The sequence below is a fragment of the Scardinius erythrophthalmus genome (assembly GCF_964197995.2).
Source record: "Scardinius erythrophthalmus genome assembly, chromosome: 23".
NCBI lineage: Eukaryota > Metazoa > Chordata > Actinopteri > Cypriniformes > Leuciscidae > Scardinius > Scardinius erythrophthalmus.
In genome coordinates, this window is record NC_138243.1 from 16,202,328 (window position 1) to 16,274,416 (window position 72,089).

Sequence of the window (72,089 nt, forward strand, 5' to 3'; positions counted from 1 at the left end):
CATAACTGAAGCACACGCTTAGAATAAACAGAACGATATTGTGCGCTGGTGTGGACACTAATAAAGTTATTATTACAGTTATTTTTACATTTATCATACTTGTTGTGAATGGGCCTTAATGATGTTTTCTTAGATTTTTCTGTGTAATTCTTTAGAGGAAATAAGACAATTGTTGATACAGAATAGACTTTTGATTATCGAATTTGGTATCTAAGTTGGTATCACAGTTTGGCTTTGTTGAGACTGAAACACTATAATGCAAATTGCAAAAAAAATATACCACATGTAAAATGTCTGATTGTTAGTGAATATATGGTGTATACTACCGTTCAAAAGTTTGGGATCAGTAAGATTTTTTTAATGGTTTTGAAAGAAGACTCTAGAAAGAAGACTAAATGCTACAATAATTTGAGTAAAAACGGTAATATTGTAAAATAGTATTACAATCTCAAATAACTGTGTTCTATTTTAATATATTTTAAAATGTAGTTTATTTTTGTGATGCTTTGCATTTATTATTATTTTCTACATTTCTTATTATTATCAATGTTAAAAACAGTGGTACTTGCTAGTATCTGTGTGGATCGATGCTATAATTTTTTTTCATGATTCTTTGATGAATAGAAAGTTCAAACCATTTATTTAAAATAGAAATTGTGTTTAACATTGTACATATCTTTGCTGTCACCTTCGGTTGATTTTAATGCATCCTTGCAGAACAATAGTATTCATTTCTTTAAAAAAAAACTTTTGAGTGTATGTGCTTGCAAAGTTGTTTTTTCTGTCATCATACATGCCGTAAAGAATAACCTGTAAAGTCTCACCTTTAACATCTTTTATAAATGATTAGACAATTCTTGTATTTATCATCTCTTTAGCATTCATTTGCATGTCAAGTCCATTTATTCATTTATTTAACATGAAAAGTATGTAGAGATTTAATATACTGCTTAGTCTTAGAAAAGAGAGTTTAATATACTATATGCCCTTATGAATTGTGATTGACAGGATTATATGAACGTTCTTCTCCTGAACTTTATTACACTCTCTTATACCGCATTCACATCATTACTGTCAAAATACAACTGTCTAAGATACAATTTAAGACATTTACCCTGCGTGTCACACATCTCATCAACCTTTGGTTAGGTCTGAAATGACAGAGGTGGTAGTTAAACGGGTTTCTTCAGACCTGTATTGTTATGGAGGGCGCGGGGGTGTACAGAGAGGTGTGTAATGATTCTCCTGTCTTCTGCATATCTCCTCATTATTCACCTCTGTTCCTCAGTCTGCAGGATCTGTTTATCCCGCTGAAATCTTATTTGAGAGTCACAGAGTAATAACTCTGTCTATTTTCCTCCGAATCTCCTGACCTTCTGATAAATGGATCGGAGATTATGCATCTGACAAATGGATTTACATGTGACATAATTAGGATGGATTTGGTGGCAAGGGTGCAGTAGGCAGATCGCTCGTAGCTCTCAGCAGGAGGGATTCATTTAGAAGCCGAAGACGGAAATCTTATTAGAGACACTGGGAGGGATTGTTTTTTTCTACCACCGCAATATGACTATTCCCCAAATCTGAGCAGCACAAGAGGCTAATGATGTGTTTTGCTCTTTGTTGTGCAGATACCTGTGGAGATTTGAATGGGCAGCTTGGTTTCATGTTCCCAAGCCCCACCTGTGCATTTTGTATTTGTAGAAAGGAAGACAAGAAAGAGAAGAGAAAGGAAGAGAGAAGCGGAATAGGATTGAGCAGTATTCGAATCACTATTTCCCACATGAGCACCACAGCTCGACTAATCACTATGCCACGGAACTGACGTATCTGTTTAATTTTTACTCTTCTCTGTGGTTTATGGAAACAATAGCGACACAGTCACCTGTTACCCTGGTAGAACTGGGGCAATACCGCTTTCGTTTGAGCTGAATGTAGCCCGTAGCTTTCTTCTCAGATCGATGAGTCCACCCAGCCGCACTGCAGGTGCTGAAGCTGAATTTAGCTCTGTTCCCATGACTCCGTCTCTCTCTGACCCCTCTCTGCATATCCATGCTGCACTGGGTTAGCACAAGAAACACTGATATCATACAACTCACAAACCTACTGTAAACAGATTCTCATTTGAGGCAGGAATCTGGGTCATTCAGTTTTGGGTCATTCTCAGACTAGTTTTAGCCTCAGATGCACACCCACTCAGATCGCCCACAATCCTTTCACTGGCTATCCTGGGGTGCATTTCCTGAAAACTTTGTTAACCAACTATGGTCACAAGTTCTGTTTTTACCAACCTAGTTCACCCAATTAGCGTGTCCCCGAAACTATAGTTCCAACAAACATTTGTAAACAACAACGCAAAGTTGTGTGGTTTGAAGCATTTTCTCTTTAGTGTGATGTGGACTTCCATAGATCATTGGCACAATCTTAGTATCTTTCATTCAGTATAGGCCTATACAAATTTTATTATCTAATACTTTGTCAAGGAAACGAAAGCACAATTTATGAAGCGTAATCATGTACAGAGATGTGTACTTGTGTTATGTAAGCTATTAAATGAGGGTCATACGACTAGTTATCTTCCCAGAAATGCATTTCCTAACAGCCATATGCCACTCCACACATCCACGGACTGTCAGCAAAGCATGCCAAAATGTTTCACTTGTGATAACACAGTCAAACCATCAGCTATAACCTAATTTAATCTAAATATATATCATTTTAGGAGTTTTGTAAGAATAAGAATAATTTTATAGAATTGTATTGTTTTTTTAAGGCAAAAATCCTTATAATAATAATCTGTAGAATACCTAAAAGAGCCCTCTGTTAGCATTATGCTAGCAAAAAAAAAAGGAGAAAGATGTGTTAAGGTGACAATGGGCTAAGCTTGAGCATGCTAACCATGCTAACTAGCAAAGCCCTTATAGTGCACTAATGTTTGATAATGTATGTGGTAATATGTGTACTAAGACAGCTTTTTAAAAGGCAAATTCGTTTGCAAAAGTGATTCTGTTGTGTGTGGTTGATGCTAGTCATTTGGCACTCTGTCTGTGCAATGTGTTTGGTATGTCATTTGGAGGGAGTAGCATTGTGGGTAGACTCAGCAGGGCTTGATACTGCAGGTCAGGATTTGGAAGTGATCTGCCATTGTTGGGCCAGCAGCTCTCCATCCGAGCGAGAATAAGCCTCCCCATCCCACTCACTGTTCCTGTGGACAAATGTTTTTTAGGGCAGAGTAATTTGATTTTAGCTTCTCAATTCCTTCCTGTCTCACCCCTAATTCAATCTCCCGCCCCAAACTGTGTTTATCCTCTTTCTATGAGGGCTGCGTGATGAACAGACTTGACTTTTTTTCTGCAAAGTGCTTTTCTAATTCTTTCATTCATTGTCTTTTTTTTCTCTTTGTCTGTCTCCCTCACCCTCTCCCTTTTAATCTCTGTCCGCCTTCTGTCCCTCATCATTTTAAGGTGGTATATGCTCATATTCCTGTCGGTTCTGAACAAAAATAACGAAAAAAGCCTATTTGACTGCACAACGTTGCTCAGCAGTGCTGTTTATGACTATTTGTTTTGGGTGAGTTGTCACTGTCATTCACCATGTATGTCTGAGACAGCATGAACGCTCCATGTTGCCATGCAGTCTCCTCAGTCCTGTACTTCATCTTTGTCTCAGAGTATTGCTCTCCGGTCCGCCGGTCTGCTATCGCACTCAGCCTTTTGCTCTGGAGACAGTCATTTACCAAACACCAAACAGATAAGAGCCTGATGACTGAGTGTTATTTTACACAGGATCAGATTTGATTTAAAATTGGGTGACAGTTTGGTCAGATAAGCTTGTCAAGGACAGTTCAATATGAAATTTATTATAAAAGATCCTTTAAATATTGTCAAGATAAGCACTATCCATATTAAAAAGTTAAATAACAATTTTATAAGATGGATATCATTGCCAAATTTAGATATTGTTATATTAGATTTATGTTCCGCAATATACAAAAAATATGTATCAATTGTATTTATTTTAATTATACAATTATAAATTGTTATGTATTAATTATCTGTATATAATTATGTGTATTTTTATTGCATTTCTATTTATTTATTTTTAACATGGGCAACAGTTTGGTCAGATACGAATGTCTTTTTTATTCACTTGTCAGGAACAGTACATACAGAAATTATTTTAAAATATGCCTACATCCTTTTATATCCTTTTATAAGATGACCACATATTCATGAAGTTATACAATAATCTTGTATAGTAGATTTATTACAAAAAAAGATCTACTATAACAATATTTATAATACATATTATTAATAATTGGGACTATAAAATAATTAATAAACACATACAAATTAAAAAATATTTAAATTAATAAATATATAAATTTATTATATTGCTAATTTGTTAAACAATCCTAATTTTACTCTTTTGCATATTGAAAGGTATTTGTAAGCAAATTTAGGTTGTATGCAAATATAGTCAGTCTTAAAACATCTAATTTCATCGCTGATTTAAAAAGAAATCTGAAAAAAGTTTCAAACAATTTTCAGACATAAGTGGAGATTTCAGGACACTCAATAGAGCAACTGAGATACCCATTATTTACCTTGATGGGATCATATTGCTTTAGATCTCCTTGACCGAGTTCCATCAGCAGTGAAGATTAAGGTTTAGCCGTGCTGTACCTCTCCAGGTGACTCCTCCAGGACAGAATAATCATTCCGACACAGATAAATAACCCCAGAATGGGATGTGATGGAGTGGGAATGGATTTGAATCGCATACCCGCTGCAAGCTATTTTCAATAGACAAAGTGTGGCCGAGGACATGTTAGTGAGCATGCTCTACCTGAAGTGTAAGAGTGTGTGTGTGTGTGTGTGTGTGTGTGTGTGTGTGTGTGTGTGTGTGTGTGTGTGTGTGTACAGAGCTGCCCAAACAGGCATTAATCACCTGCTTCTTTCCCAACCACCATATATCAAGGGAGTTTACCTCTTCACTGATTGGCTAGAACTCAGCTTTAGTCTCAGAATAATAACAGAGAGTAAAAAAAAAAAAAAAAAAAACAGTAAATGTCATCTATTTACCTAATGGGGCTATTTATATGTTGAGTTGTCCTCCTCACCTGCAAAGTGTCTTAGAAAAGAGAAAATGGAAAAATGAACATTGAGCAGTGATCGGGACTGCTCTGTAAGGCACATGGCGACAGGCCGTCTCTCCCGCCACTGTGCCTCACCTTTACACACATACACACTGAAGAAAGAGTTCTCCAGCAGTCTGCGGTTGTCATGGCAACGAGACTAGACCTATAGTTTCCCAAGAATTATTTTCAAAATGACCGTGTTACTGTGTAATCTCACTTTCTGATATTATCCTCAACACCCTCCATGACAATATTCAGCTCAAGGAATTCATTGTTTCCTCATCAAGCTTTCTGGCTATAACCCTTAATAAATGATACCATGGTAACCACCATAGTATCCACCAAAATACAATACCGTTATTATTTTCTACAATAAAACCCTAATTAATACAGGATCTCATTCAAACACTTTAAGAAGCATTAGTTCACCCACAGACAAAAATTTTGTCATCATTTACTCCCCCTCAGGTCGTTCCAATTCCTGTATGAATTTCTGTCTTCCGACAAACACAAAAGATATTTTGAAGAATTGGAAGTCAGTGGAAACCTAAAACTGTTTGTTTACCAACATTCCTCAAAATATCTTATTTTATGTTCCGCAGAAGAAAGAAAGTCATGCAGGTTTGGAACAACATGAGGGGGAGTAAATGAGGAGGACATAATTTTTGGGTGAACTATTCCTTTAACTTTAGGCCTAGCTTTAAGTAGCATTTCAAAAACATTACTAGAGTGCATCTTCAGACAAAACAATGGCACTGACATATTTTAAGATGTGCTAGAGCACGTTGCTTTCAGGTTTGACAGCTCCAACATGCATTTTAGTCTGGGACTAGGCTTAAGCCTTGTCTATGGAACTGGGGGAGAGTGTTTTGGTGGAAACTGGTAATTTTTGCGTAAATTAGGTTGTTGTATTCTTGTGTTTGATTTCGCTGTATTTGGCAGACTGGTTGTTTTGGGTGGCTCGCCAATGTATTAGATTTCTCTAATGCATAACATAAGTAAGTTTGACCAGCGTTCTTGTGGGTAGAAGAATTTGTGGGACAGAACTTTGTACATAAAGACAAATGGGAAAAACTTTTAGGACCTCCCACAGGAGATCGATCTACCCTGTAATCTTCTCTGAGAAATGCTGTTTCTGTTATTCACACTAATCAGTTTATGGGCCATACGTTTCTATGGGCCATTTGGTTCACACCTTTACAGACACAGGCCCTGTTTACACCTGGTATTAAGATGCGTTTTGGTCGATCGGATCACAAGTGGACGATGCTAAATACAGGTGTAAGGGTCTAAAATGTTTTGAGCTTGTCCACTTTGGACCACTTCCAGAAGTAGTCAAAAACGCATTTGAACGGATTGCTTTCATAGTGTAGATGCTTATGCGCAAAGATCGCCTACTGACCTAATGCGTAAACATTATGGGAAGCGCGCTAGCCAGACGGGATTTAAAGTTTGTTGGCTGAAAACCCAAATTTGGTTTGAAGACAAAAAACTTATCAAGCAAAATGTTCTCTCACCATTCCTGATTTCTAACGTGTCTTGTGACTGTATGTTTTTTAGTCTTCGGGCGCGTTTATATGTAAATTGCGTGAACTTATTTTGTCCGTTAAAAAAACTACACATTTATAAACAACAATAAACAACCTTGTCTCCTTGATGAGGTCGGAGCCCATGGGATTCACATGTGCAAATTAAAAATACACAAACCGTGAACATACAAAACACACTCATATTACATTTGTAACATGACCATGTGGGTAAAGTGTGTCATATAACATCCAATCCTACCCTTGTGTGTGGCTTGTAGCCTGTTTTAATCATTTTATATTGTGGCTGAATGGTGTCATCCATCACTTGTATTGTTAATGTGCTGATATTACTCCCCATGTTGCTCTTGCCTGATCGGTCCTGACCTGTAATATATATCAAAACCTCTTTATATACATTAGATGATCTAGATCACTGCACACATTAATCATATGAAGCGCTTTTTTTTTTTTCTTGCTTTTTTTTTTTTGGAGCTTGACAACCACTGGTTACTATGTGGAAAAGAGCAGCATTAACATTCTTCAAAATATCTCTTTTTGTGCTTCTTTTTCAAAATGACATTTGTATAAATGTGAGTGTGTATTAGCTTTGCTTTGAGATGAGTGCGTCTTGTTTACTCTGAGCTTCCTTGTCTGTAACAGCTCCCACATCATCTCTTCATAACACCCCCTCTCTCTCTCATTCTGTGCTGTTTAAGGTCTGCAGTTTAATTGAAGTTCTTTTGGGCCTTTCTGAATGAAGCTGAACTGAAGGTGCTCAGTACAGGAGATGTGACAGCTGTGACTCTCTCTCCTTTATTCTCACCCTCTCCATTTAACACTTCCCTCCTGCTTCTCTATCTCTCCATATATTTATCTCCTTTTTCTCACCCCCTTTCACACTATATCTTACCCATCAACAAACCTTGTCAGCTCAAGTTAGCTGTTATGATCTGGTTATGCCTCTCTTCTACTGTCTCTCTTTACCCCTTTCTTTTTACATACGCTCCTCTCCTGGCCTTTGTCTGTCTGTCTGCTTGTCCCTCGCTCTGCCTAAACATTCTGGGCATCCTGGAAAAAGACACTGTCGCTGCCAGATGGCTTTCTTGGCAATCAGTATGGTTCCAATGCATCCTTTTAGTCGGCAAACTGCATGCAAATATTTACCCTGCTTTGTTACAGGACTCCAATTATCTCTCATGTGTCTGTACTTCTTTACCAGCATCTGTAAGAGGCAGAATACAGATGTGTGTGTCACAGCTGCCACGCTTGAGCCCTCTATACACCTGGTATTAAGAGACAGATTGGTGCTTTTTTTACCTGGTAAAAACTTGAAGTTTGAGGGGAGGTTCTTGAATTTTATGAATGAAAACATTATATATTTATATAAACATTCCTATTATGTATCGCTTTACTTTAAGCCTGTTTATATGATACATTAAAAAGCTATTGATAATGCAGTATAAATCTATATTTATAAATCATTTTTTATAATGTTGCAATTAAATATAAAATTGTAGATAAAAAAAAAATCAGTTTTATAAAACCTGTACGTATGTGTATACAAAAAATGTCTATATACTGTATATATACACACAGTATATATATATATATATATATATATATATATATATATATATATATATATAGAGAGAGAGAGAGAGAGAGAGAGAGAGAGAGAGAGATAGTTATAAATATTATTTATTTATTATTTATGAAATTAGATTTCATTATATTAAATATTAAATCATAATATATAATCCTATATTTTTAAATGAATTTTCATGCAATTTTAATGAAAGTGGTCCACTTTTTCCATAATAATAACCCGGCCTATAAAAGTACATGTACTCCGTATATAATCATTACTGTGAGTCTAGTGAATCGAGGTCGAGTCATTGCTGAATGATGTGAGACAAATTTCCAGCCATTCTGTAAAACATATCCGCAATGTTTGTGACTACAATCTCACTCACTTGTCACAATGTTTTGAGGCAGTGTCAAATCCTGTCCCAGCGGAGGAGTGAGAGGAACTTGACAGACAAACTACGGCATGCTCGACTGTTGTAAAGAAGCATCTTGCATCCCGTTCAGTGGGAGTGTATCAACATTTTCTATTTGCTGAAACATCAAGGACATTCATTTTCCATAAGCGAAGTCTCTCGGGTACTCTGTGAGAAGTGTTTTTCAATATCAATGTAAATGTGTGAATTGTAAGAAAAGTCTTTGCTCATAGGGGTCACATAGGGGGAATACAGCTGGTCTAAATTTTTTACTTGCCTATCAAATTGCATGCATATTCCCAGCATATTTATACACACTCATATTTTTTGAACCAGAATAAATGTTAATATACAAACTTTTGAAAATATACCGTTGTGTACCTGAACAATACAAATATCAACATGAAAGTGGTGTGAAGTAATTGGTTAGAAACCAAAATAATATCCAAATGTCCAAATGTTGTATCCTTCCATGACCATGTAAATCCAGTAAACCCTACATGACACATTTTTGAATGGAAATAATGTAACAAATATAAGAGCTCTATTTTTTGTTTTTAAATTAGCCTGAAGTCATCAGATTTATCATGTCTCATGCTTACGGTGGCATTACAGAAATGTACACCATGTCAGGGTCTCTTCAGGCTATGTGTATTTGGCAAACAAGGTCAATTAATCAGACCGGTTTTAGTATATGAGATTTGGCCACAGACAAGCTCTACAACCAGGTCAGTGTGTCACAAGCTCTCTGTTGAGCTGTTAGGAGAAATAGCAGATCCATAATCAGGGATACTCTTTTGAAAATATATACTGTCACACAGTTATTATTATTTAAAATGGTCCCTAAATTCCACTAATCCCATTAACATTTTTGTTGTGATAAACATCAAAATATATGTTCTTCTCTCTGAATTAAACTGTCAATTGTTTGTTTGCTACTGTAAAAGAACTTCCTTTTGCATGCAAGTTATGTATGTATTTATTTATGAAGTCACCAAGGTTGCATTTAATATTATTACAATTTAAAATAAAGTTTTCTATTCGAATAGCCTACATTTATACTAATTTCTTGTGATGATCAAAGCTAAATTTTCAGCATAATTACTCCAGTCTTCAGTGTCACATGATCCTTCAGAAATCAATTTTTTGCTGCTTAATATTTTGGGAACCCTGATATCTACTGTATGAACAAGAATATTAGGCTTTATATAAGAACATTAATGATAATTTATAATGACCAGGGGTTGTGAAGCCACAAAATGATAAAGAAAAACACAATTTTTTATTCTTTGTGATATGGCCCCTATGAATAATCCCACTTTGGTGTTTGGGAACTAATACCAGAGATTTTGGCTCCCCTGATGTGCCCTGCACTGCCTGATCCCCTTATAACTACAGTACAAAACTATATTCATTCAAGCCTCTTATGTGACCTCATGCGCTGTTGTGCTGAAATATTTAATTCTCCTCTCCAACTTTTACATTATTCACTGCGAAGTTGCCATGGTGAATGTCTACACATTTTGGATACCCTCACTTCTCATATTCATTGTTCAGGCGTCTTCTTTCACATCCTTCTTATTTTGTTTCCATGGCCTTTGATTTTTGCTCTGCGCCTTGATTGACACACACATCCTCAATCCATGACAGAAAGAGAAGGGCTAAGTTCCATTAGTCTCGCTGAATTAAGCCTGTGTTCTGATCTGCCGCTCTCTTCCCTTCCTCGGGCCCGTCCCCAATCGCCCCCGCCATGGCCAAGCGACAGTAAAAATATGGCGATGATTAGCGAGAACCATCAATAATTCCCAAAGCAGTTGTGTTTTCAATTTAATTAAGCCCATCTACTTGAGCTCATTGTCTTGATTGAGTAAATTGAGGGTGCTGAATATTCATTTTCTGTTATTATTAGGAGTTAAATGTTGGACGGGAGAGCTGGTGCCACGTCCTGTCACACTCCGCCATGCCCCAGTTACACACTTGATAAACCCTCTTTTCAAGATTGGCTGGCACACTCACCCTGACTCAGGCATCTGTTCCTGCCTCGTCTGGCTGCTCTGGAGCCTCGTGGAGCTTTTTGGTGCAGAGCACATCGAGTCCAACACAGCAAAGAGGATGCTTTTCCTCGAGGTGCATTCATTATTTTTTTTTTCTTCTCAAATAAATAAATAAATACATTAGTGCCAGCTTGCTATAGAGGACTGAATGTGCTATACTGAATGTGGAGTATTAACAGCATTAAATATGAATTAAATAAACAAATAAATATATAGAAATTAACTAATAGAATATTCGCTGAGACATAAAAAAGATATTAATGAATAGAATAGGTATAGGTATAAATATTTATTAAATATTGCATTTATTTTTTATATGCATTTATTTCCAAATTTATTTTTATATTTAAAAATATTTTTCTAGATTTATTTTGATGTGTGTTTAATACTTCTATTTTTTTTTCACATTTATCTATTTATATATTTTTTGCGTTTGTGTTTGTTTCAGTTGGTTATTATTAATTTTTTTTTTTTTTTGCGATTTAGCTTCTATTTTAAATTTTTAGTTTTCATTTAAGTTTACATTTTTGTAATTTTGTTGTGTTTTTGTCTTTTTTATTTGTGTTTTCGGGTTTTTGTTTTACTAAATATTAGTTATAAATATTAGTTTTACTTATTTTATTACTTCAACATTTCTATTTTCGTTTTTTAAGTTGAAGTTTTCATCTTATATTTATATTATATTTTAGCTTTTTATCAATTACAGAAAATTATTGTAATAGTTTTAGTTTTATTATTATTTAGTTTGCTTTCATATCCACATTTATAGAGCCACATGTAAAGACACATTCACTCGTGTGCAATTTGATGCATTTTTCTCACCATAGTAGAGTTGATTTAGTCATGCACAACCTTACAATTTAAGGACTGTGGCCATGGTATAGTGATTATATCAAATTCTACAGTAATGTGACTTTATTATACTGTTCATAGTATTTATATGATACTCCAAGATAATTTAAAGAACATGCTAGTTGTAATAGTCAGCTAACATATTGTATACTTAAGTTACATTATGCTGTATGTTAGCAGAATACATACTAAGTGAATTTGGGAAAAGTATGGTCAACATGGTCTCAGGACAGAGTTCTCCTTCCTGTTTTTCATCTCCCTCCTGACCAGGCCTTGCTTTGGAGTTAGTCTGTCTGTCAATAAGCTGGCTATATAAAAGCCAAATGAGGGCGTTTTCTAACTGCGATAAACAGAATGTGTTTTTGCTTTTAAAAATGAGTTGCAATGCAATGGACTAAAAACAATCGTAGAGTATACAGATGTCGTTGCACGTGCAGATGCACGTTCTTCTGCGAGATGTTGAATTAAAACATATAGTAAATACTTAATTCTGAATGGTGAAACGCAGCATTCAGAGGTCTAGTGTTTCTTACTATCTTCCATGGCAATGCTTCGTATCAGTCCATTCCACAATCTAAAAGTATCTTTATTTGTGTGTTTTCTGAGAGGAGTACCATTCCTTTGTCCATGAAAAATGCTCACTGCTAGCTTCTCGCGCTTCCCCTCAGCAGGTTTGGTATCGTTGTAAAGCGCTGTATTCCAACTTATTGAATATTCATAGCGAATTCTCGATGCCAGTCTGAACCAATGAAATGTGTTTTTCAAACTCATGTGGATGTAAACAACGATCTTTCTCGCGCTGACTGACAGAGCCGAAGCATGCGCACGAAGAAGGATCAGATAGCGCGCAATCCCGATATCTAGTACATACTGTAACCAGAGGTGGAAAGTCCAGGTTCAGAAAGTAAAAGTCCTCCTCAGTATTCTGTTCCAATCACCTGGATTTGCTAATTAGCACAGTTTTTTCAGCCAGGAGATGCTAGCTAATTAGAACTAATAAGTGAAATCAGCTGGCTAAGTTCATGGGTGGAATAAACTTATGGCAGGACTTATATTTTATGACCCCTGGACTTTCCACCTCTGACTGTAACAGATTTAGAGTATTTCAAAATATCTGTCTTGGCGAGAATTCACGCAAACCTGATCTGTTATATCTTAAATAAAAGTTTGGTTAACTGTAAAATCTGGTGTGTAACAACATATTATATCCGTGCAGTACAGTGGTATCATGATGGGAAAATAAAGTTGAATATGTTTGTCCTATAGATATTTGGTTTTGACTTGGTTTGTGCCAAATTTGGTGTTGTGGGATTTTAAGGTATGGTTGCTATAGGTGATTTTGGTTTGGAACCTTGACTTGATTTTTCTCAAAATTGACTTTGCTGACGCCGACTTCAAACAGGTAGCTCAGTAATTTTTTTTCCAATAAGTCATTTTTGAAAATTTGCTCATTCCGACTCCTTTTGCCAGCACGAGTCACATATCTCTGTGCAGTTATGGGATTCGCTCCATGCAGTGTACCTTGAAATCAGTCTTAATTTTCCTGTGGGTATGTGGGTGGGTGATTTTAGCACTTCATCAGCCTGCAGTGTTGGGGGTGGAACTAGTGACAGTCTGGTGCCGCAACGTCAATATGCTTGTTCTCGGATTGTTGCCCGTTTAACCGATTGTGATATGGATTGTATGGGCTGTCTCTTCTCCATAGACCTCCTCTCTGATTTCCTGCACAAGCATTTGCATCTTACACTTGATGCTTGAAGTGATTTAGTGGTCGCTTCTTCCTGTCATTCCAGCATAAATTACTCAAGTCTGGGCAGCGAAAATCATTACAGTCAATGCTTGAAGCGAGTCTGGTGTAAAAAAAGAAGCAACCTCTCTCTTTTTAAAAATCTATGTTGTGATTGATTATAGCCTAAGCCACTGACCACCTACCCACCCTCTCTACCTAGTCAGCAAATGGAGCAACCCCAACCCCCTTTTCCCTATTGGGAAAATGTCAAACTAACCTTGCTTTATTCCCTTCTCTGGTTTGGACTATATCTACTTAATGAAACAGCATTGGATTTCTGTTTCCATGTCTAAATCATAATTATAGGCATACAGCTGTTGTGTCAATGTTTTATAGAGATGCAAAAAACTCACCTTCAATGGTGTATTTTCATAATTTCTTCCCCAACTGACTGCAGCATTTTTGTTTGTTTGTTTGTTTGTTTTTGTCCCATGTGAGCACTGTTGTTAATTACAAGCCATTTCACACTCTCACTAATTGTCTTTTTTGTTTTTTTGTTAGGCAAACTTGTACAGTAAGATGCCAACAGCTCATCTTTTTTCCCATTTGTATATGTCTTAATTTATTCCAAATTGTCTGCCTGATTTGGGCATACATAATTCTCTGCAGTAGAGATTTAAAAAAAAAGTAATTACTAGAGAAAAGGAGGTACTGCCATCTGCCATTAAAGGAGTGAGCCAAACATTTACTGCTTGGTGTCAATAGACTTTCTATTCATTACAGTTGCTTATCAATTTGTGGTTCTTAAAAGAGAAACAAATTAGGTGTAGGAAACATTAAAATAGCTAGCTACAGTAGCTAGTTTTATTTTTCACGGTTGAGTCAAATACTGTACATTTAATTCATTGCTTAATGGATAAAAGGTGTAAATGCACACCTTTTTACTTTACTATGTTTACAGAAGTGGTGGGTGCCCTTATGCTGTTTTATATTCATTGTTCATTATATTCATTATATTCACAGCCGTTCTTTCCTTCAATAAAATAAGAATGATTTTCGCTTTAGAATTGGTAATCAGGAAAACTAACCTTTAATAAAATAAGAATGAAGTGTTGCTTTAGATTTGAGTATCAGTAAAACTAACCAAAAAATAGTCTTTAAATTTAAAGAATTTAAACCCTAAATATTTAAATCTAAATAAATGCAAATCTAGCAAATGTTGTAACAGAACAACATTTAGAATGGTTTGTCCTGATGCACTCTCTGCACTGTTTACATAATAATTTATGTCTTATCTTCTGTGCAGGTTTGGCACCAGATGAATGAACAAGGCATTTCAAGGTCCTGAAAGCTGATATGATTTCATCAAGTGCATTGCCCTGTTGAGAAGCAAACAAATACAGCTCTGTCCTTTGTTGGTATCTTGGACTAGAAATGGAAAGAATGTGAGATGATGTTGTGATCCTGCACCCCATCCAAACTACAAAATTTGAAGGACAAGGTCTTCACAAGTGACTGCAAGTGAGGGAACAAGACCTTTGATGGATCCAGGATTACCGTGGAGCTTTTGAGAGAGAAGCTCAGACTGATACAACATGAATGTGCAAGAAAATATACAAGCCGGTGAAGACAACCAACAAGGAGAAATACAGAATGACGACGAGCATCCTTTGCTAGAAACTGTGGAAGACGCCAATGCCAATCAAATCACCAAAGAGAAAAATCATTCAAATAACAGAGAGCATGGCAGCCCACTACCCCCTCTTGTATCACACTCTGAAGCCCAGGAGAGGATCATTATCTGGGGAACACATGCTCAGAGTGAAGACCCTGAGCTGGAAGAATTTGAACTGCTTGAGTGTCAAGAGTTAGAAACATTTATTGTGGAAGAAGAAGGGATAGACATGTCGAGTGTGAGAAGTAGAAAGAGAGCAAAGAACCTCTGTGGCAGGACATTGACATCCACATCTGTCAGCGCTACTGTTGGATCCCCTTGGAAAGACCACAATGAAAACCACAGTGTGGATGGAGATGCAAATGAGAACTCACAGCCCCTTGACCTCAGGACCTCTAGCTCTCGCTCTGGGGTAAACAGGACCCTGAGAGAAGCACGAAGTGGTTCTGAAAGCAACGTTTTTGCATCTTCTCTTTCTGCAGTGACCAGTCTCAGTGGAAGTTTAGCCAGTGCCCTGGACAGTGCAGGCCGCACACAGCCTCTCTCTTCCCAGTCCATCAAGTCTACCTCAGGCATAGGCAGGAACCAGCAACCATCCTACATCCACTCAGAGACAAACAGGGAGCTTCCCAGGGATTTGGACCAAAACCATAACTCTACTACACTGCCTCAGGAATCACAATATGACCGAAGTAAGCTGATCACTCAAAGTGGAGTGTATCCTTCAAATGGAGCAGTAAAAGTGCAAAAATTCCCAATGGAAGCAGAGCAGAATGGCAGGAAAAGGATGTCAACCGAGGTGCCGAAAGGTATGGTGAGGGTGCTACCTTCTTGTAGGCAGCTAGTCCGCCCTCTTTCTACTGAAAAACGTATAACCTCAGGATATCCCAGCTTAGACACCCAGGCAGACCAGCAACAATCCCACTCCTCAGAGACAGATCAGAGCCATCAACAAGTGCTGCCGACTACAGAAGTCTGCAGTAAGAACACAAGTACAGAAATGCTTCCAAACCAGACTTTCACCCGAGAGTCCCAACACTTGAAGAGGCAGAGCTCAGCAGATCGTGCTGCAAGTCCCTCCAGCCTAGAAAGGAAGACTCACTTCAGTCGGCGGACCTACAGCAGTCCCACTAGACCTTCGACACCTCCATCCCCCAAAACCACAAGGTCTCCTCAAAGACAGCTTCCATCCTCACCCATCAAGACTTTACCTTCTCGAGCTCCTCAGTTGGGTTATGCTGGGTACAGCTCAGGCTTAAGAGCCCCAGTCAAAACAAATATCAACACAAGCATCCATAAACCTCCTCCAACAATAGAGGCTTCAATGGAGACCTCACCTCCAAGCAAGTGCCTGCCAAAACCGAAAAGTGTCCGACCCAAAATCATCACATACATTCGAAAGACCCCGCAGGTGAAACCACAGTCTCTTGAGGGAACTTACGAGGTATCATCCTTACCTACGCGACTCTCAACGTACAGCAGCACACAGGCCAAACCAGCGGTAGGAGAACAAGAGGAAGCCGCTGTGCTGAGTGCCTCAAATTTACTCTACGATAAGTATCGACAAGAGATGCAGAAGGTTCGGTTCTTCTCTCCTGGACTCATGGTGTCTGGGATTAAGCCACCCAGCAACACCATGCCCCAAAAAATGGCAGGCAGAGCGGACAGCTTCTATGGTTCTCTTAACAAGCCTCTATCTGCAGCTGTAAGGAATACACTAGACATTTAACAATATGCTGTTCTTTAACTAAATAGTTTTTATGTACTACTGGAAGAGTTTATTGACTGCAGCTGCAACGTGTGGTAATGTAATTTTTTTTGTTTAGGTGGGCAGGTCTCCAGTCACCCTTGGATCTCCTGTATCTGGAGCCGAGGATCCTTCCGGACCCCCTATGGGAGCACAGGATACAGGGAGTCTTTTTCGTCCACCACGGGGCCTAAGACCCCAGCTTGGCGTTGGTGCTGTAAACAGGACTCCCTCTGCAGCTGCGAAGAACAGGATGGTCCAAACAGGTCTCCCAAAGTCACCATTGACCTTCAGTCAACCAATGCAGGCAGTAAACCCGACCACTCAAATCCCTCAGGAACCACAAGGTAGGACGATGACAATGGTTTACTTTGCAAGGCAAATGAGTCAAAAGACTTGGCTTTTATACAATTTACACAGATTTGTAGTAGTAAAATTGAATGCTTTACATGCCACACTGGTGTAAGTTCAGTAGAAACCCATGCCAAAGTTGTCATAGAAACGTTTTTTGACAGATAGAAACACCAAGGCTTCATCCTAAGGGTGGAAGTGACTCTGGAGTATTTTGAGATGAATAGATTTAAATAGAAAGAAGGAAGATAACTAGGGCTGGTTTCAACTAAGGATTTTCATAGTCGAATCTGATTCGTTAGATTTTGCCGTAGTCGACTGATAGTCGAACCTTTTTTTTTTTTTTCTTTTTTTTTTTTTTAGATAGCAGCTAGATTTTTTCCATTTCAAACAAAAGAGCTAAAAAACACATATATATCACACATATATCATAACATTTCATAAACATGAGGAGCAATATGAGAGAGAAATTTGGTGATGGTTGTTTAGGTACATTAAACCACGTAAAGCTTTTTCACGCCCATGAGAACCGCGTGGAGTCAACTCACAGCCGCTCCGCTGCCCTGCTGAAAATGTGAAGCAGAAACGCTTAATATCAGATAACGTCCATAATAATTGGACTCTGGGTTCGATTTTTTGACCATTTTCAGTGGTTATGAGGAGCAATATGAGAGGGAAATTTGGTAATCGTTGTTTAGGTACATTAAACAACGTAAAGCTTTTTAACGCACATGAGAACCGTGTGGAGTCAGCTTTTTAACGCACATGAGAACCGTGTGGAGTCAACTCACAGCCGCTCCGCTGCCCTGCTGAAAAGGTGAAGCAGAAACGCTTAATATCAGATAACGTCCATAATAATTGGACTCTGGGTTCGATTTTTTTTTATCATTTTAAGTGGTTATGTGGAGCAACATGAGAGGGGAATTTGGTAATCATTGTTTAGGTACATTAAACCACGTAAAGCTTTTTAACGCACATGAGAACCGTGTGGAGTCAACTCACAGCCGCTCCGCAGCCCTGCTGAAAATGTGAAGCAGATTTTTGAATACATTTTTATTTATTTACATTAGTAAGCTACAGGACATCGTCTTTCAAAACATGACCTGAAAAAATAAAATAAAAATGGTACCCAGCCCTTCTGAAAATGCGAATGCGTCTCTGTCCCCAGCACATTTCAAACCAAACTGATGCCCATGTATTCGACTATGAGGTTCATAGTCGAATCAGACCTCTCCGAATCGAATCGTCGAATCCTCGACTATTAGAAGTCAGCCCTAAAGATAACACCATAAGTCTTCTCATCCCTGTCAGCTATGCATTTGTAATTGTTACAGATAAACTCATCCCAGCCTCTTGTCAGTGTAAAATACACTTTACCTCCTGGCATTCAGTTAAATATAAATAAAATTCACATTCATCTTGAGGGAGTTCTGTCTGAGCTTAAAAGTTCCTTACCGTTTCTAAAGCACACTTCATTTCCGACAACTTTGCCTGCCAAGGTGAAGATATGAATTATTTCATCTTTAAACCACTACCAGCACTGCCATCATCCTACGTGTTCTTTTCTAGAGGGCATCTGTCTATCTGCACACCGTTATCTCACAGCAAACCCATGACAGTCTCCATTAATGCGGATGCTGATTTCTTGCTGCTTGGCCCTGTTTGTGATGCTTTGAAGTGCAAAGCAATAAACAAATTAAGTCATGCCAATATTTGTAACTACGTCTGGTCACAATTTATAAATGTATTTGAAACATTATATGATTTTTATGGAATAAGGATGCTACAGTAAAGTAGATAAAGACACAGGCTTGTGGTACAGAGTTTTACTCTGATAGTTTGACCCCTGAAATGGTATAAAAGATTTCAAGAGAAAGGTTCTCCTAAAGAGAGATTATTATTATTAGGGGTTCAAGCACGTAGTGCTGAAACACTATTGTTATTGTTAATTTTCAATTATGCAGCATTCTTCAATTATGCAGCATTTTAGATGCAGCATTCTCCATCTAAAACTGATCAGGCAGACCGAACCGTAAGTCGTAGAGACTTGAAACTTTAAGGGCTGGTAGTACTCACACCGCCTACAGCGTCACCAAGGCCCGCCCCAATCGGCCTGATGAGAGCGCTACAGCGGTCAAAAGTACAAAATTGCTCATAACTCCTAAACCGTTAGGCTTAGGCTCATGTGTCTTATATCGTTGGAATCCTTGGCTAGTACTTGGCTAGCAAAATGCATGCCTTGGATTTGCTCGACCTTCTGGCACCATTTTCGAGTAAATTGAGGTTTTTTGAAAAACCTACTTTTGCGAACTACTCCTAGGTTTTTGACCTGATCGGAACCAAACCACTGCAGACATATTCTCTGCAGAGCGACTATCAATAATCATCAAAACATTTTGAAATTTCAATTCACGGTCACTAAAGAGAACCAAAATGTTTGATGTGACCGGGGCCACTTTTACTAAAACGGCTATAACTTGTGAACGGTAAGAGATATTAGTGTATACACATGTACTCTACATTTTTTTCCACATTTGTTTAATTTTTCAATGTATATTTCCAACTTACATTATTTACGTCTGTACAAAATGATTATTGACTGAATCTCTTATATTATCTTTTATAAATTACTTTTTGTTTCCTAAGTTTTCTAAGTGTTTACATGTTTGCTAAATAAAACTTAATATATATTTTACGCATGTGTGCTTAAAAGCCTTAAACACTTGAACCCCGATAAATGCTGCTTGCAGCTTTAATTATTATTATTATTATTATTAATATTATTATTATTATAGAGAAACTACTATCTAACAGTTTGTATTACACTCTTCTGGTATGACTTTCAAAATTGCTTGCTCTGAAGTTGGTAGTTATTTCCCACTGGAGTTATAGATCATCTCATGGCACATAATTTTTCACACTCTCAAACAATGAAAACAATTGATTCTGGTCACTAGGCTCGGTCGACAAAAATCGGTCTTTGATTAAAATCTTCTTGGAAATTGTCTAATGCACTGATGTACCATTGCAAAGAATCTCTGATTGCTTATTGGGTTTTGTTACGTCCTTAGATTGCAGTGGCTTAGAGGTGTGTTTATTTATCACCATTGTGTATAAGTTCTTCCTGTTCACTCAGTGTTTGTCCGGTATTGTTCATGTTTACGTTTACACGCTGTCTCACTTGTTATTTAAATAAACCTTGTTGTTATTCGTGATCCACTTCGTCTTCCTTGGTTACCCCGTGACAACATACAGTTTAGCAGCATTTCATTCTTCATTAATACAGTTAAGTGTTTATCACTGAACCAATGATGGCTTGTTAAAAGAGCTCTAGTAATATATTCATGCATTTTAACACTCAGTAAGAAATCAATGAGTTCTTGAGCTTCAATCCATAATTATAAATTTACACACACACATTCCTTTTCCTTTTTATTTATTCGTAACGCTTTTAGAAAATGACTCTACTGTGGCGTTAAAGGGGCAGTTCACCCAACAATTTCTCGTTGGCAGAAATTCCAAGCTTCTCTTTTCCATACAGTAAAAATGAATGGGAACAGCTGTGGTCACCATTCACTTTCTTTGTATGAAAAAAAAAGAAATAAACATTGAAAATGCTAAATCAAAGCTATGATGGATGACTAATGATCTGGGCAATCCGCAAATATTGAGAAGTAGGTATAGGAAGGAATAAAGAAGATTGATGGGGAAAAAAAATCACAGAGAGAGAGAACAGGAACACATTTATCTTTAATGACCACAACCCTCACTTGAAGCAGAAGCTGCCTGCAATTTCATTAAAGACCTTGATGGCCCGGGGTTGGGGTGGGAGGGGGCGCTGGGGGAAGCGATTGAGCCAGGGAAACTTTGATTAGAGATGAATGGATGAGAGGGTGCTTTGTTGTGTGCATTTGCTTGAGTGTGTATGTGTGTGTTTTCATTTGTGAAGATTGCGTCTTTGAAGCATACTGCTGACACTGCAGTCTAATAAATGTCTGAGAATGCGACAGACATAATGAGAAACGGTAGATTGTCATTTAGTATGCGCCACGGTTTGCTCCAATCACAGCGTCTTGGGAACAGGGAACTCGAGGTGCTTTATCTCCAAGAGCAGGAGGGGATCATTCTCTCCACCTGCCCCAAATTATGACCTCAGGTGGGAGGAGACTGCCAGTTCAAAGCAAGCCTGGAAGTGGGTCCCTAAATTCACCCCGCAGTAGCTCTTTGCATGTGCATATTTTTGTGCGGCTTCCCTCTTCTTCCTGTGCTTCCTAAAATCATATTTTTTTTATTTGACAGCAGGACAGTTCCCATTGTGCCAGCAGTAAGAGGTATCTGATATGAAGATCTACAGTGCAAAGAGCTGAGAGCTAATGGGGGGATAATGATCCTTATTAATTACATGTAAACAGATTTTATCATCTTTACTGGTGTAAAAATAAGCACATAGGGTAAAGAAAACCCACTACTCTATTCAATTGAGGCCATTATTAAGCACTGATATCACAATAATTTGTGCACAACTGCTTTTAGAGGAATCAATGGCCTCTTTAACAACTGGCCTCCTAGACTAATTAAAAAAGAAAGGGCTTCTGCTGGAGACCTGCAAACTCCTGTTAAGAACCAGACGCTGCCCAATCAGAACCACACAATTGCAAGTACATCCAGAAACCATCCACACACTTTTATTGCATATAATTAATAGATTAATGAAATTCTTAATCATTTATATTAAAGCTTTTTGAGCTCATATAGGGGCTTTATGAAACATCTAAGATTATGTTTTGGCAAACATTTTATATTAAATCAGACTCCCTCCGTGGATGAGAAATGAGACTCATCGCTCTTCTCCATGTGAATATTACAGTGATATATATGTTGATGAATGGTCAGTCATGCTGTGGGCAGAGGAGGCAGACAGCCTCCAACCTCTTTATGATTCTTTCAGGAGTTGTTTAAAGCAATTTTTACCTCTCATCAGAGAGAGGCTGTAAAACACCACAGTCTCTCTCTCTATTCTACTGTGAGTATCTTTAAGACCAGTCTGCCTAGAAATAGTTCATTTTAGGACACTCACTTTCTTTTTTTCTTGTGTTTTCTGAATTTCTTTTCCTGCGCCTGTTTCTCAGTTGCGACGATCATGTAGCCTACCAACAGAAAACATTTCTATGCCTCATTTTGTCACAACATTATAACAAGAATATGTTGTGCATAGTTGACCTCCATGGACTGAAAAAAGCAGTATGTGGTGGTTTTTATTTCCTAGAACCTTCTTTTTCAGTGAATTTGAGTACTAATCATAGTCTTATTCACCCTCAGATCAGAGAAAGACGGTGGCGACTGGGTTAGCTGCTAAATCCTTCTTGCCGAAGCCAGCTCAGACTGGCCTCCGTCCTCCTGGATACTCGCGCATCCCACCGGCTCGTCTGGCTGCCTTTGGGTTTGTTCGAAGCTCCAGCGTCTCCTCCGTGTCCAGTAACCACTCGACCGACAGCACACGGAGTGACCCCTGCCGACCCGCCTACCGTGAGTTACTGAAACACAAACTCTATGCGTTCAGATATATAAATGTAGATTTGTACAGTGGGGCCTGAAAATCTGAAACCACATTAAAAATATGTGTTAATGTTTTTGAAAAAAGCACACAGAGGCTGCAAAAATACAGTAGTAGTATTGTGAAATATTACGATTAAAAATTACTGTTTTCTATTACTCCAGTCTTCAGTGTCACATGATTCTTCAGAAATCATTCTAATATGCTGATTTGGTGCTAAACAAACAGCATTTATTCTAAATAAAAATCGTTTGTAGCATTTTGAATGTTTTACAGTGACTTTTGATCGATTTAATGCATCCTTGCTGCTGAATAAAAGTATTAGTTTCTTTCAAAAATAAAATCTTGCGGACACCAAACATTTGAACGGTAGTGTATGAAATTTTTTGACACTTACCATGTGAAAACCTTTGTACAAAAGGTCAGTTGTCTTTTAAGCAGAAGGCATTACGAAATTCACGTTAATGTTTCACTCAAATTGTTGCACTAAAAAATGATTAAAATCATCTAAACAGAAGCATTTTCAATTGAGGTCTCAGACTTTTAGACCCCACTAAACACCTGTACACACTACAATTTAAGATGCCATCTAAAGTACTTGTAGCTGAGTGCATTGTTATGTGAGATCCCTGAGGTACAGTTTACATAAAAGCATAATGCTCCACTTTTTAGAGTTAATTATAATGCAATTTGCATCATTTTATTAACTCTGCCTACAAGCAGTGTGCATATCCCCTTTCATTAACATATTCTGCTCATAACTGTGTGCTCTAACATGGAATCGTGGGATATTAAGCGTAGCAGACCAAAAAACACAAAAAAAGTTGAGTATTTGTTTTACAAAATCAGATTTTTCTTTAGTTGGCCTTTGTTTTAGGTCACAGAAGAAACTTTGTGTTTGATCCGAGTGGGCTTCTTTCATAACTAGCTCCGTGAGTCAACATGAAAGATCCACGGTATGATCAGAGCCTGCTGAAGTAGATTCCAGTCTGCTTTTAAAGGGGGCCGTCTTTGAAAATTGGCATCTGTATGCGGCGCCGCATGTGTTTTTAATGCGACCTACATAAGTGATATTGGCCGGGCTTCTCCTGGTAACAGTTGACGTAGCTGCAGATTCAGGCATCTGGAGTTACATGCGTCACTGGATGAGTTATGTCATCAGGTCTTTTTATCCTGGAATCACTTGGGAAGAGGAATCCCTCCGCGTTCACAGTCCTGTTTGTATGGAGCAAACAGATGCACTAGAGACATACTGAGAAAATGAAAGTGGGAAGGTGTGTTACAGTGGCCCCAAACACTATTTTGTAAACAGGAGCCCTGAAAAACATTAATTTTAAAGACAGACAGCACACCTTTGAAGTTTGTTTCAAATTATAAAACAGATCAAATGTTTTATTACAGGGTACCCGCGGGGTCTTAAAAGCATTGAAAAAGTCTTAAATTTGATAATCTCAAATTAAGGCCTTAAAAGCCTTGAATTTGGTATACAAAGTCTTGGATTTTGTTACAAATGTCTTATTTATTTTTTTGCATTTTCTATGATTAAATTCATACCGTAACAAGATTAACTGTTGTAGACTAATTAAAAATTTGTCGCGTAACATTGAGTGCACCTCGCGCTTCACGTCATAGAAGAACGCGCGAAAGCGTGCGCACCCGTTACTATGGTTACTAATCAGAGCTTTTCTGTTAAAAGAACATGTTTTCTACCCCGTCTTTTCAGTAGTATCTGGCCACAGCCATCCACGCGCGCTCTCTCTACGTTGTTGAAGCAGCGCGGATGATCTGAAAACACAGACAAGCTGGAGTTCAGCGATCTTCATTTGAGAAGATCTGTCACGCGCCGCTTGTGTTCTGTCACCAGCCGCTTGCGCTGTTTGTGCGACTAAATCTGCGATCAAAATGCAGGCTGATATACAGCAGTGTTTTTAATGTTGATCATTATGCGACCAAGAATGCAATGTTTCCCGACTATCCACACGATTTCAAATGTGACATTGATTTTATACAACAGTAAAAAAGAAAAAAAAGAAAAAAAAAAGGGAAACATTAAGTGATGTACTACATTTTAAACAGTATTGTCAGGCTTATTGCTCTATTTTGCAACAAAATCTGTGGCTTTGACAAAGACAATGAGTTACCGCCACCTACTGGCGATTTTAATATCATATTTTTATTAATATTAAACGTTTTTTAACATTGAATACTTATTGAACATTGTTTTATTTAAAGCATTATTTATTTTTTAAAGGTATAAAGGTGAAAAATGAAATGGAAAAATCGATTAAATGGGGCAAATATTGTCCCTTAATGGAAAGATGTGACTGCAGTCTAAGTGGAAGAGAGGGGGTACGGCACTCTAAAAATTTGCAGAACTAAGGAAAAGGGATATGTAGAATTGCACAAGTGCTACTGCTAAAGAGTGCAGTGTCAATACAGCCTGTTAGCTTAATTTTAATTTCTCATAAGCTTAATCAAATTGGCCTAGAGAGAATAATTATGACATTTTCTGTCTAAAGACTACATATAAAATAGCTACCAAAATTAAAGTAACTGGAGTTTGACTAAAAGTAATGACTAAAAGTTGACAAAAAATGCAAACACATTTCGTCAACTAACACTATGAAAGGCAGAATGACTCAAATGTGACTAAGACCAATAAGCATTTTCGTCTGAAGATAAAGAGTAAGACTAAATCAAAAATGGCTGCCAAAATTAACATTGGCCTACACACGTGCACGCTACAACGCTGCTGCGTATATATTTTATATGACTGATAATTTACATAAAATGTACTATTTAATTCAAGTAGTCTACTTGTAAATAATTATTTTTTAGGGTTTAAAATGTATACAGATTTGACATTTTCCCCTCATACTTCTGTCGGAATTGGTACGAAGTTGGCATTGAATTTCATTTGAAATGGTATTAAAAAGGTCTTAAAAAGCCTTGAATTTAAGTTGGAGGATCCTGGGGGTACCCTGTATTAAAAGAATTAACAAAAAGGATGTCTTCATATATTCATGTAAAATGAAATAAAGGCCAGTTAAAGATGCATTAAAGCAGGGGTCACCAAACTTTTTTCTCTGGGGGCCACATTATCGTTCCTGACTGTGATGGGGGGCCGGGGCCGGGTCAGCTATATAACATAGAATTGTATGACCCAGACTAAAATGACCACCAGCAGGCCTCATTGTGTAGTAGAGATTACTAGCCTGGCACAGCCATCCACACTACTATATCCACACTACTATATCAACACTTGATTCCTGGCACATATTTGTTTATCTTTACTAGTGGTTTGCAAAAGTTGTAATCGAGTCTTCACACTTTGTTTTATTTAAAGTTATTCTTCACAAATAATCGTTGGTCCACTGTTCTTTGAAAACTCTGCACTCTCTTTTAGGGGTGGAACGGTACACAGAAGTCACGGTTCGGTTCATACCTCGGTTCAGACATCACGGTTGGGTACAATGAAGGGAAAAGCAAAACAAAAATGCAGAAGGCTTGTGCATGTCTCAGGCTGGACCACCAAAAGAAAAATAAATGTCTTAAGCCTTGTATTTTTTTTAAATAAGTTTTATTAATAAAGTAAAGGCATAGAACCAGTTTATTTGTAGTGCACTGACAATAGTTTTATATAATTAGTTCATTAATTCAATTAATAAAAATACCTTGATATGTTTGGTAATTGTACCTGAATTAATTGAAAATTAATCTGCTACATTTCAGATTAATATATTTGTTTTCCTTAAAAATGTAATTAACAGTATCTTAAACACTTTGCAGTTTGAATGATGTCCTGCATAAACTAAATGACGGAGTATGTTTTTATTTTTCCACTGTTCGATCACGGCCGCGCCACACACACACACACACACACACAAATATAAGTAAACACTTTACGACTTTTCGATCGCGGCCACACCTCTCTCTCAACATATTCCAGCATTGCAATCTTTACATCGCAGCCTGCTTCAGAGCTTCAGAACTAAGGCGGAGCTACAGATTAGGTGTCCCTAAGAATCCGCGTATCTAACAGTAGTTCCACATTACATTAATTAAATTGCACGCAAGTTTTATTTATTTTTATACCGTGTATTCTCCGTGTAAATATATGGACCAAACTGTGACGCCCGTACCATGACGTACCGTCCATGACGACTTTTGGGGATTGCCTCATAGGGCCGGTTCAAGTAGTGGGGGCAGAGGGGCTGGGGGGCCAGTCAAAGGGGGGTGGCGGGCCTGAGTCGGCCCGCGGGCCTTAGTTTGGTGACCCCTGCATTAAAGGGATAGTTCACCCAAAAATGAAAATTCTGTCATCATTACTCACCCTCATGTCGTTCCAAACCTGTATAAATGTATTTTTTCTGCTGAACACAAAGGAAGATATTTTGAAGAATGTGGGAAACTGAACAGTTCTGGGGCACCATTGACTTCCATAGTATTTTTTTCCTACTATGGAAGTCAATGGTGCCCCAAAGCGGCCTGGCTACAAACTTTTTTCAAAATATCTTCCTTTGTGTTCAGCAGGACAAAGATATTTATACAGGTGAGTAGATGATGATAGAATTTTTGGGTGAACTATCCCTTTAAGTGATTTCTGAGAAACCTTATTGAAACTGGATCGGACCGAACACCACAACACACTTATAGCCAATCAGCAGTAGGGGGCGTATACAATCATGATGGGGGAGGAGAGCGAGTGAAAAACAAGGGTTATGATCAGGCAAGAGTTTTAGAACCTGCATTAATATTAGAGAAGCTTTCCAGACCTAAGTGAGAAGGCCTGAAAACGGACGCTGTGGTTTCATTGTTTTTGCTCCATATGCGAGTAACATTATTTTTGCTATGTTTCACAGAACCAAGATATGCTATTGTTTTAATGTTAGTTTTAGTAACAGGACAGTTTTTGAGTGTCATTATCTGGTGTGCTGCTGGCGACTCTTGCTATTATGTAATGCATGTTCCTTGTCGTTCATTCGCCATCTTTGCTTTGTTTTTCGCGAAGCATTATTTTGCTTCGTTTCACTTCGGCTATGATAAAGAGACATCAACTCTTGCATTGCGTGTTTGTGCATTTTGGGGGCGGAGCAATGAAGGGAGGGGTGTGTTTGTTTGGGTTTGTTTTTCAGAAATTGGTTATGCACATTTAAGGAAAAAAGTTGTGTTTTTAGTACTTAAATTATTTAAATTATTGCTCTATTTCATGTAATGGAAACTGTTTTTAATAGTTTCCGTTTTAGTGGTAGCATTGCAGTTGGTGCAGATGCAACTTTGTTTGATATAAACCGAACAACATGCAGACATTAAGTGTCCAAATACTTTTTTAGGCCACTGCAGATGTAATTGGGGTCGTTACAAACAGTGTTTTGTATCTGCAAATTGTCTAAATTGTCATTCATCTCACCATAGTCATGTCCTGACATACTGTGTGTCTGTTATGTTAGAACTCATTACTGAAATTTCCATAGCGAAGTTCATTATTCCTCGTTGAAATTAGGCCTATGATCCACCCAGCAGGGTGTGCATAATATTTAGTACAGCCGTGAGTTGCTTATAGCATACATTCAATGTGTGTACCTATGAGATCTATTTATAGTCATTGTATTTTCACATTCCTTCCACACTATTTAATATGTAAGTCAGAGGTGCAAATGAGTGTTTCTCTCTCTCTCTCTCTCTCTCTCTCTCTCTCTCTCTCTCTCTCTCTCTCTCTCTCTCTCTCTCTCTCTCTCTCTCTCTCTCTCTCTGTGTTGAATGTGTTGAATGTGTTACAGGGCTGATTGCTGATCTGATGGTGTTTTGAATGCATATTGACTATCTGGAGGCCTAGAACAAACACAAAAAGCAGTCAAACACTAGATAAAATGAATAGTCTTTAGCTGTCACTGAGAATGTGGCTATTGTTAGCCGATATTGATGATCTTTAGGTGTGTAAATAGTACTGTGGAATATAATGGCACAAGTGTATGAATTTTACCCTTTAAGGTTTTAATAGAACCTTTACCCCCTGAGAGCATCCTTGTGTTGTGACCACCTAGACCGCTCTTGGTAAACAAGGGCATTTGCTGGTCGTGTGTGTTGTACTCAATGTCTTGTGTAATGACCGACTGTTGCTTTAGGCTTGGTGGTGAATCAGTGTGAAATATTGACCTAGGATTCCTGTAGATACCAGAGGCCTCCCTGGACTGGACGTCGCAAACAGTTAATCGATTTCTCAGGCCTGAATGATTAAGGCTGGTCCACTTGTAATTGGCTGAATTGGAGAGTGTGAATGATGACGGCAAATCCTACTAGACTTATTAAGCTGTCATTAGTGTTTGAGCAGCCGGATAGGTAGAGCAGCAAGTCAATGTTTGCCTCTCATTTTCAACCTCGTGTAGATTAATAGGTTATGCTTTAGGAGATGAGATCTGTCACATGGGCTTTGTTAGTCTCATGTCATGGCTTGATGTTGTCTAAAATATCAGAGGAACCTTTAAAAGTGATAGTGAAAAAAAAAAAATTATGTTATTCTTGTCATTTCGTTTTGTTCCAAACCTGCGTCTTATTTCTCACATGGAGCACAATAACAGATATTAGGTGGAATGTTAATGCAGCTCTTTTTAATACATTGAAAGTGAATCAGAACTGGGGCTGTTAAACTCTAAAAATTACAAATTGGCAAAATGAATGTGCCATTATAGTAGTCCATATGAGTTGTGCACTATATTCCAAATGACTGAACCCACAGGATAGCTGTGTATGAAGAATAAAGTGAAGTCTAAGGGCCCTATCTTGCACCCAGCGCAATTGACTTTGTACCCCGACGCATGTATCATTCCTATTTTTCACCCGCGCAAAGCGGACTTTTCCCTCCACAGATGCACGTCGGAAAGTTAGGAAATACACTTGCACTCCAGGGGGCGGTTCAGCGCAAAGAGGAGGCGTGTTCCGGCGCAAACGTTCCTTCATGCTATTTTGCAGGTTTAGAAAACAATTGCGCCACTAACCAGGAAAAAATAGTTTAAAGTCAGTGGCGCGTTGCGCATGTTATTCATATGCTATTTTAAGGGTGCATGCTTGGCCATAATCAATCTAGCGTTTGCACAACGCGCACTTTGATTCTCTCATCTACACAGAAGCAGCAGTTTTCATTTTTGCAAATCATACATTATTACGATAGATAGATAGATAGATAGATAGATAGATAGATAGATAGATAGATAGATAGATAGATAGATAGATAGATAGATAGATAGATAGATAGATAGATAGATAGATAGATAGATAGATAGATAGATAGATAGATAGATAGATAGATAGATAGATAGATAGATAGACAATTTACTGTATTATAAAAGCATACATCTAGCTTACACATTTACCCAAATTATCATACGCCTGTTTAACCAAAGTCAATCCGCCATGGAAAAAGCGCGTCTGCTCTTAAAGGGAATGTGAGATGTCGCTCTGATTGGTTTATTTCACGTTACGCCCAAACCACACCTATATGGAATAATGAAGCTACTTCAGACCAACCCATTTTAGATTTGCGCCGGGTGCAAGAGTCATTTATCCCACCGGTATAATAGCAACAGCGCCCAAGACCCGCCCACAAAGTTACTTGCGTTTTGTGCTTGACACTTGCGTTTCAGATCGTTAAAATAGGGCCCCATGTGTTTATTTAGTACCTTCTGCCGTAGTTTAAGGATGCAAATGAGATTTGCAAGCTGCAGTGGCAGTTATTTTTTGTTGTATACTATTATAGTATTAAATAATATTTTGAAATAATTGTTGGTCTATTTCTTTTTTATTTTAGTTTGTACATTTCTTTTTGTTATTTTTATTAGTTGTTGTTTTTTTAAATTTAAGTTACAATTTTTCAGTTAATATTTGTATTTTATTTTATTTTATTTCAGTTTTGTTTTAATTACCAACAAAGATTTTTTTTTTTTTATATATAGTTTTAGTTAAAATAACAACACTGTGTGGCAGAAAGGAAGATTTTCATTAAAATGCATTAAATTATACATTTGCGTTATTCTTTATGTAAAGCTATCGTATGAGCACATCCTATTGTGTTCCACAGAAGAAAGAAAGTCTTGGGGTTTGGAATGATGTGTGGGTTAGTAAATAACAACAGAATTTTCTTTTTTGGGTGAACCATCCCTTTAAGAAGAAGTGAACGATTAAATCTAGCAGCGGTAGTTGTAAATGAATTTAGCTAAAGAACCAAATGAAACAATTAATTGATAATTATACACATGAATCTATCTTTGTCTCAGTCAAAGAGACAAAAAATCTATCTTTATCAATTGTCTATGTCCTCTTTGTCTCAGTAGGGGAGTGAATAGCTTTAGCGGGCTGATATTAGCCACTGCGCTGAAAGGCAACACTCCGTTTGAAGCTGTTGGCTTCTGACTGTGAGCTTCTGAGAATCCCAGCATCGTCTGACCTTAACAAAGACCCAGACAGAGTTTCTTTATATAGAGACATCACAGCCCCACCTTCACTCTCAGAGAGAGAGAGCGCAATAAAAGATGCAATTTTTCATCTATTTCAAATTTCACACATCTCATCCCTCTCTCCGGCTGGGGTAACATATCCTCTTCTTTATCTTTTTTTTTAATCTGAGTGTAATTTATCTTTGGAGATTGCTAACTGTCAGTTTGTTGGTGTGAGCTCCCAGCTTGCATGCAGCATTGATGGATGCGATCACATGCCGCAGCCTGTCGGGAACATGCCAAAATCTCTTATTTCTTGCGTTTTCTTCTTCATCTCAGTTCATTGTCTATTGGGGTTTCTTCAGTGACATTCGCTCCTTGAACATGACTGGTCTCTGGGATATTTCAGAACTCCTCAAGTAAAATCATCAAGAGTCTGAAATTCAAGTCACAAGTTTGAAGTTGTTCTAGTTAAAGTATTTGTACAAAATAGATTTCATACAGTGTGCAGTAACACTTTTAACTTGAAGCACACTAACAACTTGAACATATCAGATGTGACCTTTCCTGTAACAACAACAAAAGTACACGCCGAGGAGATTACACACACATTCACAAACATACACTACAACACAAAACCAATGACCTTCAGTCAAGGTGATGCTGCTTTCATTGATTTTCATTTGTATGAGCTCGTCCTTAGATGTGTTTTGTTTGTATGTGAAGGTCTAAGGGTTCTGTAAAGATATTGATCTTGCCCACCCTTGTTTCCATGCAAAGGGTTAGCGGTCTGTTCTAATGTTCTATACACCAAGTATGAGCAACAACAGTTTATGAGCAACAGCGATACTTGCTTCATAACTGCCTCTTATTCTTTACACTCCACATTTATGTCCAAGAGAGAACTGGTCTCTCTTATGGTCTGTGTTTACAAGAGTTTTGGGCAATTATTTCAGTCCAACAGTGGATTTAACATCAAAATGTAACATCTAAATGTTAAAATGTTTTTAATGCACCCTTCTCCCTTTAAATACTTTGGTGAGTTGCAAGAATAATTTATGCAATTTTATATTATTTATTTGAAAGAATTAGTAAAGCAGTTTCCTGTCTGTCATTGTATTGTTCAACTGGTCGAGGTTGATATGGGATTTATAAAGTAATTAGTAATACGTATTACAATACTTTTAAAGAGAGCAATTAGTACAGTAATCACACTGTTGAAGATGTAATTAGTAGCTAGTAATTAATTACTTTTTTAGAGTAACTTACCCAACACTGACTATATACTCAATTTGAGTTATAAAACATCCAGCTCCCTGGACAGATATAAATCTGGGAACAATCTCTGAGGAAAACATGTGTGAATATTGTCTGAGATCAGCATTGTGTTCTGCACTTGGGAACTTGCACCACTTACACAGCTGTTGAGAAGTAAGAGAAGAGAAAATGAAAGGGAGAAATATCAGTACTGAAGTTAATATACCTGTTTTCATAGTGGAATATCTACTGATTCGACTGTTTTGCAATACACTAGGCATCCACTGCTGAACAACTCTGCCAAGTCAACTACTTTCTTACTGTTAGTTGACTTCTTTTTTTGTAATACACACTGCATTGTGCACACAATCTTATTTCTGTCATGACAACTCTCGGGAGATTGGTATGGTAATAGAGATTGGCATGGTAATGGATATGGCAATGTTAATGCATTTGGTCTTGCTGCTGTTGCAGAGCAAGTACAGAGACTTGCTACTACCAATACATTCACAGACATTGCTGTGAGCATGTAAGACATGCTGTTGCTGCTGCACATGTAACGTACATGAATAAACCCCCAGTAGCAGATCTGTACAGGTGGAGCTGGGGAAGGTGGAGGGTTTCTGAAAGCGCGTTGCAGACTACAAACAGCAACACTACCGGTATTCGTTTGAATGTTGAGCCGCAGCTCATTGGCCACTGATGCAACAACAGCAACCAATTAGCTGTGCTATGTAAATAATGACATGATCGCTACCAAATGAGTTAAAGAACTATCAGCCTAGAGTTTCGTGCCAGAACTATGTATATATAACTAAGAAGACAATTTAGTATTCTAATTTTGAGGTACACATTACATGTACCTATGCTAATTTTATAGTGCATTACCATTTGCACTCTACATAACATTGGCTCCATCTCAATTTGCATGGGCTACTCATGGTAAAAGTATTCACTGGTTAAAGTAAAGAATTTTGTGGAGTAAGCGGTGCTATTTTAGTATTATTTTTATTTTTATATTTTCAGTTTTCATTTTAGTTTAAGTTTGAATAATTTAGCTATTTGTCCTTTTTATTATTATTGTTATATATTTTAAATGATTTTTTATTTATTTCAAAACATTTCTATATAGCTATGATTAATGTTTTATTTTTGTTTTTAGTTTTAGTAATTTTAATTTTTTTAGTTAGATTCCAAGGCCACATTTCTAATTTTCACTTCATATTTTCATCTAATATTTATATATTATAACAAATATAATATCATATAATTAAGATAATATTATTGCTATTATATTACTTTAGAGATTAGCACAAATACTCCAGAAAAAGTACAGTTTGTAAAAGTAAATCATCCAATTACAATTTGCATACTATTTTAATGTACCATACTATAATTTAGGATGTGCTAATTTTAATCTCACATATTATTTAGGACAAGGAATACACGTCTCATATTGTAAAACTGCATAGTATGTCATTTAAACACAATTCTCATTCACTGCACCTCACACTATCTAGAGCACACTTTTCATGTAGTCTGAAAAGAAAAAAAACATGGAAGAACAGGATAGAAAAAGAGTTGGAAAAGAGGGAGCGACAGTAGGAAGGTGTTATAGAAAGTGAGGAGAGGTGGAGAGGGGGAGGTGTGAGAGCACAGATGCCATCGCTCCAGCCCATCTCTGACTCATGCACACTGCTGAGAACAGATGGTTCACCACAGCATACATGCACACTCACACGCACAGGAAACATTCTCACACACTAAACATATACACTTTCACTATAGGTGTGTTGCTCTAGATTGCGCAAGTTTTTGTCTCATTGGTATGTTTAATAAGTATGCTTTTAAATCCCACGTCTGTCAGATTTGACGGTGGGCAGTCTGTTCTCTGGGTACCCTACTGCTGACTCACACACTCACCAAACCGCTGAGCTCTGGATGATCCTACTGCGCAGAGAGATGCTAATGAACTTTTTCTCTATTTTTACCCCTAAGGACTGTCTGTTTCCTCCTGCCTTCTCAATCTCAGCTGTACCATGTAAAGACTAGCTCTGATTCTAATGTATGTCCTAGCACTAGCAAGTCATGCATATATCATAAGCATTACTCTTAAATATTAATATGACACCATGATGATTTTGAATGACATTACATGTGTCAGCCCGCATTAGCACTGACCTGCTCGCTCCTTATCGATAACCACACAGGATGCCTGATTACCTCACGTCTTAATCCCATTCTATCTATTTCCCTGAAAGCTTTTACATGATTTTTTTCTGTGGATGAAGATTCAAACCAGGCTTTTCTTCCTCAAAATCCCAAGCCATCTCCAGCTCTCTGTTTCAGCTAACTTCCGTTTCCATTATCCCTCTTAAGCCTCCCAGAGAGAGAGCAAGAGAGAGTGCGTTTCTCAGAGTGCTGCCAGGCCTGTTTTCTATCTTCTACTATACCAATACCTCCATTTTTTCCCTCTTTCTTAGTTAAAAAACGTTCATGTTTAAAGGTATTTCACCCAAAAATGAAAATGCTGTCATCATTTACTCACCCTCATGTTGTTCCAAACCTGTATGATTTCCTCTCTTTTGCTGAACACAAAAGAAGATATTTTAAAAAAGGTTGGTAATTAAACAGTTGCTGGTCCCCATTGACTTCCATAGTATTTTTTTTCCTACTATGGAAGTCAATGGAGTCCATCAGTCGTTTGGTTACCGACTTTCTTCAAAATATCTTCTTTTGTGTTCAGCAGAAATAAGAAAGTCATACAGGTTTGGAACAACATGAGGGTGAGTAAATGAGGACAGCATTTTCATTTTTGGGTGAACTATCCCTTTAATGTTGGATCATGGTCAGCTTGATATCATGAGTTAGGTATTGTGTTATGAGTAGTTATAGATAACAAAAATGTAAAAAGTATCCTTTCAGAGTCTATCAATGGTTAAAAAAGGACAGAAATACCTAATCTTTTAGTAGGGGTGTCCAACTGGGGGTTTGCAATTTTTAGTGGATCCATGATTGTAATTCAGGGGGTCGACCAATTATAGTTTGATCTCTTTTTTTAACTGAATAAGTTTCAAGACCCCTGTGCCAGTATTTTAGTGCACACTACACATGTGTACTAGTTTTGTATCTAGTGCACAATGTGATAGTGTTTTACTGCACACCACTTTGTGATTTCGTACTGTACTATTCTGCCTTGTGCACACTAATGTCGTACTGCACACTACTTTTTGTACATTATTGCACATTACATAATGTTCTGATGTTTTAGTCCATAGTATACTACCCGTAATAACAGATAATAGTGTGGGACAAAAGTGCACACTTCCTGACATGCTATTGTTTCATTGAACACCATTTTGTGATTGTGTACTGTACGCTATCTAGTGCACACTTCGTTTTGTACTATATGTTGAACATACTAAATGCTTTATTTCGATAGTCCACTTTAGACAATCTACTAACTATAAGTAACTTTGCAACTACATGTCAACTACCAGTCATTAGAGTATTTGTAGACTGTCTGCTTAATATCTGCTAACACATTAATTTGATGGTCCCCCAACAGACATTCTACTGTCTATAAGTAACTTTGCAAGTACATGTCAATTTAGTCTACTAACCCAAACACTAACCCTCCAATGATAGTTAGTTGACATGTAGTCGCAAAGTTACTTATAGTTAATTGGATGTCTAAAATGTTCTATCGAAAAGAGCCAATTTTAGTCCAAAATAGTCCAATAGTGTAACCTAAAGTTTTAGTGTACACTACTTTATGTACTACACTATCTAGTGCATATTTCCTAATGTGGTATTTTTACCTAGTGCACTGTATAATGTCGTACTAAAGACTACTTTTTGTACTAGTACTGTACTAGAGTATACTAGATTACATAATGTCCAAATGTTTTAGTGCACACTACCTAAAATATTAGTATGTTGTTCGTATTGGCCCATTGGTCCACTTCCCGCAAGCAGTGCTGAGCAGTGAATCAGTATTCCACAGGTCCGTTTGGTATTAGAATTGGAGTGGCACCCGTCCTGCCATGTGGCTGTGAGCGGAGGGGTTTCATTTGCATAATGTTTACTTCCAGGCATCCTCAGGAGCACCTCTGATGCTCTGTGCTTAATAATGCATCGCATGTGCCATCTCTTAATGGGTCACTGCTGTGTTCACCGCGCACGATTTTTCATTCTGATTTTTTCGCTGTGCCAACTAAATGTTGGTAGATGGGAAATAACCTTCTGTGCTGGAATAACATCTGGTCCCCATCACATTTCCTCTGTCACTTATAAGCCATCCCAATCCTTATCCCTAACGTGAGCTCTTTCCTCTCAGATATTTTCATTTCTCTTGCATCTTTTTGCTTTCTATTTCCACTTATAGTGGTCTTGTCAGTGGTGATTTAACTATCTAGCCCTTCTTTTATCTCCTCCCCAGTCTATCATTTATTTCTCTAATAGTGGTGGCCAACGTGGGATGCATTCCTATTCTATGCTCCTTCCCGACACATTGTTTTCCTCCATTTCTGCTAAAATCTTATTTGCTTTTGTCTTATCACATTACATTAGTCTCTGTTGGCCAGAAGGCCAGAGAAGAAGTGCTGACTATTTGGTTCTGAATTTTATCCACACCAGAACCACATTAAATTAATCTTCTACTATTTTTCGCATTCCCTTCTGGTGCATTGTTATGATACATTATTCAGCTCAAACTGCATTGTATATTTGTATTACTCATATATTAAGCTGAGAATTTGTCTTCATTATGATCGAAATGTCAGCAGCATTGTTTTCAATTCAGCAAGAGTGAATTGCTTCTCTGCACTGAATTTCCAGAACCTTAAGTGTGTGTGTGTGTGTGTGTGTGTGTGTGTGTGTGTGTGTGTGTGTGTGTGTGTGTGTGTGTGTGTGTGTGTGTGTGTGTGTGTGTGTGTGTGTGTGTGTGTGTGTGTGTGTTATATTTTATTTTTATAAGCTTAATTTTATATAAGCTTTTTTTTTCTTTTTTAAGAAGATTAATGTGATCTTAGACCATTTATTCCATATTTGCCAAATGTGCACTAACCATTTGTACACTTTTCTGAGCTAACTAAATTCATTCGAGATTTTTCTTAATTAAAAACATATTTGTCAACAACTCAAGCACTTGAACAGCATAAGAATATAAGCACACCTGCAGATGATAGCTGGGTTCAGTATGTAAAAAGACTGCTGCATGGCATGTGTGAATGGAACAGTTCAGTGAACTAGAGAGAGACAGTGGCTAAATCCTTTGGCTTCATAAATCAGAATGTAAATCCTGTAATGCTGTGTTACTACAATGCACCCTGCCAGTTATATATATTCAATATTTTTTCTGAATTAAATATCTGACTTTTGTCAAATTTTACTGTTCACTGCATTTATTAATCTCAGCAATTGTGCTACGAAAGTTATTGAAATACAAATTATTTTTGTTTCATTCTATACCTAATATAAATGATTCATTTAGGCTAAATCAACCTGTTATATATATACCTGTTTTGTTTGATTTTAAATTTAATATTTAATTAATGAAAATAACAAAATCACACAAATCCAGATTTTCAACTGTATTAAGTAATTTTCCAAATGTTGCAATAGGTTTGCAAGAGGTCCAGTCTGTTTTTAAACCATTTTCTTAAAAGGAAAAAAAGTTTCAGTTTCATATTGTACTTTGTTCATAAAAAGTGATGTGTATAAAGCGTGATGCTTTCTACTGATTTTTAACGGTATATATCTTAGGTGCACAATGTGATCCAATCCACACAAGTATAATGCTCCCATCATTTGGATGATTATGTAAATCCAGAGAGCTGATGAAACTGTAAAAAATCTTAAGGATTGAGTCTCTGTGCTACTAACCCAGTTACACACAATGCAAGCAGTTAACTGGTTCTCACAGAGATTTGGGGGAGAATCCACCAATGAGCAGCGAGGTTTATTTCCCAGCAGCCAATCAAATGCATCTCTCAGCTGCTCTGCACCTTAACGTATCCTGCTGTGAGAGCTTTAGGGCTGTGTGGCACTTCCTGCTGTTTCCGAAACACCATCTCTGCAGCCAGAACTTTGTTCCAGTTCTTTACCCTTATCAGATCACCCTCAAATTGCCTTTAACGCAGAATATTCTTGCCGTAGATAAGTGATTCTGTTAGTGTGGTTATGTTTAATGCCCAGTAAAGGCTATATATTTCATGCTAACAAAATCTCTTGGAATGAATGGCAGTTGCTGGCTGCTCTTCTCTTCAGGTTACATGGGAGTTACAAAATATGGCATTTAAAAACACTTATGACAGTGTACTGTCAGCATTTCTGCATCTGTCTGCTCTTCTCTGTTCCTGGAATACTCTCTCAGCACTTCATAAATCATAGAGATAGCACAGCAGCAGAGCAGCGTTCTGTACGGGCTCCCGAGAATGGTGTCGCCTTACAGTCTAAAACTAAGCTAAAATAGAGAGGAAAGTGTCTTTCAAAGGACCCGTTATATGAAAGTGCCAATGTGATTTGTGAAATCTGTTATGGCTCATTGAAGAGATATGTCTTGAGTAATTTTTTTTTCTTTTACATGGCAAGCAGTTCTCATTTTATTGCAGCATTTAGTCATATTGAGCTGGGCTGCGGTTATTGATCAAGCCTAGAGTGGGATAAACGGATGGTCTGGGTTCAGTTGTGGGGTTAATGAGAAGTTAGATGAATTCTCATCCACCACAGATGATGAATAATGTGCTTAGATAGCAGCAGAGTGAGACAGCGAAGGTGAGAGCAAGATGAGCACAGTCTGATTAAGCATTCACAGTAAATCAGAGAACAAGAAATTGACCTGCAGTATTCAGTGTCTAGACTACTGTGTGATGCACAATGAATTATATGCAGCTCAATTCCAGAGCAAAAAATATTATTTTTTTTCCTCTTTTTTGGATTTCAGGGCCCAACAGTATAAATGATGAGCCACCGTTTCACCGTGTCACCACGTCGCCCCCCGGAGATGGATCCAGAGCACCCTGCCGCAGCAACCCTCAACCCCCCAACACTCCTGCACCCACACGCCGCTCGATTCTGCCCCCTTCTCGAAGCTCCCCTGTGGGTAAGTGGACCAAACCTCCATATTTTCAGCCAGTATGCACTTCAAGAAGTATGAAATGAAACCAGAATGCACTACAAGGCATATGCACCACTAATACAAACAATGCTATTCAGTGCTACAACAAGCATGTGCTACATGAGGTATGCACTACTACAAGTATTTTTCAACTAGCATGCATCACACAAATATGCTTCAGCTAGTATATACTATAAGAATGAACTTCAAATAGTGCATATATTACAAGTTGCGCTCTGATTATTATGCACTACAAAAAGAACTCATACACTACAGTATGTGCTTCAGTAAGTGTACACTTTAAAACGGATGGACTTCGTATTGTATAGATAGTATGTGTTTCAATATGCTCTGTTATGAGTATGGAATGTACGAATTTTAATTAGAACGCTCTCTAAGAAGTATGCTCTAAACAAGACTAATCCCATTAGAATGCACTACAACTACAGTCTACAACAAGCATGTGTTTGAAATGTACTTAAGCTAGTATATGTACTTAAGCCAGTATATGCTTATGCTATAAGAATGAACTTCAAATAGTAGTTTATATTACAAGATGCTCTCTGATAAGTATGCTCTTCAACTAGTGTGCACTACAAAAAGGATGTGCTTCACTAAGTATACATGAAACATGGACGTAGTATGCGGTAACACTTTATAATAACGTTCAGTTGTAAGTCATTTATAAATGGTTAGTTAATGATGAACCAATCATTTACAAAACATTCATAAATGATTAGCAAGTGATATACTAACATTTTATGTATGTTTTGTAAATTCTGTTACAAGTTATTTACAAGTGATTAGTAAATGATTAACTAATCATTTATGAAACATAACGATACATTCATAAATGATTAATAAGTGATATGTTAATTATTTTATGTATGTTTTGTAGATTCAGTTATAAGTAATTTACATTTGATTAGTTAATGATTAACTAATCATTTACAAAACATGACTATGCGTTTCATAAATGTTTAATAAATTGTTAAAAAAATTGTATGTTTTGCTCACATCAGGTGCACAATGTTTAAAGACTCCATGTGTTTCAGAGAAGACAGCTGTCTGTACCCTCACCAGTCAGCACTTACACTGCAGTACACACTACAGTGTTCAACACCTGTTATAGATGATGTGTAAACGCATGAATAAATCATTTACAACACTTTCTGCATCCCCTAATCTTAAAGTGTAAACTATTCATCACTTGTAAATGTGTTACACATCATTCGTAGATAAGATTTGTTGATCTTACGCATATTCATGTTTTGTAAATGATTAGTTAATCATTAACTAATCAATTGTAAATGACGTATAACTGAATCTCCAAAACATACATACAATAATTAACATATCACTTATTAATAATTTATGAACGCATAGTCATGTTTCATAAATAATTAGTTAATAATTTACTAATCACCTGTAAATGACTTGTAACGGAATTTACAAAACATACATAAAATGTTAGTATATCACTTGCTAATCATTTATGAATGTTCATCATTAACTAAACACTTATAAATGACTTACAACTGAACGTTATTATAAAGCAGGGGTGGGCAAACTTTTTGGCTCAAGGGCCACACTGGGTTTTAAAAATTTGACAGAGGGCCGGCCCAGTAGCAGATTATGAAGCACGATCTCATGAAAGTGTGTATCTATACCACAAATTTTATTTCTCGTGCCATTTATATGCCAAAAAGGTTTTGTTTTTTTTTTGTTTTTTTTTGCGTGCATGCTACACACTGTAAACCCCTTGGTTAGGATTAGGGGTGTGGAGTGCGTGCCTATTACACGGCATAAAGTGCATATCATATGCACGCGGAAACATATTATGCACTACAAATACAATTCGTGGTATTCGCACTTTCATAAGATCGGGCTGAGCAAACAGACAACGTTGTGGCAATGTCTGTGCGAAATTCAACAACTGAGAGACGACATTCTGACAATACATTTTTTTATGCTAGATATCCCCCATTTAGCATGTTATGTTTTGATGTTTATTTTTAAAGATGTTAGATAATTATAGCCTATACTTTTTAAATATTGTTTATCCTTATTATTATTTAATGGCCTAACAGTAAATTAGAAACAAAACATCTGCAAGTGTACACTTAGAAGAGTAAAAATTACAGGTTACGTTAATTCAACTTTATTAAAACTGAATGGCAATTTGCACTTCCAAAAGTCATACATTTGTGGAAAATTACAAATTTATTTTAAGAATAATAAAATAAAACATAAAAGGCAAAGGCAGATCAGAACATTTAATGAAAAAAAAAAAAAACGGGTTCTGTACATGGCAGACAGGGGAGCGTAGTCGAAAGCCGGACGATAAAGGTCGGTAAACGGAATCGGGCAGGATACATCCACAAATCCAGAGGAGCAAAGAAACTAAATAGCAGACAAATCAAAGGAAAAACTAAGGTGTGCAAGCGGTTACCAAAATTTTCTTTTCTCATTGAGTTTCCAAAAAAGGAAAAAACATTAACGTGCAACAAGTCTATGCGCTTAAGTTGCTGTCTGTTTGGTTTCCATGGTGACGCGTCATTGCTTGTTACGTGACACACCGCAGCCACAACAGCGCTGAATGAATGATGATCTGCTTTTATGTCATTTTTCCTTTTTTACATTTGTTAGCTATGGTATGCAATATCTGATATTCCGATTGTCAAATATATGCAACGCAATATATATATATATATATATATATATATATATATATATATATATATATATATATATATATAACGCAAAGTATTGGAAGAAAAAAGGTAAAATTAATGCGATCTTAAGACAATTTTTTTAAATACTCGACGGCCCGTAGTTTGCCCACCCCTGTAAAGTGTTACCCAAGTATGCTCTAAACAAGGATAATCCCATTAGAATGCACTACAACTAGAGCGATCTTCAACCGGTACAATAACAAGCATGTGTTTCAACAAGTACGCACTAAAGGAGGTTTAGACTACTATAAGTATGTTTCAACTAGTATGCATTACTCAAATATGTACTTCAACTAGTATATACTGTATGAATGGACTTCAAATAGTTTACATTATAACTACTGGCATTGCACTAAATATGCCCTTAAACTAGTTTGTAATAGAAGTTTTGTTTGCTTGTTTCTTCATAATTCAGGATGAATTTAGTTCAGTTGGCGTGTTGAAATATCAAGGTTGCATGCTTCCTCCAATGCCAGAAGTGACCTGTCAAATGTCATGAAGAATTCTCAGACAGCAGCTTCAGTTTGAAGACAGACCTCCAATGATCCATGGACTCAGAGTCCTTGTCAGCATAAGTAAACAGCGTACTTGTCAGCATAAGTAAACAGCGCTACCTCCCTGTCCATGTCCTCTACAGAGTCATTTATCTCCTCTGCGTGTGTGAATAATGGGACAGTCCAGTTGGTGGGTGTTGCAGCCTATGTTTAGTCAAGACTGAAATGCAGACTTTTCCTTGAGAGGAAAAAAAACAGCCTTTCTTGGTGTTCAAGAAGTAGGCCATTCAGACTCATTCATCTTAAGCCCAGCAAGGGAAAAGTGGCTTGTCTACTTTCATGTGCTATACACACTTATTGAAGCACATACTTTTTATGGTGCATACAAGTTGAAGTGCATACTTCTAGAAGTGCACATCCTCCTATAATGCATATTTGTTGAAATATGCTTGTTGTAGTACTGGTTGAGGATCACTCTAGTTGTAGTGCTTTCTAATGTGAATAGTCTGGTTTAGAGCATACTTCTTTGTAGTTTATACTCATTGAAGTGCATACTAGTTAAATTGTATACTCCTTGTGCATTTTTATTAAAGCCGATGCTAGCTGAACCCTATACACTTTATAGTGCACACTTAGTGAAAGTGTAATGAAATGTAATGTAAACTATTGGAAGTCCATTCTTATAGTGTATATTAACTGTGTGTGTAATGAATGCTAGTTGAAACGATTACTTGAAGTAGTGCATACCTCTTGTAATGCGTACTTGTTGAAACGCATGCTTGTAGTACTAAAGATTACTCTAGTTGTATTGCATTCTGTTATAACTAATCCTGTTTAGACGAGCATACACCTTGTAATGAAAACTCATTAAAGTGCATACTAGCTGAATTTCATACACTTGCTTGCAATAACCTATTTATCTCAGCTCAGTTAGGCCGATCATTAAGAAGTAATCATCCGATTAAAGCAAGCGATGAACCATTGTGCATGCTGGTGACATTACAGAAGAGCCTATCCAATCAGAACTCGTCTATGACCATTTAACCAATCTTTTTCCTTCTGCCTAAAAGATAATGAGGCTATTAAGATGCCTTGGTCCTCTTCTTTCCTTCTCATCCTCCTCTTTTTATATATCCTGTCCTGTCTCAAGTGTTGTTATCAGTTCTGTCCCATTTTCAGCGTCACGTTTTCCGATCCTTAGCCACAGCTCTAAGGGCATATAGCTCTGCCTGCTGCTTCCCTCTTTGTCATCCTGACAAAATCTCCAGAACCCTGGAGGGACAAAAAGGCTGCCAGGGCAGCTGGCCCATCATGAAGTACCGATTTAGGGTTAGCATGCTGTCAAGGTAGTGAGCGATGACAACATTCATGAGACACTGCTGTTAAAAAACATTTCAGAGATCCTGTGCAGCTATCATATAACTCTCGTGAATCTAAGGAAACTGAGTATTTATAACACACATGCGGGCTTTAGGCTGCCATACTTGAGTTAAGCATACTCAAATGCACCCACCCATGGTGCACCGGTGCCTCTGATGCCGGAGGTGCTGTCTCAGCATTGGGGGTGGGGTAGAAGTGTGGTCCTAGGGAGGAGGGAGTCTATTGGGATTCTAAAGGGGTGTCTATGGCTGTCTGCTACATGTCGAAATGAGCTGGCAGTAATTAGGTGCCCTGGGACCCCTGTTGCAATGTGATGTTTGTGTGTGTGTGCTGTGTTGGGGAAAAGTAAGCCAAAAGCAGCAACCCCAAAAACATAAGCACCCCCTTCTGTTGTGAGATGGGAGATTTGAAACTAGCTCCAACCCAGCAGTGTCTTCAGTCTTTTCCTATTATTCCATAGGCAGTGCCAGTCTCTTCTGTTCGGGTGATATCACCAATAATAATAATATAGTAATTTGTACATGTAAATACTATATTTATAATTGTATTGTAAAATCAGTGTTGGTATGTACATTTTCGGATCACACAATGGTGGAATTGGTGGAATCAAAACTATATATAAAATATAACAATATTTTTGTTATTTATTATATATAATATATTTTATTATTTTATTTTCTGTTAAAATTTGATTTATTGATGTAATTGATCCTTCAGAAATCATTCTAATATATTCAAATTTGTCACTCAAGAAACATTTCTTTGTATTATCAATGTTGAAAACATTGTGCTGCCTAATATATTTATGGAAACATTTGTTTTCAGGATTCTTTGATGAAAAAAAAAGTACTTTTGTAACATTATAAATGTCTATGTCACTTTTGATCGATTTAATGCATCCTTAATATGTGTTGACCATTTTATATTATTATGAATTATGGTTATTTCAGGAAATATTCTCCATTTTTTTTCACATCAGTTTGGGCTGCCCACTGATCTGAGATTTGTGGGATTGATTTTTTTATATATTTATACTGTATTCTGTACTGTATGTGCACGGATGCCTGCAGACTCTCAGAATATCATATCGTCCAGCCCGTGTGGCAGCAGCGTTATTTTGTGGTTGGCTGCCTCTTATTGGAATCGATCCATGGACCACTGAGACCATATTATGACTCCATGGAAGAGGAGAGCGATACGAAAAGAGAGAAAGGGGGTGGTGGTTACTGTTGCAAATGCATTCATGGATTTGCAGTCGCATACGCATATGTGTGCCCCAATTGAATGTCCTTGAATTCAGGAAACCTCCTACACTGCCATTAACTCACTGATGTCTTTCTTTATCTATAGCATCCCGTAAGGAATTCCAGAAGAGTTCTGATGGCACCCGTTCATCTCTCTCTTCCCCTAAGAGACTCGCTGTGGTGTCTCCTAAACCACACTCTCCAGGTAACCAACCAAAACCCAGATCAACCCAAGATTGCTTTCCTTTCATAGCTGTCCCCTGCTGCTCTACAGAGTACAGTGCTTCCATTAGATGATGTCACGCTATTGGATAAATCTCATATGACGCTCACATCTCCACTGAAAACCTCTTTATTTTTCTCTCTATACACACACACAAACATAGAATGAGAGAGTACTACATTTAAAATGTAATCAGTGTGGCCACTGGGGGTCACTGTCCAGCTGTCATGTTGAACAAAATGAAACAATTATCGAAACAATACCCAATCTTCAGCATTTGATCCCCACAGTACTGTCTGTATCCCTCCTGGGGTGCAGATTATGGGTTTTGGGGGTCAGAACTCATAATTAGAGTTTGAATCCCCCTGAAGGACATTAAAACTAAATGTTGGGTTTTCTTGAGAAAGGTAAACATATTAGGAGGTTTCAGAGTGAATATTTGCCCTCTTGCTTTCTTTGTCTTCTGATGAGCAGGGAATCTACCTAACATCAGTTACTTTACCTTACTACTTGAAAAGCAGTTTTTCTCTTTGTTGTCATTAAGACTGCTTCTCAGACCAAAGACTAAGCCGCTTTAGGAGGATGGTGGCTGTTTGTGTGTGCGTGTGGACTGGATTGTGTATGAGTCAGCATAATGTTTTAAAATGTTTATTTAAATTGATGCTAGTTTTATACAGCACTTTGAAATTGTCTAACTTTATACACTATCGTTCAAAAGTTTGGGGTTGGTCAGATTTTTTAAAATGTTTTTTTTTAAAGATGTCTCTTGTGATTACCAAGTCATTTATTTGATAAATATTTTGTATAATTTAAAATGTAATTTATTCCAGTGATGGCAAAGCTGAATTTTCAGCATCATTACTCCAGTCTTCAGTGTCACATGATCCTTCAGAAATCATTCTAATATGCTGATTTGCTGCTCAAGAAACATTTAATAATAAAACATCATGTTTTTTTCAAGATTCTTTGATGAATAGAACAGCATTAATTTGACATAGAACTCTGTTTATAACATTATTAATATATTTACTGTCTCTTTTGAGCAATTTAATGTGCCCTTGCTGAATAAATTTTTTTTTTTTAAATCTCCAAACCGTAATCTATCTCAACATTTCTATACAGTACGCATCCTACAATGAACATAGGACAGCCGTAGCTTGCTAAAATGTATATAGAGGTTAATTTAATACCTAATACGTCAGTAAAGGGCATTGAAAAAAATTTGATGCCAGTCATTAACAAACAAATTGCTTGCACACTCAACACTGAGGACAACAATGACTCCATCATAGCAATTAGCAGCTCTACACAGACAAGTATTTTTTTTTCTGAAGATTAGTTTCTACAGTAATGATGGCCGTAAATCATCTTGTCATTCCATTTGGCTCAATGTGTTTATCAAATTCATCAAGAGATGAATGCTAACACACAGCTGCAGTAAGAACAAAAACATTAGCTGCTATTAGCATTAGCATGAGTAGTGCTTTAGATTGCTTGCTTATCTTGAAGCATGTTATGCCTTGGTTTTATATTTTATAAATGAAAAATATTTTACTTTTATCCTAGTTTTTGAGTTTATCTCTATATAGCTTAAATAATTGATAATGTCTTTATGTAACTTCCATGAGGGCATCATCTGTATGATGTGACTAATCTATAGCTACACCCATTGTAATGCATATATTGTGAATTTCAAGAAGGCTATTCCATTATTGTACTTGAACTATAAGATTTGGTATGGTTTGTTTAGCCACTGTGCCATTAGCTGTGGGTCACATACCCCATTTTAACATTACAATGAAACCGGTCTAGTCTTTGAATAGTCCATTTGCTTTACTTATAGAATATTCACCTAATCCAGTTAGGTATAGAAATGATGGTAAAGCTTCATGTAAATTGTTTCATGGTTGTTAAGCGCACAGTACTCCCTGGGGTGTCTTAGCATTATGGAGGCCGTTTTATTCACACAGGGCAGTTCTGAGATGAGTTTAATGAAATTGATTTTTTAGTGCTGTTTCTTTTGTGTTTCCCCCTTTAGTGCTTCAGAGGCAACAGAAGGCAACAGTGGCAGTTCGAGGCTCAAGCATTCACATTTTGCCTCGTACTGGCTCCCCAGGTCCAGAGAAGAAAAGAGAAGAAGAGCAGAAAAAAGAAAAAGAGCGAGATGAAGTAGAGAGACACGAGGAGTTGCAGCTCTTGCAGAGTCGCTATGAAGAACAGGCCAAGCAACTGCAGGCTCTTCACACAGAACTAAAGAAAACCAGCCTGGGTCTGGAGGTCTTTGTCATCTGTACTCAGCACTTCTCCCTCAAGGTATTTTATTGCAGACATCATCTAAACATCACATTTTCTTTCATATGTGCCTGAATCATTAGGCGTTACTAGTTTACTAGTAACTCTACTAGTTTTTTTTATTATTACCACTTTACACATTTTAGAATCCTAATAAGGTCAATCAAAACTATTAAATGAAACAACTCATTTTATTTTTATTTTATTATTCATAGGTATATGTTTGGCAACAGTTCTTCTAACCCTAATTGATGGAGTGTGTAGCTTTTCATTTCTTAAACAACCATGTAGGATATGGCCATATTCCAGGATGACAATGTCAAGGTTCATCAGGCTTAAATTGTAAAAGAATGGTTGGGAGGGAGCATGAGGAATCATTTTCACACATGAATTGGCATTTTTATGCATGAATTGGCAATAAAATGATTGACTTGTATTGACAATGCAAGAGTTGAGCACTTTTGTACACACTCCATCAATTTAATTTTATTATATTTTTGGAGAATTGGACATCCCAAAGATGCTGTTTTCTAAATGTATTGTTGTTAAGCAGATACAGTACGTTCAATCAATCATGATTCACAGTACACTAACTATAGTGACATTCCTCATGGCACAAACCCCGTGATCAAATGATTTGCTCAAGGGCACAATGATGTTATGGTCTTCACATGTCATCACTACATGAGATATTTGTGTTACCATGCCAAAGCCTCAACCATTAGGCAACCACTAGTTTACTGACTGACACATCCAGTCTATCTCACAACCACTGCAAACTGAACACTCAAAAACCAAAAAACAAAACTCAAATAACAGCCTTTATCTAATCTATCATGAATAGAAGGATGAGGTAACTGTGTGCAAGAGCAGACCGTTGAGTCACTGTTTGCACACAGAATCACAACATAAGCATATCACTGTCTCCTTAGGATGAATCATATATGTTATCATCCTTATTTGTAATTCGCTTTAGATAAAAGCATTTGCTAAATTAATAATGTAAATAAAAATAAAAAATTTTAGAAGCACAGTGCCCCCTGCTGTCCATCAGTGAATGATTGGCTAAATTATACATCATGAAAAAAAAAAAAACATTTGTCCCCTGTTGCGTCTGAAATGCCTCTTCATACTAATTCGAGACAAACTTAAACAAGTCAGTGAGGGGCCTGAAACCTGATGGCTTAAAGTATACACCCATTTATTCAATATGTTCCAGCCTAATGCCCACACATACTACATTAATATTAATTGCATTCCTCTCCTCCACATGCACTCCTGTTTGTCTGTTTAGCAGTAAAAGGGTTTACGGATAGAAGCTGTGTGTCAGTAACCTGCCAATTCCTCCCACGCCTGGCAACTCTAACATAAAGCAATCCACATTTTATTATTTGTTATAATGCATGTTTCATTTTTAAGTGCTTATCATTATCAGGTTGGTATACTGTACATTTTCTGTTAAATGCACACTAGAGTGTTAATGCTTCTGCAGCATTGTATCAATTTATTTCTTCCTCGTCACCTTACACTTACAGACATGTCTTTTGTGTTTGATTTTGTTTAGTTTATAATAATGGTCAGTTTCAAACGCAACACTATCCGTATTTATAATTTGATTTTATTTAGGCCTTGAAAGTAATACTAAATGCAGTATGCAGTAGGTAGTCAACACTAAAAAAGTACAGTATGTGTTTTTGTGAGGGTACATTGGTTTACTGTTTATGGGTGTGATTGTTGAATTATTAATTAGTAAAACTATGTTAACCATGAAGAAATTGGACATACTATAAATTGTATCCTAAATGTTTTATCCTGATATTGCTGAGACCAAATGTCCCTACAAAAATGGTTAAACCTGAAATCACCTACATTATAGAAACTAGCCACGAGGACTGAAAATGTTCCCCATGAGGAAAGAAGCTATATAACCTTAATATAATTAAAATAAATATTCATAAATAATACAATAATCCTGGAATAAATAATTCATAAATAATGGAAGTACACTTGGTTTTGCGTTTGGGTTCGAAGATAGATATAGATGTCAATGGAAAACGTGCCTTGAGTAGCCTAATATTGTATTTAATTGTTAGTAGTGGATCAGAATAAAAGCAGATGTGTGTTATTGTTTGTTTCAGAGTGAAAGTGCTGAGGAGAAGGAGAGAGAGTTGTCACAGGAACTCAGTCGGATTCAGCATGAAGTGGGTGAGTGTCCAGAAACTTCTAAGAATAAAACAGCTACCGGTTGGCGGTTGCATAAACGGCTTAGACTAGTCTAACAATTTAGTCATCAATTATGTCAAGGATATGTTTAGTTTGGTCTGTGTTTCTTTAGTAGGCCTACTTTGATTAGGTTTGTCTCTGCTGTTGTTTATTGTTTGAGTTGTTATCCTCTTAGTTGGTTTGCACTGTTTCTAGATCAGTTTCCTTTGTCTGTGTTTAATAGTTACCATGGTTTGTCTAATTTGAACCCAGAAAGTGAGACTGTCTACCCCTTGAACTACAAACACGAGTAAAAAGTGTTCAGAAAACTACAAAACATGGCGGATCTACGCAACCGACGGTTAATTATAGAGGTCAAGATAAAGGGGTTTAAGTGACTAATAATCAACATATAAACTGATAAAAAAAAATTATGTAATGTTATTCGTGTTATATTTCATCTGCAACAACAACGTGAACTTTTATAAAGATCCGTTTGGCCATTAACTTTTAAATGCATCTTTATGCATCTCCGCATGTAAGACCCGTGACTGGCAGATCAACGTGCTACTGCAATTCTCTCCGATACAGTAGGAAACAAATAAAATGTGGAGGATTTTATCTTTGACAAGATGATTGACAGGTCAGTTTACCTGACAGGATGCGTGTAACTAAGCGACAGAGAGCAACTGTTAAAGACTCTATTTTATGACATGACAGTATGTCTAAAAGCTTGTCTACTCTTCTGCTACACACTCAAAAGTATGTAGGCCTACTTTTTCTTCACAAAAAGAGTACATACTTTTAGGGCATAGTATAAGTAGGCGAACTGAGACGCAGCATTGGTCTTTTCTTCCCTGTTGTGACATATATCCCAGACAGTTAAACGGCTTCTCGAACAAGATTGGATGGTTTGCTATTGTTGTAAATAATGATAAACAGATAAGTGCTGTGGTTAAGTCCTGTTTTTACCATCTTCGTCTTTTAGCCAAGGTTAAGGCCTTCTTGCCTGTAAAGAACTTTGAGATTGCCATGCATGCTTTTGTAACTTCCCGATTAGACTATTGCAACTCTTTATATACTGGTGCCCCTCAGATATGCATCACACGTTTGCAATTAGTTCAAAATGCAGCTGCAGGACTTCTCAAAGGGAAGCGTAAATGTGAACACATTACACCAATTTTGATCTCGCTTCATTGGCTACCGGTTAAATATAGAATTGATTTTAAGGTTTTGTTATTTGTTTTTAAGTCTTTGCAGAACCAGGCTCCACAGTACCTATCTGAACTACAGCATCTGCCCATACAGTCAAGATCACTAAGATCGGGGGACTCTAATTTACTATCTGTCCCTAGAACTAGACTTAAAAATAGGGGTGATCGTGCTTTTGCAGTCATCGGCCCTAAGCTATGGAATAGCTTACCAGCTTACATCAGATCCGCCCATACCTTGTCAATTTTTAAATCAAATTTGAAAACATATATATTTTTTTTTTGTATTGAGATATAGGACTGTGCAAGCATTAGGTGTGTTGATGGACTCGATCTAATCCGTCTGTGTTTTGATTATCGTTCTGAATCCGATCCAGATGTAGTCTTTGACAAAAGCGCAATTTTCTCAGCTTTTTGCTCAAAATGTTGCTTTTTTTAATGAAACCAGAATACATTAAGCTAGAATGTGAATTTCTTTTGATATATATATTGCAATTCTGATATTCATACCACAAAATATTCTGGGGACCATGAAACTTTTATAAAATGATAAAAAATGCTGGCAGTGACTGGCATCTTTTTTCAAAAATGCCGGCAGGGAAAGAGTTAAAGATTATGAGGGCACATTATTATAATTTTTTTTTAAATTATGTGCACGATAAATCATTAAATCACAATAAATCAAAGTACTGCAATATTCTTTTTTTTTTAAAAGGCATTGTCAATTTTTATTTCATGGCTTCTATTTATATCCGTATGCTCTGTTTTTCATATCGCCCAGCCTTCAACGCAGCTCGCTGGGAGCGTCTTCAGAAGGAGAAGAGAGAGCTGGAGGAGTGTTTTGAGAGGGAGCTGAGAGAGTTACAGGTGCAGCAGGAGTCTGAACTCGTAACCTTAGAGGAGAACTTGAGATTACGGCACGCTTCGGACAGAGACCATCTCAGAGCAGAGCACCAGTCAGAGGTGGAGGAGTTTCACACCCAGCACCAGGAACAGGTTGGATCATCAGGCTGAGGATCATGGGAGATAGATTTAGGATGGCATGAATATGAAAACTCAACTGTGTGTTTTGTGTGTAGATCGAAGAGTTGACTGCCAACCATGAGGCCGCCCTTGAAGACCTGAAGACCATGCACAACATCACCATGTCAACACTGCAGGAGGAGCATGCCAGGACAATGAGAGGTGAGGGTGCCATTTTGTAATACCACTACTAGCCAGCTGACGGAAGTGTGGAGAAGGTAAATTCTGTCATTTCATTTCTCTTAGACTTAAGAAAAGCTCATGAGCAGCAAAAAGCCAATCTAGAAGAGGACTTTGAGAAACTGCGCCTCTCGCTTCAGGTGATTTGTTCAGTGACTCAAGGTTTAAGATTTTTTGCTACTCATCCAAAGGGCTTCATTAGTAACAGTACCGTTTCTTTCAGGACCAGGTGGACACTCTGACTTTCCAGAACCGAACTCTGAAAGACAAAGCCAAGCGCTTTGAAGAGGCCCTGAGCAAGAGCACTGATGAACAAATCGTGGTATATATAAAGGGAAATTTATAAAGGGATACTAGGATTTAGGCACACAAACGCTGAAAGTAAGTATTGTAAATGTATTTGCAGGATGCACTGGCCCCGTATCAGCATATCGAGGAAGACCTTAAGAGTTTAAAGGAGGTTCTGGAGATGAAGAACCAGCAAATTCATGACCAGGAGAAGAAGATCTGTCATTTGGAGAAAGTGGTAAGCTACAAATGAAAAGGTGTGAAGGATAAACACACTGTGCAGGAGAATTGTGAGATAAAGTATCTTCCTGTATTCAGTTTAAAGTTAAGAAAATCAATTTCTCTCTCCACTCGAAAAGATCTGTGCCAGTAAAGAAAACAGTGCAAGTAAAAGAAAAACTGCAGCAGGAAAGAAGAAAGCTACGGAGCGACGCACATGATATGCAGGAAAAAATATATGCATCATGGCCATGAATCAAGAAATCATTCCTTTGTTTTAGTAAATTGTGGCCCTATTTACTAATTTGTTCCCTCGTTTTAGTTCAATCAAAACAAGGGAATGAATTAATGTCACGGGAACAAATTCTTAAAGGGATAGTTCACCCAAAAATGAAAATTCTGTCATCATTTACTCTCCCTCAAGTTGTTCCAAACCTGTATGATTTCCTTTCCTCTGCTAAACACAAAAGAAGATATTTTAAAAAAGGTTGGTAATTAAACAGTTGCTGGTCCCCATTGACATCCATAGTATTTTTTTTTTCCTACTATGGAAGTCAATGGGGTCCATCAGTCGTTTGGTTACCGACTTTCTTCAAAATATCTTTTTTTGTGTTCAACAGAAGAAAGAAAGTCATACAGGTTTGGAACAACTTGAGGGAGAGTAAATGATGACAGAAATTTCATTTTTGGGTGAACTATCCCTTTAATTCATGGCCATGATATACTGTATGTATGTATATATATATGGGGTTCCATAGAAAACAGTGCAAGTAAAAGACAAATTGCAATTTTTTTTTATCTCAAGTAAAACCCCACCTTTGATCAAGAACCACATGATATTTATTGCAGGATGTTAAATAATGATTAATTTCTAATAAAATGAATTGATTTTTTTAGTGAAGTATATCTACACTCCTTAGCTCTGACGTTTTACAACGCCCTAATAACCTCAACAAAACAAATCACACAAATAAAGAATTGTATAAATAATAAAGCAAGAAGAATAATCCTTTTCTGATCCTTTTACTGCTACAGTAATTATTTATGATTTGGATATTGAATCACTTTCCATTTAAAACTGCTTTTTACTTTCTTTTCAGCTCCTTTAAAGGTTATATTATTTATGATTTTGAAATTGGACCGCCGTTCATTTTAAAGCCTCATTTTCCTTTCAGCTTTTACGCTTCTCATTGTTTCGTCCTCACGTAAAACACATTTCAGTCCACTGTTGTCCAGGCAGGGGAAGTTTGTGTAAGAATTTAATGTGGAGCTCTGTGTTCGCTTGATCCTTCGAGCAGGCCCAAAAGAACCTGCACCTGGAGGAGCGGGTCCAGGTGCTTCAGCAGCAGAATGAAGACCTGATGGCCCGCATCGACCGCCACCTCTCAGTGTCAAGGTCAGGATTTGAAAAAAGATCAAATTAGTCTTGCGAAGCCAGTCTTTTGACTAATCCTGACTGTTTCATCCTGGATGTTTAGACAACTGTCTGAGGAGAACGCAAACCTTCAGGAGTATGTGGAGAAGGAGACCACCGAGAAGAAACGTCTGAGCCGCAACAACGAAGAGCTGCTCTGGCTCCTCCAGACGAGTCCTCACCTGTCGCCTTCCTCTTCTCCCATCCACAGAGCCTTCTTCCCCGGCCCTGATATCCCCCCTTACCCTTACTCCCCAGGCCCTGGTACCCCCACACACTCCTCTTCTCCTGGCCACTGTACGCCCACTCACAAGGTGGCTTCTCCGGGACCTGGGACGCCCACGCTGAGAGGCTCACCAGCAGCACGCTCGTCCCCCGCACGGATCCCGAACGCCAACACTTTACCAAGATGAGCCATCCTACTGAATCTCAGCTGCCTCGCCCATTTTCTGTTACTGTCCGTCGTGGACGACAGTGCTTTGTTTTGATGTGCGGGCCATGATTTCCTTTAAAAAATGTGGCAAATTTTATTAACGATTTTAACAACCCAACTGCCAGACAGAGATCTAACAGCCTCTGTTATTTCCATTCTTTGAATTTTGAACTCAAGTAAGCTCAAAGAATTTTGAACTGGGGGATTGAACTCGTAGTGAAAGAGCTACTGATGCTAATGCTAATGACGTGCTGCCGACAATGCTTGGCCTGCATGGAAGCAGAATGATTTTTGAAGTTGCTCGGCTTTAGATTTGACTCTAAAACATGCTGTTGGACTCCAACACAAATGTCTGTAGGTTCTCCTGAATGACATACGAGAACTTTATACAACAAAAAGCACTTTAGGTTTCTGCCCTACCTTCTTCCTACAGATACATGCACCAGCATTTTTTGCGGTCTGGTTTATTTTTTTATAGGATATGTCTTCTGATTTTTCAAATCTCCCAGTGTTTGAGTTTCGATCCAAAATGTTTCAAATTTGTCAAGACATTTACACTGCAAAATTTCATTTTCTTAATATTTTTTTTTTTCTCACAGTGAAAATATCTAAATATTCTTAAAAAATTACATAGGATATGACTTGTGTTGAGGCAATTTTATTTAATTATTTATATATCCCAGTTTGCTTTTTTAAAAGTACAACTTAAATATATATTATTCATACACTACTGTTCAAAAGTTTGGGGTCTGTAAGATTTATTTATGTTTTAGAAAGTCTCTTGTGCTCACCAAGGCTGTATTTATTTGATCAAAAATACAGTATAATAGTAATACTGTAAAATATTTTACACTTTAAAATAACTGTTCTATATTAATATCTTTTCAAATGTAATGTATTCCTTTGATGGCAAAGCTGAATTTTCAGCAGGCATTAATCCAGTCTTCAGTCACATGATCCTTCAGAAATCATTCTAATATGCTGATTTGCTACTGCTTATTATTAAAATGTTATGGGTGACTGTCTATAGAGTGCACGAAGATGAAGAATGCAAGGAAATAGTCTTTTAATTCAATAATCCTCAGGAAACAGGACAGAAACATGGGGTAACATCCACTTTACACCTAAATGAGGTAATTAATGAACAACAGGTGACCAGAATCATTAATTAAACACATGAAGGAACTAGGTCAAAAGACAGGACACACAGACAAACAGGAACAGAACTAAAATGCAATGAAACTCAACCATAACAGAACATACATGTGACATATTAATGTTTCTAAAGTTAATATTTTTGTGGAAACCATACTAATGTTTTTTTGGGATTCTTTGATGAATAACAAAGTTTGAATAACAGCATATATATATGAAATTTGTAACATTACAAATGTTTACTGTGATTTTGATCAATTTAATGCATCAAGTATTTATTTCTATTTAAAAACAAAAATCTATAAAAAATAATAAGAATAGTAGTGCATAATAATAATAATAAAGAAAGCTTGAATGTTTAGATATTTGTAACGAAAAACCAAAATGCTGATTAAGAAAAAGATTTTTTGCAGTGTAAAGTCCTCTTCACTTTGTCTTAAGCTGCGATGCCTCCCACTGGTGCATGGGCAGATGATTTCCTGGACCCACCAAAAGACTAATCCAGCTAATATCAAAACCAGCTTTTCCAAGCAAGTGTTTCTTCATACACAGTTCAGTTTGCCTGCTGACATGATTTTGAGACCTTCCGTGGCACAGATTCATTGTGCCAGCTCGGTTAACTAGGCAAAAAAACTCTTCAGCATCAAGTCTGTTCTTCATACTGTATCTGACAAAACAAGAGCTCTCACTTCATGCATGACATAAAACAGGAAGATCAAGCAAATGTAAAGGTACCGACTACAGGAAATGTTGTAAATTGTAGTAGTCATTTTTATTAGTGATTTGTATTTTAATGGGCATTTTGCTACTTGATGTGCATGTGATGTAAGTCTTCCATTCTTAAAGGGATAGTTCACCCAAAAATGAAAATTACCCCATGATTTACTCACCCTCAAGCCTTCCTTCAGTAGGTGTATATGATTTTTAAAATGGCAGTGAATGGAGGATGATATTTTGAAGCCCAAAAAAGTGCATCCATCCATGATAAATGTAAATCTATTCGGTTCCATGATGTTAAAGGCCTTCTGAAGTGAAGTGATGCGTTTGTTTAATAAAAATATCCATATTTATAACTAGCTTCCGCAAGTCGACTTACGTCAAAATAGTAATACTTGACGCAATGTATGACGTAGGATATTGGAGTAGCATAACACTTTGACTCCTCTCGCACCTCAAACAAATACGTCTCGGTAACAAACTTAATCTCCTCCGACATTTCTCTTTAAAAATTCTCATTTTAAACTAATACGAGGTGTTAAGGTAGTTAGGTGTTTTGTTTTGCTCTATCCTCTGCGCTTCCGTGTCATGTGTAAGGTCAAGTGTTACTCTTTCGCCGTAAATCGATGCGTACGGCCGTCTGCTGGAAGCTAGTTATTTTACTTTATAAAGTTTTAAATATTGATTTTATTTTATTTTTTACACAAACGCATCGTTTCACTTCAGAAGGCCTTTATTAACCCCCCAGAGCAGTGTGGAGCACTTTTATAATGGATGGATGCACTTTTTTGGGCTTCAAAATATCATCCTTTATTCACTGCCATTATAAAGTTTGGAAGAGCCAGGACATTTTTTTATATAACTCCAATTGTATTCGGCTGAAAGAAAAAAAGTCATATATATATCTAGGAAAGCATTAGGGTGATTCATGGGGTAATTTTAATTTTTGGGTGTACTAACCCTTTAATGTGAATCCTAGGATAGTTGTCATGTTAGGGTAGACACATGGACTCCTGGGGATGATAGCTTCCACCTCTGATTTTTTGTAATGTTTGAGGACAATATTTTACCCATAGTAATAGGACAGGAATATATTAAACCTAGTGTCACACCTGTCAGAGATCCTATACCAGGTGTTACAGGTGTGGAAAGGTTCACGGAGGTACAATATGGTGGTTATACGCGTATTTGGATTTAAGCTATCTTTATTGTAATGCTGGTTAACTCTTGTATTACCTCTGTAGAGTGTAGCATAACCTAGAGAGAGTTTTCTCTGTGCGAGTGAACTAGAAAAGAATGTAACTGCGTCTTTAAATGTTGTATGATAAAGTTCAGGGAAAATATTTTGCTCTGTCTCTGAAAAGGCAGTTTTCTGAAATTTTTTTTTTTTAATGAAAAATACGACATTCCTCATGCAAAGTGGGTTTTGATATTTCTAAGAAAAAAGTTTTAAAAAAATTGGAAATTTTGAACAATTGGATTTGTTTTCTTTTTGTTTGTGTGTTTTTACAATTGATACATCTTTCAATGGTCAACCTTCTACACTTTTGATACAAAGGAGAATTTTTGTAAACTCTTCACTGATAATATTTTTTTCTATAGTATTATCAGTTGGTGCTTGTACAGGGTATCGTACACAGAAGTACAATAATCTGCTATTCAAGACCAGCAATCTACAAGAATCCACACACACAGCAAATATGCGTTTGCAGATGTTTTTCTTCATTTGCGACTATTGTTTACTGTTTATAATGTTTGTTTTTTTTTATTACTGTGAAATGTATTTTATTTTAATTATAATGCATTTTCAAAATATGTAGCTTTGCATTATGAATTAATTTAATTTGCTTCTGTCACTGTGATAATAACGTGTCGTTGTTAACTTTACATTTTTGCTACTCTGGCACAGATGCTAATGAGTTTTCTGGATGTTTCATGTCAAGCACAATAACATTATATATCACCACGTAAAAAAAAACATTTAAAAAGCACTTATTTTTAACAATTTTATTCAAATATGAAACAGCAGCAGATCAGCTTTGCCTAGTTAGTTGTTAAAATAGAAAATGAAAAAGTACACTACATCAAGTAAGCAAATGTTTCAGGGATGTGCCTTCATTTAATGTGCAAAGTAGCAAAAATGAAAGGGTTTTTCACATTACAGCAGCCTTACAAACAGTTAATATGCTTCTAATATCTGGATTAATGCAGGAAAATAAATGCATCTTTTTGCTTATTTTTTTTATATTTTTTTTTATATATATATTTCTAAAACTATAAATTAAGTGGTGTCCCTTCTAATTAATTTCATTTTTTCCATTTTTATTCTTTGCACATTTATGTTCTAAATGTATGTCTCAACAACAAACCTCAGCAACCTCAATTAAACAAAAATACTGCACCTGCTATTGTTTATAACCAAGTACAAAATTGTCACTAATCCACATTTATTATAAGGAGTAACCATGTATTTACTTGTATACTTAAAAATCTTGAAAGAGCTCATTGGTTTCTTTCCTTTCTGCCCTCAAGACAGACTTCACTGTGGCAATAGTCCATAGATGGTGATAAATGATATAATACAACAGAATCCGGTTCTGAGACACACTGACTCTTTGTCCAGTGGACATCTAAACTACTGAATGTCAACTTAGCCCTGAAAAAACTGACAGTCAATGTACACTTGGAGTGGTGGAGTCACTTATTGTACTGAATGAAATTTGTCCATCTGTCTATTTACTAACATTTGACTTCTCATGTCTCTTTTGACTGAACTTTCAGTCGCTTGTAAGCTACTATTTATTGTGTTGTAGTGCACAGTAATCAATGCATGTTTGTCTTGGCGGATCATTCCTTCCCCATGTACGTTTTCAACTTGTGATGGTTCACGCTGTAACTGTAGCATAGAGAATATAATACTAAGGAATGGAAAGAATTTATATATAACTCATTTGTATTCACTATGGGGGGAGGGGATGCATATTAAAATGTTTCAAAAGACAATGCTCATATGCTTTGGTTTATTTGTGGATGTTGCTATACAATGGCCACAAAAAAATATTTAAACAATTAAGACACCATGCAGTGTTCACACTTGAAATAGTTAACCCTGGGTCATCGTAAAATCTGGGTTAATTTGGTTAACTGAATCCTGGGTTAATTTGCTTCACGTTTCACACTGCTCATACTTAACCCAGGATTAGTATAATAATAATTAGTCTTGGTTATGTATGTGCATGAGAGTACACTGGCTCTACCCGGAGATTATAGAATCTTGTAAAAGTGTTGGGTGTCGCCCAGCCTGCAGCTCTACAGATGTCTGTTAGCGAGGCGCCATGCGCTAAAGCCCAGGAGGAAGCCACACTCCAGGTGGAATGTGCCTTCACCCCTAGGGGGCATGGCCGACCCTGCCAAGACAATGGCGTCCACTATCCAGTGAGACAACCTTTGCTTGGAGAGAGCCTTTCCCTTAAGCTTCCCACCAAAACAGACAAAGAGCTGGTCTGATGTCCTGAAACACTGCGTTCAGTCTACGTAAGCACGGAGGGCGCTGGGTCTGCCTCCTCCAAGGGCAGCGCTTGCAGGTTCACCACCTGATCCCTGAAAGGAGTGGTGGGAACCTTGGGCACGTATCCAGGCCGGGGTCTCAAGATCACGTGAGAGTTAGCCGGCCCGAATTATAGGCACGCTTTGTCAACCGAAAATGCCTGCAGGTCCCCTACCCTTTTGATGGTGGCCAAAGCGACCAGGAGTGCTGTCTTCATAGACAGGAACTTAAGCTCGACTGATTGCAATGGCTCAAAGGGAGCTCTCTGCAGGGCTGATAAGACCACTGTGAGGTCCCAAGAGGGTATAAGTGGAGAGCAAGGATTTAGTCTCCTCACCCTCCTCGGGAACCTGACGACCTGGTCATGCTGTCCCACCGTTTTTGACTCCACAAGGTCATGGTGCGCAGAGATCGCAGCCACGTAAACTTTCAGGGTGGAAGGAGACAGTCTTCGTTCCAACCCTTCTTGGAGGAAGGAGAGCACCGACCTGATCGGGCATTTCCTGGGATCTTCTCGGCGAGAAGAACACCAGGTGACGAAGAGGTTCCACTTCAGAGCATAGGCATGTCTCGTGGACAAGGACCTAGCAGAAGTAATAGTTGCCACCACCTGAGGTGGTAGGGTACTCAAACCTGCCCCGTCCCGTCCAGAACCCACACATGCAGGTTCCACAGATCGGGACGTGGGTGCCAGAGGGTGCCCCGTCTCTCAGAAAGGAGGTCCTTCCTCAGAGGAATTGGCCAGGGAGGGGCTGTTGCGAGGAGCACCAGTTCGGAGAACCAAGTCCGGGTGGGCCAATGAGGCGCAACCAGAAGGACCTGCTCCTCGTCCTCCCTGATCTTGCACAGGACCTGTGCAAGAAGGCTCACTGGGGGAAACGCATACTTGCGGAGGCCCCGCAGTCAGCTGTGTGCTAGTGCATCCAAGCCGAGGGTCCCCTCGGTCAGGGAATAAAACCAGCGGCAGTGTCTGGGGAGGCAAACAGATCTACCTGTATTTCACCGAACTGTTCCCAAATCAGCTGAACCGTCTGGGGATTGAGTCTCCATTCCCCGGGATGTGGTCGAAATTGTGAGAGCTCGTCGGCTGCACGATTCAGCTCTCCCGGAATGTAAATGGCTCTAAGCGACCTCAGATGCTTCTGACTCCATAAGAGGAGATGGCGGGCGAGTTGCGACATACGACAGACAGACCACCTTGTCGGTTGATGTACACTACTGTCGCCGTGCTGGCTGAACGGACTAGTACGTGTTGGTCCTTGAGCAACGTTCGAAAATGGTGTAGAGCCAAACATACTGCCAGCAACTCAAGGCAATTGACATGCGCTGGTGGTGCATGTGGCGTTGGGGTCCTGTCCAGGAGCCCGTGGCAGCATGTCCATTGCACATGGCACCCCAGCCAGTGGCAGAGGCATCTGTTGAGACAACAACATGCCTGGAAACTCGTTCTAAAGGCACTCCAGCCCGTAGAAAGGAGAGGTTCGACCACGGGGTGAAGGTCTGATGGCAGGCCCGAGTAACTGGTTCTCGGAGCGTGCCCTGTTGCCATGCCCCTCTTGGGATTCGATCGCGAAGCCAGTGCTGAAGCAGTCTCATATGAAGCAGTCCGAGCGGCGTGGCTGCCATTGCGGATGCCATGTGCCCCAGGAGCCTCTGAAAAAACTTCAGTGGAACCACACTCTTGCCCTCGAATTGACTCAGGCAATTCAGCAGTGACTCACTCGTCTATTTCCAAACTGAGAAAAGAGATCCTCTGCATGGGGGAGAGTTTGTTCTTTTCCCAGTTGACCCGAAGGCCCAGACGGGCAAGGTGCCAGCGCACCAGGTCCCTGTATTCACAAACCTGGTTTCAAGAGTGAGCTAGTTCAGGATGCGAACCCCGAGTTGCTGCAGTGGCACAAGGGCGCTGTAGAAGTCAGGCTTCATTTCGGCGTGAGGGATGGTTTTGGACCTCCGCGCACATGACAGGGGCATTGCCACCCACCATGGTATAGTGGACTCCCTTGAAGCGGGGAGGAGACCTAGCGAACTGAATCGCATAGCTGAGCCTGATGGTTCTCGTGAGCCAGCGGGACAGATTGGGAAGCTGAAGCCAGGCTCCCAAAAACTGTACCAGCGGGGTCATGTGAAGAAGGGCAATGGAGAACAAAAGATTCTCTGGGGGAAGGAGTGATCCTGCTACCATCTCCTGAGCAGGAGCTCCGCTTAGCCTGGCGTTTGGCAGACTTAGGGGCGGAGACGGGCTGTGCCACCTTCCTGCGACCACCTCCTTGCTTCGGCCCGGGTGAAAGCTGCTGCATGGGCCGAGCAGGAGGGGCGGAGGGTCGCAGGAGGGTGGCCTCGGCGGGAAGCAGACTGAGAAGGCTCCACCGACGGCTGAAAGGAGGCAGCAGCTGGCCGTCGGGGCAGGATGTGCTTTATAGCCTCAGTCTGCTTCTGGGCGGCCGAGAACTGTTGGGCGAAAACCTACAGGCCTTGGAGGGATGCTTTGGGTCACCACTCCAGGTGGAGGCGCTCTGGGGACACAATTGCATCACCACGCGCACTCCACCCCAGTGTACCCGTTGGCCGCCACGCCGTCGAGGGAAGAGAAAGTCAACGGGGACTTCCACGACCTGGTGACCTCCTGATGAGCCGCCCCCAGGAACCAATCATCCAGCCTTGAGCGCTTGGGGGAGGGTGGCGACTTTGTCCCATGACATGCGATTAATCTGAATTTAAATGTGTAATAAGTCCACACATACACTAAATATATTATGATCACATATCTTACGACAATAAAGAATAAAGAGGGTTTTTTACTCTTCTTTTAATCCAAAAACTAAGAGGGAGTGGTTGCTTTTGAAAGCCAGACAAAATGTAAATTCGATTCATTTCTGACATTTCAAATTTTTTTATAACTTTTTTAAACTACTTTTTCAAACTCATCCTATTCTGTTTGTATGAGTCTCACTAAATGTATTTATTGTAATATTGAGGTGTAACAAAGTTCATTATTGTGGGAAGGAGGAGGCGGGAACCGACTGACATTCAAGAAACTTTAATATCAAAAATAAAACAAATACAAAACGAAAGTAAAGGACACGGACGACGGACGACTGCTGTCACATCAAATAAAACATAAACATCAAATAAAATCCAGGCCTGGCCTCTCTCGATCTCCACTGTCGTCTATCCTCCTTTATGCTTCCGCTTCTCCGTGAGAGATACGAGACCAGTGCGTCACGCAGGTGTACGTCGCTCATCATTAATGACGCCACCGGCCTCACGCCACTCTCTCACGGCCCTCGGCCTCGTCCTGCTCGCCACATGAGGTATTCAGTTTTATTTCGAATTTAGAAAATTCAGCATGTGATTGCTCTCCTCACAAATCAACTGTTCTTGTTTTTCACTGGCATGTCTCTTAGGTGTTGAGAACTAGTGCATCTTTGAGTCTATATTCAGTAGCCTACGGGTAAAATATTTACTGTTCAAATCAGATAGGCCTATAGGCTAGCCTACTCAAGTGGTTTTGGGATTGGCAACTTGTAATGGAGTCATTGCTACTTTTATTTAAGTATTTTATTTAGGTATTGCTGCTTTTATTTAAGTATGGTGTATATTCTTTAGGCTACACCTCTGTAAAATTGGATTTGCAAAAGTTTAGAATTTAAGTTGGTTATTTAGTTAATGATTGTGGAGATGTAGGCTGATATATTTTTGGGTGTGGCTCACATAGCCGAGCCTACTAATTGGCCTTTATTTTGTGAATTCAGGAAACAAATTTCTGGGCGTTGGTTTCAAGGTGAACACATTAACAGTGTGCGATATAGCCTATAATTTTAAATATATAAATATACATTTATTATAAATTTTCTTACAATTTTCATTCATTTTCTTCGAATTTTTTTAAACATTTTCTTCCGAAATGTTCTTAAATGTTTTTACATGTTTTCTTAGCTACATTTTCTTGCAAATCTTCTGATGAGAGGTTGGTCTTTCATGCTGTAGTCTTACGTCTATTGATATAGTTTTAATATCATAAATTTAAGGCAATTTATAGGGTTGTTTGTTTGTTATTATTGTGTTTTCTTCATTTTTAATATTTTTTGTATATATTTTATATTATATTAGTAACTTTATAGAGCCGGGCCTGGGTGCAAGTGTTCTTGATTGGTAGGCTATCGGATGAATTCCGCATGCATGTTTCACAGTTAGTGCGCATCCTCACATTATATATTGGCGACTACACTATCAATTTTATCCATAATGGCCTTTTTTGATTATAAAGGTTATAATGTAACGGTCTCTACATTCCGTTTGAGGCGTTTTCTGTCACCATTTGACATTTTCCCTCCAAAACGATGATACAATACACTCTGTTTCGTGACTGTCTAATTGACTTGAATAAGAGGCATGCTATTTGTCGGTTGCTGAAAACGGTTACGAAATGTTCCATTATCCCGGGTTAAAATGTTTGATTAAAACGACGATAACCTGAGTTTAAGCGAAGTCTTAAAAGCACTAAACCGTGTGTGTGTGTAAACGTCTTTCCCAGATAGCAACATAGTGTCGGCCCAGATTTGGCCCACATCTGGTACACATGGATTCCACACATACCGGATGTGGGCCGGATCTGGGCCGGCACCATGTTGCTGTCTGGGTTGCATTTATTCTGAAACTGCAAACAAACTCACTTATTTTTCTGATGTTTTAGCTCACTAAAAAGCGTGCGTGCGATGTTTCTTTAAAATAAATGGCACTTGTTTTTTGTTTGTTTTATTTGTTGTTTGCATCTAATGCAAAGACATTCTAACATTTTTAAACGTGACAGAAATGGCCAAATGCATCTTATATATAAGATATAATCTTATATACCATCTCTCTTATTGGTTTCACTCCTCCCTTCTTTCTGCTACACAAACACACATACGTGTTCTGAGGGTGTGTGTTCCTTTGAGGATTTGTAGACTTGACAAACAAACGCAAGGAGTGGAAGTCTTTGTCTTACAGGTTTTAAAGTCCCAAATGAATAATACGATCAGTGAATAACATATGATGGGATCTTTCTGTTCGCTGTGAACTCCGAACTTTCAAGTGGATTTGAAGGCAAAGGCAAAAATGCTTTAAATATGGAAATATTTCTCCCATTATAATTAACAGGTAAGCATCACCTTATCTATCTACTCTTAAATAAAGGTTCCAAAAGGATGTTTTTGCAGTGATGCCATAGAATAACTATTTTTGGTTCCATTTTTAGTTTTCTATGGATGTTAAAGGTTCTTCTCTATTGGTGTCAATAACAAAGCAGGCTGTCTGTCTCTCCTGTTTCTTTTCCCTGATATAGAGCAGGAAGTGGGATGGGTCGCGTGTCCCTGATCGAGCCGGCCGTTGGCATGTATGCGTTTGCCATGTTTATGATCTACCCTCTGCTCCAGCAGTATGTGTACCGTAGGCTCTGGTTTGAGCTGAGCGGAACAATCTACCCTGCAGAGAGTCTGTCTCACTGCTCAAACAACCACAGCTATGTCACCATTCACCAGGTGAGCGGTCACGGTCACGGCCGTCACAAAGACATGATTCTTTTCATGATTCAATTATGGCCACTTCTGAATCTCTTTTTAATCTCTTAATCTTCTCTTCTTTAATCTTCTTTGTTTTTATCTATGTTAAAGGAATACTCCACCGTCTTTTCATATTAAACTATGTTATTCCCTTAACTAAGATGAGTTGATACATACCTCTCTCGTCTCAGTGCGTGCACTCAATCGCTCTGGCGCGCGGCGAAACTTTGTTCACTCAGTTCATTCAATACGGGCCAAGCAGAGAAGCTACCAAACACCTCCACGGTTTCCCTATTTAAACACAGTTACTCGCGTAGTGTAACTCGACCTAGGACGGTGACACAAAACAAAACGTTGCGCTTTTCTAAGCGTGTAAAATGGATAACTATATTGTATGGCGGAATACCATAGCAAGGGCTTGTAAGCACTTCGTCTTGGCGGAGTAATATCTTCACCAGAGGGAGCGGGGGCCGGTGAGAGGATTTTTCACGAGTGAAGATATTACTCCGCCAAGTCGAAGTGCTCATAAGCACTTGCTATGGTATTCCGCCATACAATATAGTTATCCATTTTACACGCTTAGAAAAGCGCAACGTTTTGTTTTGTGTCACCGTCCTAGGTCGAGTTACACTACGCGAGTAACTGTGTTTAAATAGGGAAACCGTGGAGGTGTTTGGTAGCTTCTCTGCTTGGCCCGTATTGAATGAACTGAGTGAACAAAGTTTCGCCGCGCGCCAGAGCGATTGAGTGCACGCACTGAGACGAGAGAGGTATGTATCAACTCGTCTTAGTTAAGGGAATAACATAGTTTAATATGAAAAGACGGTGGAGTATTCCTTTAATGCATTTATCACATGTTCAGTAAAGATCTGAGTCTAATGGTAATGGTATTTTTTCATTTTTGGCAACACAGGTTATTCTATCAGTCAAATAATCTATAACTTGTAAATGTATAAAAATGAATGAATATTCACATGCTTGATATGTCAAGCTACTTTATGGAAAAGTTGTTGGAAAAATTATCTATGTGTTATGGCAATGACAGCTGTATTAAGGATTATTTACTTGCATATTGATTTAATACCTGTTTAATTGAAATTATGGATATTCATTTTTACGTTTCTAGAAAAGATGCATAAATTGATCATATATAGGGGAAGTTAAAATATCTGGGTATAATGAAGCTAGAATAAAATAAAGGACAAATATTAGGTGAAAAACTTAAACTAAATGAAAATGAGAAATGTTGACTAACAGAAATAATCTAAAGTATAGAAGCACAACTACTGAACTAAAAGTGAAATAAATCCTAAATATTTATATAAAAAAAATTTAAATAAATAAAAAGACAAAAGCCATAACAAAATCAGTAACACTTAATATAAAATGAAAACTTTAATAGTACATAAATAATACTTTACATACATAAATAATACTAATATAGTCACAATGAACAATTTCATGCTAGTTTAATATATATTACTATATATTAATATATATATATTCAATAATTTCACTTAATTGGCAATGCAAATTACTATTAATTGTCATTTAAGTGAAATTACTTAACTTAAATATACAAGCTTTAAAAAAATTATCATTCTAGAAGAAAATTTCAGATGGCACTTAGAGGCTTTTGCATCTGAACTCTTCATATATATATATATATATATATATATATATATATATATATATATATATATATATATATATTATTATTATTATTATTATTTTTATTTTTTAACTAGAAAAAAATAAATAGCCTATACTTAAATTCAGAGAAAGACAGATGAAAACCTTTGATACAAAATCAGGTTTGACATTCATTGTTTATTTAGTGCATTCAGACACTAAACTGTTTGCTGCGTCACCTGTGAAGTTTACATTGATGTTCATCTCAATAAAGGAGTTCTAGAGAACCGGTTATATTAGGTAAAGTTGAGCTCATGTTGTGTGTGTGGGAGAAAATTCCCTTTCACAAGCCTTTGTAGTGGATCTGATTGTCATCTGATACATTTGAAATACCATTATCCTATTTCTAGTTCACTTTCACTCCCTACTTTCACTCTTTCTAACTAACTAGTCAATCAACTAAGCTTTACAGGCATAACTAGGCAGAATTTGTGGGTGATAAACATTTGAACCTCCAGTTTTTCTTTCTTCTCTCAGGCAGTGCAGAAGGAGACATCTCTTTTCCTCCTCAAGAGTGAACTGTGCTTCCTCGTTCCCAGTCTCATATCCGCGCTGCTCCTGGTCTCGTACAGCGACTACTGCGGGCGTAAAGTTGCCATTGTTCCTCCACTGGTGGGCGACACTCTGTTTTCCCTGAGCTACGTTTTGGTCAGTAGATTCACCTTCAGCCTCAATTACCTGCTAGCTGCCTCCTTCCTAACAGGCCTGATGGGCGGGCCCACCACTCTGATCGGAGGATGTTTCGCCTATGTGGCCGATCTCTGCGGAGAAGATCCAGAAGGACAGAAGACTGTCCGAATGGCTCGACTGGACATGATTTTAGGGGTTTTGTCTGGCTTAGCTTCTCTATGTACTGGATTCTACATTGAAGCAGCTGGCTTCACATGGCCCTTCCTCACCGCTGCATTTATGCATCTGGTAAACCTCCTCTATGTGTTGGTGTTCTTGAAGGAGTCGCTGGTTCTTCCGAATCCCATTCTGTCTACGTCCAGCCGCTCAGCTTCAGAAGCCCCTCGGCTGCGACAGTCTCAGGCTCTTACCGCCCGTCTGCAGGGCGTCTACCTGCTCTTTGCGGCCTCCAAACGGGGAAGGAACGTTGTGCTGTTGCTCATGCTTGCTGCTTTTGCCTTTTTCAGGGTGATTATGATAATTCTGACCTTTTTCACAAGCTCCATCAGTTGGAGGTACATCATAAGTAAGGGTGAAGTGTGTACGCTTTGTGCCTCTACACTGTAAAAAGATTATATGATCAACATATGTTTTTACATTGCTTTAACTCAACAAAATAAGTCAAGCCATTTTCTTTTTATAAAGATTATAAAATATTTATGGAAGATTGTTTCCGCCACTGAATAATAAATATATAATAATAATTGCAACTTTTTATCTCACAATTATGACTTTTTTTCTCACAATTGCGATATATCAAGTCAGAATTGTGACTTTTTTTCTTAGAATTGCGAGATATGAAGTCAGAATTGTGAGAAGTCGAAATTCTGAGAAATAAAGTCGCAATTGCGAGATATAAAGTCGGAATTCTGAGAAATAAAGTCAGAATTGCGTGATATAAAGTCGCAATTCTGACAAATAAAGTCGCAATTGGGAGATATAAAGTCAGAATTGCATGATATAAAGTCGCAATTGTGTGTTATAAAGTCAGAATGTGAGATATAAACTATTCTGAGGTAAAAAAAAAAAGTCAGTCTTTTTTTCCCTTAGAATTGGACTTTATATCTCACAATTGTGAGTTTATATCTCACAATTCTGAGAAAAGATGTCAGAGTTGCGAGATATAAACTCGCAATTATGTGTTATAAAGTCAGAATTGCAAGATATAAAGTCGCATTTGCGAGAAAAAAAGTCAGAGTTCTGACTTTATAACACGAAATTCTGACTTTATATCTCGCAATTATGACTTTATAACACGCAATTGCAACTTTATTTCACGCAATTCTGACTTCAGAATTGTGAGATGTAAACTCACAATTGTGAGATAAAAAGTCGCAATTATCTTTTAAATTTTTTTATTTTGTGGCGGAAACAAGCTTCCATAAAGATTCAATTCATTTTTAAGTCAGTTTAATGAAATGACTTATATAGGCAAGTTGATTGTACTTAAAAATTTAAGTCAGCAACTTTTTTCTTTTTTTTTTCACAGTGTAGTGGGAAAAAAACAGAATTGCAAAAATAATGATAAGGTTATATTGACAGGTTATACTATAAGCTGTCTGAAGTCATACGATACAATTGACCCGTTTCAGCTTCAGAGTAAAAATAAAAAATAAATAAAAGGGTAATTACATATTTATTTATATTTTTAAGAGAGGGAAATTTATACTCTTATTCAGCAAAAATACATTACATTAATAAAAAGTGGGAAATAAATTTATAATCATACAAACAATTTCTATTTCAAATAAATGCTGTTCTTTTGAATTATTTTAAAATCAATTTTCAGCATTGATTATAACAAGAATCATTTCTTGATCAGCAAATCAGCATATTAGAATGATTTCTGAAGGATCATGTGACACTGAAGACTACAGTAATGATGCTGAAAATTCAGCTTTACCATCACAGTAATAATTTTCAAATATATTAAAATGTAATAATGTTTTATAATATAACTTTTACTGTATTTTTGATCAAATCTCTTGATGAAAAACTTCTTTCAGAAACATTTTAAAAATTCCAACCCATCCCAAACTTTTGAACGGTAGTGTATATGCAAAAATAAAAGTAATGTACTTTTTGTGTGTGTGTGTCCCTCACAGGTAGCTCTGCAAGGTGGCATGTCCATCTTCATCTTGTATGAACTGAACACTCCTCTGTGCTGGAGTGAGGTGTTTGTGGGTTATGGCTCGGCTCTCTCCACTGCTATCTATCTGGTGAGTTTTGGCGGTGTGGCACTACTGTCCCGCTGTGTGCCTGATGCCTACATCATCCTACTGGGGTTGATGTCTGTGGCAGCCGGCCTCATCATGGCAGCGTTTGCAAAGTCTACCTTGCTCATGTTCCTGGGTAAGACTGAGTTTGGACATTGATGGAGTTTCTAATGGATGGATGGACCATTTTCAGGCGAAACAATGGTGTATGTTTTATTCATTGCAGTGCGGCTGCCTTTGCTGCTGTCCATCATGCCGACTCCTGTCCTACGATCCATGATGTCCAAAATAGTGTCTGGATCTGAGCAAGGTAAGAAACTTAATAGTAATAGAATAACTTTTTTCATCATTAAAAATCATTACAGTATTTTGCACATCATTCCCACATTCCTAGCAAAATAAATCCAGGAGTTGCAAAAAAAAAAAAAAAGTAGGACATTCCCAATTCACATGAACTCTTAATTATTGATGGCTGTGTAAGGTTGTTTCTTGTGCCTGTGTGTTTGTATACAGGTGCCATGTTTGCGTGTATAGCCTTTGTGGAGATGTTGAGTGTTGGCGTTTCATTTACAATGTTCAGCAGCATCTATGCATCTACACTGTCCTGGTTTTCCGGGTTTAGTTTCCTGCTGGCTGCAGGCCTCACTGTCATACCAGCCAGCCTGATCTGGTGAGTGTCCCACCACTATATCCTCCATTATCCTTGTGAAAACATGTTTTTATTCAAGAAATAGTTCAGCCAAAAATGTAAACTCTATGTCAAGCTTTCTGAGGCCATAGTGTAACAGAATCTAATGCAAGGCCTTAATTTTTAAGTGCATAGCAAATAATTTCCAATGATGATATTATTATCCGTTTAATTCTATTTAAAATTGTCACAGATTAAATTTTGAAATGTAACTCATACTGTAAATCTTCCCTTTAGTGTTATTCTTTGTCTCCGTCTGGATGTGTATGAAGAATCCATGATAGTGACACAGGAGAGCATGGAAGACCACACAGAAATCTTTGAAATTCCACCATGACATGGACACCGGGAAGTCTTTGACAGGACAATAGTGTCCTCTAGTGGAAGGTTGGGATATAATTACATGAATGGAGAGGTTACAACTCTGGGACTAAGAACTCTGATCTGAATGTCTGAAAGACGTTATTGGTTTCTTCTCCTAAATGAATGATTCTTTATGATGAAGAACAGCTTGAAGACTTCCATTTGGAAAAAAATGAGTAAATAAATTCTGTTTTTACTGTAGATTATATTTAATTGCATGCATACTTCTATAAGAATATAAAATTGTCATTTGAAAGTTGCATAACACTTTGATATACTTTCTGAAATATGACATTGTATTTTTTTAAATAAAGTCATTTGTAAACCTCAATTTGCGTCACTATTTTCTGGTTATATATATGACAATTCATACAACATGTAATGAACTGAAATATGTGTAAAACATGACACATAAGAAAATAATGTAAAACTTCTTAATAAATGACTAGCGAACATCTGTACACTTTGTGAATATTCAGCGATCATTTCTTAATGAAGTGGCTGATGACGTCGATGGGCAGAGGGAAGATGATGGTGGAGTTCTTCTCAGCTGCGATGGTGCTGAGAGTCTGGAGATATCTGAGCTGAAGTCCGGATGGAGACTCAGCGATCACCAGAGACGCCTCCTTCAGAGCCCTGGATGCATTCACCTCTCCCTCTGCTGAAATCACCTGCATTATCACAAAACAGTATTAAGGTGTGGCATCACATACAGAGCCAATGC

General features: G+C 37.8%; 3 protein-coding genes across 3 annotated transcripts in view; 2 read left to right on the plus strand and 1 right to left on the minus strand.

Annotated features, from left to right (window-relative positions):
• Window positions 1-14,899: 14,899 nt before the first annotated feature.
• Window positions 14,900-54,755, plus strand: mtus2a (microtubule associated tumor suppressor candidate 2a; the record flags this gene model as incomplete). The annotated part of the gene is made up of 14 exons (XM_081353602.1): window positions 14,900-16,684; window positions 16,806-17,073; window positions 22,397-22,603; window positions 39,264-39,422; window positions 45,397-45,495; window positions 47,552-47,826; window positions 49,944-50,010; window positions 52,000-52,214; window positions 52,298-52,403; window positions 52,488-52,561; window positions 52,645-52,743; window positions 52,828-52,947; window positions 54,224-54,324; window positions 54,407-54,755. The coding sequence occupies 14 exons, from the start codon at window positions 14,900-14,902 to the stop codon at window positions 54,753-54,755; spliced, it is 3,924 nt and encodes a 1,307-aa protein (XP_081209728.1).
• Window positions 54,756-65,229: 10,474 nt separating this feature from the next.
• On the plus strand, window positions 65,230-71,339 carry slc46a3 (solute carrier family 46 member 3; the record flags this gene model as incomplete). The annotated part of the gene is made up of 7 exons (XM_081353891.1): window positions 65,230-65,336; window positions 65,521-65,716; window positions 67,907-68,566; window positions 70,204-70,450; window positions 70,541-70,624; window positions 70,828-70,984; window positions 71,240-71,339. The coding sequence occupies exons 2-7, from the start codon at window positions 65,534-65,536 to the stop codon at window positions 71,337-71,339; spliced, it is 1,431 nt and encodes a 476-aa protein (XP_081210017.1). The 5' UTR covers window positions 65,230-65,336; window positions 65,521-65,533.
• A 221-nt stretch (window positions 71,340-71,560) lies between these two features.
• The window catches only part of stoml3b (stomatin (EPB72)-like 3b), a 5,577-nt gene continuing 5,048 nt past the window's right edge, over window positions 71,561-72,089 (minus strand). The window contains exon 7 of the mRNA XM_081354225.1: window positions 71,561-72,036. Coding sequence (XP_081210351.1) covers window positions 71,848-72,036 — 189 coding nt within the window. The 3' untranslated portion in view covers window positions 71,561-71,847. The remainder of the gene's footprint in view (window positions 72,037-72,089) is intronic.